The sequence below is a fragment of the Coenobita brevimanus genome, chromosome 46 (assembly GCF_032717465.1).
Source record: "Coenobita brevimanus isolate Jiangsu-jjx chromosome 46, ASM3271746v2, whole genome shotgun sequence".
NCBI classification, from domain to species: Eukaryota; Metazoa; Arthropoda; class Malacostraca; order Decapoda; family Coenobitidae; genus Coenobita; species Coenobita brevimanus.
The window spans coordinates 54,642,925-54,703,872 of record NC_136999.1 but is presented as its reverse complement, the minus strand read 5'-3'; the positions used below and the strand labels follow the sequence as shown (position 1 = coordinate 54,703,872).

General features: G+C 42.3%; 1 protein-coding gene across 1 annotated transcript; it reads right to left on the bottom strand.

Moving 5' to 3' along the window:
* Positions 1-1,011: 1,011 nt before the first annotated feature.
* Positions 1,012-42,584, bottom strand: LOC145398640 (2',3'-cyclic-nucleotide 3'-phosphodiesterase-like). The gene is made up of 7 exons (XM_080271444.1): positions 42,538-42,584; positions 33,912-34,009; positions 18,617-19,137; positions 17,661-17,788; positions 6,938-7,199; positions 5,762-5,927; positions 1,012-2,533 (listed from the first exon to the last, which is right to left on the bottom strand). Exons 2-7 carry the CDS (start codon positions 34,006-34,008, stop codon positions 1,875-1,877), a joined length of 1,833 nt encoding a protein of 610 aa, XP_080127570.1. The 5' UTR covers position 34,009; positions 42,538-42,584; the 3' UTR covers positions 1,012-1,874.
* Between the last annotated feature and the right edge of the window lie 18,364 nt (positions 42,585-60,948).

Genomic DNA, 60,948 nt, shown 5'->3' with positions numbered 1-60,948 from the left:
CATCCAGTTAGGGAGGGACACCAGAAAAGTCTACACATTACCCCATTATTTGGTTATATGGTTATCACCCAGCACTGTAAATGTCTTCCTGGGTTACAGGAAACCATTAGACTTGTCACTCAGTCTGGAGTACCCTAAGGATGAACTAGACAGCACTCTATTAAGTGAGTGGATGATGGTCGCCACCACTTACCACTTGGTATTGCACACAAAGTACAGTAATTCTTGATGACATTTACTTGCTTACAAACTGATAACTGTAATCTGATATCAAACACAAGTACAGTGGCAGTCTGTTGTCAGCTATATCTTTGGTTTCTCTTAACACACACTAGCCCAGTTCAGCATGATTTAAATTAATGTTTTAACTTTTTGACAAGAATCTGACTCTCAGCATCAACTAGGCAAGAAAAATATCAAACATATGTAAAGGGAGTATGAGAAACAAAGATGTTTACTGACAAGGTCATAGTACAGTATTAGATAAGACTTTTGTTCAGTAAGGAACAACAGGGATTATAACCGATATGCAGAGGATACAACAGACCTGATAAATGTATGTGTAGAGAGCCCGAATACGACTAAATTGCCATCGAGGTGCTGCTTCTCCCAAGAATAGGTAATTTACCTCTGGTAGGCAAGTACATGTTTGGTACACTTTCCAGGCAATGCACCTTACCCTTTTAATCACAAAGGTTTCCCTCAATGTTGCCTGCCAATATCGCCAATATATTTCTCAAGTATTGTATACCACGACCATCATACCAACTTAATAACTGCCATCATAATAATCCTGACCTTTTACTCCAGCTAATGATGGGGTGAGGCAGGATCAAGAAACAAAGTATTAAGTATAAAAAAGGGAAAACCGTCAGCAGTATGCCTAGAGAAATCATTCACACATCATTCCAGTCCCCAGAATGCTGGCTGTACTAACAAGCCTACAGACTGTAACAGATACCCACTGATGGAGGATCAAATGTTTGTTCCTCTCACAATCTGGCCTGTAAACTGAATAACATCACCTGCCAGTAAGAATGATGGGCTGACAGCCACATCATGGTTTGCATTAAAATATAAAGGAAACTGAAGTGATGAAACTGAATAAATTCATTCAAAAATAACATAAGTATGTTATTCATTATACAGTACACAGTGGGGAAAAAAACATTAACAATGCCAAAACTATATTACCTTTTGGGGTGGCATATAGGACCTGCAGGCAAAATCAGAGACTTATCAAACATGCTGTCTAACCCAAAGTATAAATGAATGTCGTCCAATTTATCATAATTTTTAAGCGACTGGTCACCTTTTCCTCAACGCCTGTACTGTACTGAGTAGCCAAGCTCTGGGTCCCTATGCTCCTGATGGCACAGTAAAGGATTAGATGATGGAAGGATGGAGAGAACAGGATTTAGTACCTTGATGCAAGCTCAACGGTTCTTTACTGCTATTGTATCTGATCCATAAGCCTAGCATCACTCTTGACTATGCAGGTATAACATTAATACTACTGAAAGTGCAGGAAGAAATGCACAGCAACTTTTGGACATACAGGTAACTTAAATATACTGTCACTCCCAGAAGTGGCTGCAGTGGAGTATGGTGAAACTAAAACACTCAAATTATAGAAGACTAAAATGAACAGGAGTACTTGTAGAAAGGCTTCTTATGTACAAATATTAAAATATAAAATGCAGTACAAACTATATACAATAATAGGCTATAAAACATAACATTGTACAATATTATAACAAACTGTGTTATAAAAATCAATGAATAAAATGAAATGATTATACAATACTGCAATATTGTACTTTGATCACTGTGATGAAAATGGAGATAATGACAACTGCCATACCATTTCTGAATCACACATAAAATGCTGAAAACATTGAGCTGACCTGCAGCACTCTGTCTGGGTAAATTGTCCACAGTCCTTCCCCATAACTCCTCATTACACCACCAGGCAATTGGTACGTCTCAACAGCATCATCAGGCATCATCAACGCCTCCTGCTCCCGCTGGACAACCCTTATGGTATCAAATCCTGTGGTGACTGGCTTAACACCTGGTGCACACGCTAGTGTAATGTGGGCCCGACTACCCTTGCCTGAAGTGGGGTGGAACCGATCACTGCTCTCCTCACAACTCACTTCTAATGTAGTTAATTTACATGGTGACTGTGGTATTTGCATCCCAAAGGCACTGTCATCTGTGTTATGAGATGTACTGTCTACACTGTTCACTATAGTAGGCTGATGTACTGGTGGTGGTTTTTCATTATCATCGTTGCCCCAAAGTTCCAGCTGGCTTGTGGTTAGTCTGAGACGTGCGCCAAAAGTTCTGGGTGTGATGATGAAGCCGATGATATTAAGTGTGAAGCATTTACCCATGGCACTTTTGACAACAGCACTGTCCATATACTCTGCTGCCCCCATCACTTTGCCACGCCCAGTGAACTTGGCAGTACAGTGTAGGATACTGCCACCATCACGGTAAGTGTCTCTTGAATAAATACGAAAGAGATCTGAAATTGATATATTACATGACGATACCAGTCATAGGCTCCTGGTAATACTGTTAAATCATGATGAAAATTAGAAATAAAATAATCATGGCATAGTATATACCAGTGCAGCAAACCTAGCTAACTTGCTGGTGAGTCTCTTGAGTGTGTGGAAGAGTTTTGTTATTTGGGAGACAGGTTTTTGTGCTGGAGTCTGGGTTGGAGCGAGCACTGTGGCTAGAGCGAGAAGTGGTTAGAAGTTCAGGGAGCTGTTGTCTCTCCTGATGTTGACAGGGCTCCCCCTCCATGCTTAGGGATCTTTGTATGCGGAATGTATTTGGAATGTAATGCTGTATGGTAGTGAGACCTGGGCAGTAAAGGAAGAGGATATTCATAGGCTCAAACATACAGAAATAACAATGATTAGTCAAAAAGGGGAAAGCCCAAGGAATTGATGGAGTGTGTGAGGAAATGCTGAAGCATGGGGGAGAGATAGCTGTAGAGTAAATGTGGAAGACGTGCAAATTGACCTGGGAAGAAGGTAGAGTCCTGGAGGATTGGAAGTCAGGTTATTATTCCCCCATACAAAGGAAAAGGGGAAAAAGAAGTGTGTGGTAATCATAGGGGCATCTGTCTTCTTAGTGTAGTAAGAAAAGTATATGGTAGGATACTTATTGACAGAGTTAGGCAAATAGCACAGGAACTAGTTGGATAAGAACAGTGAGGTTTTAGGAAGGGAAGATGCTATGCAGATCAGATATTCATTCTTAGATCTTTAGTGGAAAAGTTTCTAGAGAAGGGAAAGAAGTTGTATGCAGCCTTCATGGATTTGGAGAAAGCATATGACAGGCTGGACAGACAAGGAATGTGCAAAGTGTTAAGAATATAAGGAATAAATGGTAAGTTGTTGAATGCTGTTAAGAGTATGTATGATGGTGCTATGGCTGCAGTGCATGTGGACAACTAAATGTGCGAATTTTCTATCTGAAGGTTGGACTGAAACAGGGATGTGTCATGTCTCTATGGTTGTCTGTATATGGAAGGGGTTATAAAAGGTCGGGCAGTGGATGTTGGAAAGGCCCTAATGAGAGATGGCAGTGTTTGGAAACGCCCTGTACTGTTGTTTGCAGATGATACTGTGTTGTTGAGTGAAGACAAAGGGGAGCTGCAAGGCTTGGTGGATGAGTTTGGGAGTGTGTAAGAAACGGAATCTGAAGGTGAATGTATCTAAAGGTTAATGTAAGGATGAGTAAAATTATGGTCTTCGAGAGAAATGAAGTCACTGAAAGTACAGTGAGGCTGGATGAGGAGGAAATGGAAAATGTGAGTGCATGTAAGTACTTGGGTGGTGGGATGAGTAAGGATGGAAGTTTAGAGGGTGAAGTGCTTGAAAAGTTACAAGGAAGAAAGGTTGCTGGTTCTTTGAAAGCAGTGATAAGAAACAGGGAAGTGAGCATGGAAGTGAAAAGTTGCTGCATGACACTACTGTATTGTGATATCAACTCTAACATATGGATGTGAAGCTTGGACCTTGTTGAAAGACACAAGTCAAAGAGAGAGAACAGTGGAAATGAGTTACCATATAATTATGAAAGGCGCATGTGGAGTCACATGGAGAGACAGACTGACAAATGAGGAAATGAAGAAGCGTTGTTTTGTGGATGTGGATGTGATAGAAAGCATTAGGAGAAACACACTGAGGCAGTTGGCCATGTGGATAGGATAGAGAGTGAGAGACTGATGACGAGAGTGTATGTGAGTGAGGCAGAGAGGGGAGAGAATGGGGGAGGCAAAGGATGAGATGGAGGGATGGAGTGGAGAGGTAGATGATAGAGGGGTGTGTGAGCTGGGAGCAGGGCAGTGAAATGGCAGGGTACAGGGCAACATGGAGGCGATTTGTTTGTGGCCACCCCTTACAGGCTTAAGGCATCTGGCAAGAAATAGATAGGTGGATGTGCAATGCATCCTTGAATGCCAGGCCTGGGGGGTCCAGGTTTATGATGGAAGAGTTGAGAGGAAGGATGGGACTGAAGTGTATTGGTGTTGTGATGAGGAGGGATAGATTGAGATGATTTGGGCATGTGGAGAGGATGGGGGATGACAACTGGGTGCAGAAAGTGAGAGGTGTGATTGATGCAACTGGGGTTGTGAGAGGCAAACCAAAAAATACTGGGAAATGGTCAAAGAGTGTGACCTCAGGGAATAGGGAGGCCGCCTGAGATTGAGCAGCATGGAGAGCCGCCATTAGGTGACCAAGGCCAACGCTTGAGGGGCAGGGGGGAATGAAGAAGAAGTGACCCACCCCTACCCAATGCTCTAAACACAGGTATAAGTGTGAAAGTCTGGGTCAGGGAGCTTGAAAGGAATGCTAATGGATGCTATGAAGCCCGGGGGTAAAAGAAGTTGACCCATGTCAGCATGGTATGTTGCCTTACTTTCCAATACAGTACCAGTTGTAATGGACCAACTACACGTGCTTCATAGGCAAATGATACAACAGCTGGGAGCTCCCTAGCTATCATCACTCCTAGGAAGTACTACCATCATAACGGAGCTGGGCACAAGACCCACTACTTGTAAGTGGCCTTTTTAACACCTTCTGGCAGAGCGTTTGACCACAATCATGCAGTCAACCTCTAGGTTCAAACTACAATACCGCACTACACATACACATAACCTTATTTACATAAGGAATCTAAGATCATATTCCCCGTAGATAAGGGGAAAAAAATCATCCCTCCCTCACATATTCCCTAACATTGTACTGTACATAACTAAAAGGAACAGGAGTGATATGCCAACCCTCTCCTCCTAGTAGTGTTAGCTTTCCAAAAAGAATGAAGCAAATAGAGTTGAGCCTCTACAGAAATCCTCTGAGACTTAGAAAGGGGCATCAATGTGCACAGATGTAATGCTGATGGAAAGGCAACAGGACATAATCAATGGCTAAGATGAAATTAAACTGAAAGAATGGAAACAGAGTTGTTTTGGAATGTAAGGAGTCTGGGAACAGTGAAAAAGAACACATGAAAGGGTAACCATACTGATGTGAAAGTCTTGGGGCTGTGTGAACAAGTGTCAGGAGTTGGGTACACCTGAATCTATCAGCATAAATGCATAAATTACCACATCTTCTCATTATAATTACTGAAAATGATGAAGATGATTACTGAAAATATTATGTATTCAGAAAATTACTAACTTCTAACCATTAAGGCTTAAGAAATAAAGACTAAACGTCCAACATACCTTGAGGACTAGAAAGATTCAACCGGTAGATCAGGTCCTTTGCAAACTGATCAACATTCATAGCTTCATACAGCCAATTTTTAGCTTTCATTAATACATTCTCAGAGTCCATTTCATTCAGGAACCATCCATAATACATAATTTGTACAGGCTGGTATGATTTTAGCTGTAAAAGGAATGTAAGAAAAAAAAAACATTAATTTGCAGCAGAGCAACACTTTTGTTCTGATATATAATTTCTTTGTTAATAGTGTAAAGTATTACAGTGCAGCCTCGTTATACGATGCCTAGTTATGTGATAAACCACTACAAAGATAATTACAAGGTTATACCCTCTCTCAGTACAATGTGAAACAATTAACTGCAATTTTGCTACAACAATATTTTCGATGGCTACCTCCAAGAATCTCGAGCGAACACTGTGATGCACGCAAGCCAAAATGGCCGCCTAGTGTTTACATTGACTGTAATCGTTGCCTTTCGTTCTATATTGTGCATGAAAGGCCACTGAAATACCACTGTTATCGCCAAATAACAGTGCTAATACTTGACAAATAGTACAGTGTGTGATGTGAAGTGATACCATAACTTTGTGTGTGGAGTGGTCATCCAGATCCTCCAACTGTCCCCCATTGTGGAGGGTCAGGGAGGGGGAACCCTTGGTGACAACTCATAATGGCACAGGACAAACTTCAGGTGGGTGGCAGAGTTTTTTTTTTTAGGTCATTTTCAACTTCGCAGTCGAGGCCACCCTCCCTAACCCCCACTGAACCCAAGTTATATCGACTTCGTTATGCGATATTTCATTGTGTACTAGGTCTTTGCTTGACGCAACCCTATCGCATAACGTGGCTGCACTGTATACTATTCGGGTATGGTGATGTTCATGAATCTTACATATGTGACTGTAAGCAACTGTGCAATGATACAATACCTGAGAGTGTGATATCAGTACAGGTTGTCCTTGTTCTATGTCAGGGATATATTCCAAGATACCATACAACTAGTGCAACCAGTACAGTATATACATTAGGGGAAACTGGCAAATCAGATTTAGAGGTAGCAATCGAGATTTAATGGGCAATACTCTGTAATTAACTGCAAAAACTCAAAGATGTGTCATACAACAAAGACTTGTTTTGTCATGAAGAAAACAGCCTGGATAAAAATTTCTACCTTTTTACGAAGTATGTCCTCTGGTACGTCATGCTGATTCCTTACTGCAAGTTCCCGGGGGTCCCGTGCCCAGGGGGTCTGAGGCTCTAAAACCAATGGAATATAGTGAAACTCTTTGGCCAACTGCAGATAAAATTTCATTTCCCAGTTGCGAACATTAGTGTTATCAATAACAATAATGTTCTTATTCTCTGCTGCATCTCTTGCCTGCTGCTGGCAGAACTCATGGGCTTCCTTCAGTTTCTCAGGTTCAAACTGGTATCTGACAGTAAGAAAGGGAATGTTGTACACAACATCATGCACATGTACACATATAAATGAAGAATTCTTATCTCAGTCTCTATCACTAATCATTTAATAAAAAGAATAGAGTCACTGATAACCATACACCATATTTCCCACCATATAATACACATTTTCCCGTAAAAATCTGCTTAAAAAATCACCCTGCACATTATACCATGAAGGTCATGGTATGGGGTAGGCCTACACATTGAGGTGACTGGTACCTACAAAACCCTGTTCGCCAAAATGGGGAAAATAACAAAATATAAAGGCCAAGACCACCAACAGCCAGAAACCAATCACTCAATGGCCTTACCAATTATTAATTCAGATTTCACTAATGCAGACTTAGATGAGTGTGCATTACCATAAATACATAATAAAAAACTAAGCATTCTGTAGGTTAGATATGCACACACACAGAGCAATTGTGCCATGCCAAATGCAATGGTAAATTGCAAACAAAACTCAGCTGACTGCCTGACAGACAAAAGCAAGGTGGCGGTAAAAGATATGCATCGGTATATACCGGTAATTCCACTTTAAATAATTTAATGCAAAATTATTTTCCTGCACAACTGATTGGTGGATGTTAAATATGAATAAATAATAAATTAAACTGAGTACTTTTTTTTCTCTTGAATATCCCTTGCCGTATCACGGTGCACATTATACACTGGTGTGCATTACATGGTTGGTAATATGGTACCTAACTGAGTCCTGGTGATCAAGTGGGTTAACCCCTAAAAGTCCATCCTAGTTCTGGAATGTGTGTCATGGGGATGTCGGTCCGTTCTAGAACGTTGCACGCCATTGATTTAAACACGAGCGCCACTGAGTTACATCAACAACTAGGGAATCTGCTGCGTCATTCCCACCATTCGCTGCATATCCTACCCTACCCCTCTCAGTCTTGTGTCGTCCATAACAATGAAGGGTGACGCTCCTTCCTCGTACCCCACACATGCAGTTTCTAGCACATCTCGTGGCATGCCATGGACCTCTACACCAAGAAAATGCACTTGTGGTTTATCAGACAGTGCAACAGGTTGACAATTACAAGATCTGAGTGCTGTAGAATTTGATTCAGACAGTTCTTGTGATGAAACAAAGACGATGTTAGTTGTGTGGAAATCGAGAATGTTACTCATGAGGTGAGTGATGTTTCATTACCCTCCTCACCTCTCCCACCTTCCCCACCTCTGGCCTCACCGCCAGCACCTCCTCCATCACCCCCATAAGTTCGTGGTAGAGGAACCAAGCGTGGTAGACATGGCAGGTGTTGTAGTGTATGCATGCAGGCATGTGGGGGTAGGCTGCATCACCAAGGACAACCAAGGCATGACGCACCACCACCTCACTCTATCTCACCACAATGTGTGCCATCACCTCCACTTCCAAAGCAAGAAATATTGGATGCTTTTGCATGGAAAGATGTAAGTAAATTTACACCTGATGTGCCTGAATTTGGCCATACAAATAAAGGTACAGTATACAGCCTGAATTTTCAAGTGATCAGAATGGTACACCTCTGAACTATTTGCAGGCATTCTTTGATGATGATGTGATGATGCTGCTGACAAATGAGACCAATAAATATCATACCTTCTGCATGGGACAGCAGATGGGAAGGCAGGTTAGAAAATCTCTTAAAATGGCGAGGTGGAAAGCTGTAACCACTGAAGAAATGAGGGTGTTTTTTACTGTTGCTACTGATGGCACACATAAAAAAACACGTAATTCAGGAGTACTAGGCAACAAGTGATGTTACTTTTCCTCCAACTTTTAGTAAATACATGCCCAGACAGGTTCTTGGATATCCTCAGTCACCTACATTTTGTTGAAAACAATGACTCATCACAAACAGACAAGTTATGAAAGATTAAGATGATATTATGTTGAAGGAAATATTTGTGAGCTTTTGGGGACCTTTCCAAAAATTAGTTGTTGATGAATTGCTCATACAGTACTGTTCAGAGGGCGGCTCTCCTTCGGACAGCACATCCCTTCACAACGCCACAGATTTGGGATAAAATTTTTTGTGCTGTGCAATTACGAGACAGGGTACACGCTGGACTTGGCTGTGTATATGGCAACAGACATGGACATCCCCCAAAATAATCCCCATGGTTTCTCTGGTGCTGTTGTGAAAGTGTTTCTCAGTCACTTTGGAGGAAACCACATATTATACACTAATAACTGTTACAAAGCACCAGCCCTGTCAAAGTTCCTCCTGGAACAGAACATTGGCTCCTGTGGCACAGTACAAGCTAACAGGAGGAACTGGCCTGCTTTTCCCAACATTGCCCCTGGTGACACAATGATGAAGAAAGCTGACAAAATGTTAGCAATATGTTGACATGAAAAGAGGCCTGTAAATATCCTGACAACAGCCCAAACAGGAATGCTGAAGGACAGCGGAAAAAAAATCTGTCGCACTGATGAAACTATAAAGAAACCTGATGCTGTCATAGACTCTAATATCAGCATGCAGCTTGTGGAAAAATCAGACATGAATGCAGGTTCAATCAAGTGTGTCAGGAAATGTTGCAAATGGTAAAAGAAGACATTTTTGCACCATACTGACATCACCATGCTCAACTCATATAACCTTTGACTGATGAGAACAGGCATCAACAGGTCACTTTGCAACTTCTTCAAAGCTGTAATCACTGAAATTTTGGAAAAGTATGGAACTGTACGGCCTCTTGGATCACCAAAGAAGGAAGTTGCTGAGCAAACAGCAGGCAGGTTAAAACAACAAGATTATATTTCACGTAATTTCCCAGACTACATTCCTGGCGAGGAAACAAAAGGAAGCAGAAAAGAACAGAAGCAATGTCAAGGATGAGGGAAAGGAGGAAGGACGAGACAACATGGTGCCCTGAGTGTCGTGTGGCTCTGTGTATGCCCTGCTTCAGGGAATTCCACACAAAGGAATCATATTGAAGTATAAAATGATGTGCAAATAAAATGTAGTATATAAGATGATAGTGTGCACGACTACATACAAGATATATTTCCTCTTCTTTCTGTCTACGGGTGACTCTACACTGAGTGACAAGCCAAATGGTTTCTTGTACACCACAAAGCCAAAAACCATTTACCATACTGGGTGGTAACCATATCACCTTATTATGGTGCCTGGTGGTTTAGTTGGTAATTAAGGTGCTCCAGGCAGATTGAACAGATGCAGGTTTATATCCAAGGGATGGTTGGGGCTTAACACTTGCATAATGCCATTCAGGGATGACTGAGACTGGTCACTCTCATTTTAAATGTCGGGATCAACTTCCCTAGCTCCGGGCTCCTACGTTCCTCATGGGGCAACACTTGATTAGATGATGAAAATGTAAAATAACTTAGATACTGGAAACCAGAGCAAAAGAATAATTACGTAAGTGAATAACAGAGGTCAAAATATTAGCAAGAGAGAGTAAGAAGAGAGTGGATGAGGAATTTGGAAGGAATCTGAGTGTAAAGTGGAGGGACTGTAAGAAAATGTTCTGGAAAGAGGTGAAGAGAGTAAGACAGGGTGGCAGTGAAGTTAGTAGGGGAGTGAAAGATAAAAATGGTAGATTGTCACGAATTCACGCAAGCATATTTATAAATTCGTGACATTGCACTTTGGTAAGAAAACCACGAATTCTAGTGGAATTCCCACTGGGCATCACTCAGTTCAACCGTCCTTGTATTCACTCCGATCAGGATGGTTTTCAGAACATTTGTCACTGTTTCACAAGTGACCATTCTTATCCACGACATTAGTGCTTTCACTGAGTTATTTATTGTGAGCCTATATCGTTCACTTTCTTTCCATTGACCGCTGAAGTTAGGCCACGCCCTACTTCCGGCAAACACGGCCAGCCCCTACCTCTTTCAACTGTTTGAATTTAGTCAGCTTTGAGTCGCCTCGACGGTAGGACCGTTTGTGCCCAGCGTAAAGCAGTGCCTCTATTGTACAGCGAGTTCCTGAATCTCCACCTAGACGGTGAATTGGCGAAGTGGGCTTAGCGAATAGCAGCGTTTGATGTTCATCAAAGGCGCCCAGACTTCTTGTTTGGCTCCCCTCCACTGACCAGTATTTCAGTTCGTTTTTCTAGGCTTAAGTGTGTTTAGCTTTTGAATAAGCAAGTGAGTGTATTCTCCTTGTTATTTTGAATTCATTTTTGAGATTCATATAATGTAAATTTATTTCATTGTAATCAATAAATTTACATTCTTCTCTTTGAACTTAATGTAATTAAACTCGTGTTTTATTTCTCCACATTAAGCTTATTTTAGTTGCCGCACCAAGTTTGCACAAACTCTTTACTACATTCATAACTGGTACTTAGGCCAGTTCTGTTGAATCAAACTGAAATCCATTGTGCCAGCCAGGAGTTTGCATCAGCAAGAACCTGTTTATTATTATTAGCATTAGTTATTGACTGTCAGGGGTGGAGTCACTTTCTCGAGAGACTAACAGTACTACAAACAGCACTCGTGAGTAATCAGTCTCTGTTGTGTACTGTTGAGAGAGTTTATAAATTCTCGTCTTTAGAGAATCGACGAAGTAAGCTGGCATAAAGTAAACGTACTGTTTGATTTTCACAAGTCAATTCCTTGTCTCTATTTTCAAGTAACATCTAGCATTATTAATTCATAAATTCACATCCCACCGTGACATAGATTACTAGTGGAGAAGGGAGAAAAAGTGACCAGATGAAGAGAACACTTTAAGGAACTGTTGAACATAGAGAATGCAAGTAATGCAAGTATAAGTGGCTGGGGAATGGCTGGGAGAAGGAGGGAGGTAAGAAGACAGGAAGAAATCAGTAGGATAGAAGTTGTGGAAGCAATGAAGAAAGTCAAATTGGGGAAAGCCCCAGGAATTGATGGAGTGTGTGGTGAAACCCTGAAGCATGGGGGAGAGATAGTAGTAGAATGGATGTGGAAGCTGTGCAGATTGGCCTGGGAGGAAGATAGTCCCGGAGGATTGGAAGTCAGGTATAATTATTCCTTGCACAATGGAAATGGGGAAAAAGAAGTGTGTGGTAATCATAGGGGCATCTGTCTTCTTAGTGTAATAGGAAAAGTGTATGGTATGATACTTATTGACAGAGTTAGGGAAATAACAGAGGAAGTAGTTGGAGAAGAACAGGGAGACTTTTAGATCAGATATTCATTTTTAGATCTTTAGTGGAAAAGTTTCTAAAGAAGGGAAAGAAGTTGTATGCAGCCTTCATGGATATGGAGAAAGCATATGACAGGGTGGATAGACAAGGATTGTGGAAAGTATTAAGAATATATGGAGTAGATGGGAAGTTGCTGAATGCTGTGAAGATTATGTATGATGGTGCTAAGGCAGCAGTGCATGTGGATGGTGAACTGAGTGAATTTTTCTCTTTGAAGGTTGGGTTGAAACAGGGATGTGTCATGTCCCCATGGTTGTTCAATCTGTATATGGATGGGTTAATAAAAGAGGTACGAGGTAGGACAGTGATTGTTGGAGTGGCCCTAAAGAGAGAGGGTAGTGTTTGGAAACTCCCTGTATTGTTGTTTGCAGATGATACTGTGTTGTTAAGTGAAGACGAAGGGGAGCTGCAAGGCTTGGTGGATAGGTTTGGGAGAGTGTGTAAGAAACAGAATCTAAAGGTGAATGTAGGGAAGAGCAAAGTGATGGTCTTTGAGAGAGTTGAAGTCAGTGAATGTACAATGAGGCTGGATGGTGAAGAAATGGAAAATGTAAGTACGTTTAATTACTTGGGGAGTGTGATGAGTAAGGATGGAAGTTTGAGGGATGAAGTGCTTGAAAGGGTACAACAAGGAAGAAAGGTTGCTGGTTGCTTGAAAGCAGTGATAAGGTAACAGGGTAGTGAGCATGGAAGTGAAAAAGTTACTACGACAGTATTGTGATACCAACTCTAACGTATGGAAGTGAAGCTTGGACGTTGTTGGAAGGATGCAAGTCAAGAGTGAGAGCAGTGGAAATGAGTTATTTAAGAGGAGCCTGTGCAGTCACATGGAGAGACAGGCTGACAAATGAGGATATAAAGGAGTGTTGTGGTGTGGATGTGATAGGAAGCGTCAGGAGGAACACACTGAGATGGTTTGGCTATGTGGAAAGGATGGAGGGTGAGAGACTGATGAGGAGAGTGTATGTGAGTGAGGTGGAGGGGGGGAGAGGGAGGGGGAGGCCGAGGATGAGATGGAGGGATGGAGTGGAGATGTATATGAGAGAGAGAGGTGTGAGTTGGGAGCAGGGCAGTGAAATGGCGGGGGACAGGGCGACGTGGAGGCGATTTGTTTCTGGCCATCCCATACAGAATTAAGGGGTCTGGGAATAGATAGCTAGATAGACAGAATAACAGACACTCTGAGACAATGGGAAAATGTCTGCGAAAGTCATCCTTTTCTCCGTCCATCTCCTGCTTTCCACTCTCCTCAACTTGCCACCACCACTCGAACCTCACAGACACCTGTGCGCCCTCAACCACCACACCCCAACAAAACATTGGAGGAACTTCGGCCACCATTAATTTTGAAACTAAAGGTTAATACTTTCTTACACGTAAACATTATTTTGATAGATCTAAAAATTTTTGAAAATGGCCTATTTTCAGCATCTGTGAGTGGGGGGGAAAAAAGCCTCTCCTCAGACAATCTTACGTTCTCAGTCACTGCTCTATGATTAATAATCACAGGACATTGGAACATCACTCATTTTAAAGCTAAAGAGTTGTACTTTGCTGGGTATAAAGATTTTATGTCAGGTTTAATAGTTTTCATTGAAGCGATTTTTGAAAAATCACCTATCATTTGCGAAAATTGCACGCTCCTGACAGTCGGTTTTATAAAGAATGCCCGACCCCAAGGGGTTAAGGACTCCAATCTATGGAGCCTGTATGAGTTTCCAATTCAGAGGTGGTTGGCATTTCTAGATTGAATAATACCGCTCAGGAACAAAAGAGGCTGATCATCCTGGCATTAAATGTCAGGACTGAGAGTAGCCAAGCCCCAGCCCCTTACTCTCCTATCTATTTAGAGAAATATGAGACTGGATGTTGCTAATGATGACCATATTAGTCAGGAGCAGATTTACAGATCACAATCACCCCTAACCCAGTTCTCATCATGGATGGGGAGACAAGATCCAAAAACAATGAAAGAATAAAATAGCAACACTATGCTCTGTGAAATGGACCACAAACATTCATACATAATTCAACCTTTTTAAATCACAAGCAAACACTATCTAAACATTTTAAAATTCCTTTGAGATACACTTCACAAAGAATTGTGGGACGAATGTTGGGTTTAGGGTAAAAGTGCTGACATAAGTACTCATCCATTATTGTAATGATAATAACTAGACCACAAGCAATGACTTCCAGACCCTGTGATACGATCTTTGGAACCCAACAAACTTTCCACAATACAGTAAAACCTCGATGTAAAGGGCTTCAATAGACTGGAATTCAGTTTTATTGGAATCGAGGAGCTACCGAACTAAATTCTTATATGGTACAGTATATCAGAAAAAGTCCGGTAAAGCCAGAAGCAGTCAGGACTGCCTGACCACTACAGCTATGTTCACCACAATAAGGTAAATAATAGACATGTTCATCTGTGTACAGTACAGTGTATATATTATACCATTTGATTATTGTAGTGAATCTACAGTACAGTGCAGTACTGCAGAGGTAGTTTCGTTTTCGTTTTTAAAGGCTCCAACATGCTTGCATGTGTCGGCCTTGGTCACCTAATGGCGGCTCTCCATGCTGCACGATCCATTGCAGCCTCCCTGTTCAGTCCCTTAACCCTAAGGTCACACTTAATGACCTCGTCCCATGTCTGGACTCAATATTAACACTTCTCACCTTCCTCACCCAACTATCATCCCCCATCCTCTCCACATGTCCAAACCACCTCAATCTACCTCTCCGGTTTAGCAGGAGGAAGTCTGGATGCGCTTTTATTGAAATTCCGCTTTTTTCGGCGTGGCTTGGGCCCCAATTAGTCTGTTATAGTGAGGTTTTTCTGAACTGTAGAGTTTAACCCGAGGCATCCCATCGACATACGGGTACGTTGCAACATTTTGTCACAGCTAGTCCCATCGACGTACTGGTATGTCGCGCAATTGCAAGGTTCATAATTTGCAAAATTTTCAATTTTCGCACATGATTTTTGGTACGTATACATGGGACACCTTCCTCTATTCCTCTACAAGATGCCAGGCAGGGACAATGCCTTACACCGCATAACCTCCCCCCCTCCCCCCGCACGCCATTGTCTCAGCAATTCACCTGTTACCAGTGACCTGGCCAATGAAGACATTCAGGGCCAGAGTGATTCCCCAGTCGATGACAATGTGGAGGACAAAGTTGACATAGCATTAGAGGAAGAAACAGTCAGAAATGATGATCAGGTAATGTTACCAAAAAAGATCAAGTATGTTGATGAGTTAGTCAGTGAAACAATGCTTATAATGACTATATTACTGTTTGAAAACCGATATACTCTCGTACTATATATAAATTTGTACCAAATAAATAAATAAATACCGTTTATGAGTGGTGTGGAATAGTTACCCTCCCATAGAACTCGTTTTCTTTGGAGCCAGCCTGATAGAAAACCCAGTAAGGTAAGGAGGTACTGCTACCTGTATCGAGTATTTTAAACCTCAGGTGAGTGATTTCTCTATGAATTTTCAATGTTTCTCACCAAGAGCGGAGGTTTTAGCCAAAAAAAAAAAAAAAATCCAAAATGGCTTGGGATTGGGGGGTGTCGGAGGTGTGAAATAGCTCGGGATGTGACGGGTTAATAACTGTGTGACTAGACAGATGAGCACTATTTCTGACTGGAAATTGTACAGTGTGCTTTCATAAAGTTACAGTACAAAGGTCTAACCCCTGAATTCTTTATTAATTCACTATGATGAAGTATTGGTTTAGGATATTTTTGCTATTCCAAGTGCTTTTACACAATTAATGAAAGACCTTGTGCACTGAAGAGGTTAGTGACCTTTTGTATGGTGTTAACAGATGCTTTGCTTTTACCTCTCTAGTTCAACAAAATCTCTTCTAAACAAAGAACAATAAAACTGTTAACAGATGGGAATATTGAACCGAAAAAAGTACATCACTGGAAAGAAGGAGTCAAAGATTAATTCACGATGGAGATGGCAGACTCCCAATTTTTTACGAACATACAGGGAACGCGTGTGGTTATTACTGGTACATTTGATCAGCCTGCATTCCATATTAGAGTGCAGTTCACAATGATACAAATCCCAGTTTCATTCTTTCACTGTCAAGTGCCTCAGACAATACCATTAAAAAGTAGGAATCTGACTGTCCATCCTAATTTAAGACTTAATAGCTCTTCACTCCAACAGTGCTGTCTACTTCTTCCTTCACCTTCATTAGCCTTTTTCTGTATCTGCTCTCTTCCTATTTCTCCGATCCTTCTTGTCATTTTTATTACTCTTCAATCCACTTCAGATGGCTTTACACTGTGACAAGTCTAATGGTTTCCCATAACCCTGGAAACCATTAGCAATACTGGGTGGTAACCATATAACCAAATAGCAGGGTGATGTGAAACCTACCACGGAAACCCTGTTAACTGGGTGGAGACACACATAATGCCCTGCATGGCAGTTGCTTGCCTGCAGTTGATGGGTCTGCTCAGCCAGAGAGACCTGGATTAATCAACAACAACAGGTACAACAACAACTCCAATGAAGCTGGGGTATGTGACCACAGCATGTGCTCGGGGCTGCTCATGCACAGCATAGTCCCAAACCACCCTTCAGCTGAGCACCCGTCAGCCCTCCAAAAAAGGAACAGTACTGTAGTACAATAGATGGATGGTTCTACTACTCATTCCTACATCCTACACACAACTAACGCTCTTGGGGGCAATGTCTAAATTTTCCCCTTCACCTCGTCATGTGGAAAAAGCCTGTTTCAACCCTGGCAAAGTGTCATTTGCCACAGGATGACAGCTGCTTCCTTGTAGTCAATGGACTATCTCAGCCAGACAGACCAGGGTAGAGAGCAACAACAACAATTCTAATGAAGTAGTTCTTGTTTTCTTCCTACTACTTTTTGAACAGTAGAGGTAAGATTCAAGCATCCTGATTGGAGTGATAGTCTAGACATGTGCAACGGCTTAATCCACTGGTGGCAAATGGGGGATTATCAAGTATGTACCTGTAATGCCAAAAAAGGAAGTAGGTTGGCCATCTACCCTTCAATGTACTGTACTGGACTACTGTGGCCTGGCCCTGAACCCATACATCTTAAAAGAGGTAATACAGGACTGGCAGTTTTAACAGATACCCTCTCTGATTTCAGCAAAACTGTATAGAGACAAAAAGAATAAAATAAAAAGTGCATCATTAGACTGCAGAGTTAAAACTGCAAGGTAAATCTGTGAAAGATAAACTCACTCTCCATCCTGCATGAAATAATGATCAGCAGAACACACCACAACTGGCACACTCTGGTATATCTCCTGGATCTTTTGTACCATGTATGTTTTCCCAGATCCTGGTACACCCTTCATGATGAATATTACCTGCAAAGTAACACAAAAATAATTACACTGCAAGACACATTGTTTTAATATCACTAATACTGTAATATGATCAGAGAAACAAATAAATAAAATAACAAACAAAAAAGAAAAATACGTGTGCACAAGATCACTGAAAACATCACCAGTTACTTTCAGGCTTCACTATAGGTTCGTTCACTGTGTGTTAAATCACTAGAACGATGAACTCAAAGTTATACGCAGTTTTGCTATTATGATGGCAAACTGAAAAATTCACTGGAACGATGCCTCCCAGTCCACTGTTTGAGCCAGGATAGCTGCCCAGTATTTACACTCACTAGGATTGTTTCCCTTTTGTTCCACGCTGCTTCTGAAAGACCACTGGGACACCACTGCCATCTCCAAATAACACTACAAGTGCATAGCTAATGAACTGTGCAATGTGCATTATTCAGCGGTGATAACTTTTTGTGTGTGAAATACTGAAACTTGTGACTCAGAAATTGTGTTGGGCAGGGATGCTAAACGTAGTGGAGAGCATGGTGCAACTGAAACTGATGAGGGATGCCTAAAATAACATTATATATATATAGATATATATATATATATATATATATATATATATATATATATATATATATATATATATATATATATATATATATATATTTGTTACACTGTTATAGGCCCCCTCCCTAACCCCACTGAACCCATGTTATATTGATCTTGCTATATGATAAATCACTGTGATGGGTTTTCACTTGATGTAACCTCATCTTATAGTGAGGTGTGACCGTACTGATTATTACAAACAAAGAACACTACATTACTTTACAAAAACATACTTACTTTGCTGCTCTGGACATAACTGATTGTAGCATCGTGATTGAAGATTGGGTAATCTAAGTACCGGGCAGTCTCTCCTCTCAGCCGCTTAGGTGCCGGCCTGGCAGGAGAGATGTCAGATGGGGAAGCTGGTCGAGGGCTGCGTCTCAGAGGACTACGTGGGGTGGCCAAGGGGTAGTAAGGAGAACTGGCTGGGTATGGTGTGGTGGTGGAAGGCTGAGGGGGAACACCACATCTTGATGCACCAGGCTGGCTGCTATCAGATGCTGGAACCTCAGAGTGAAGTGACGGAACCCTGGGGCTTACAGCAGGAACAATGGAAGTTGGGGCTGGGGCTAGTACTGCAGATGGGACAGGAGCTGAGGCTGGAGTCAGAACTGCAGCTGGGTCTGGAGTTGGGGTTGGAGCTGTGGATGAGGTTGGAGCAGCATGATCTTCAGACTTCTTTGATGCGAAGAATCTAGAAACTTTACTTACTGCTTTGCCCATATCTTCAGAGCTCTCTGATGACTCACCATCTGCAACTACAAATAATGCAATAAGAAATCTGTGAAATCAGTTGATGCACTTTACCATGCTCATCCATCCATCCATCCATCATCCAATCCTATGTCACACCATGAGGAGCATAGGAGACTGGGGCTAGGCAAGTTGGTCCTGACATTTAAGATGAGAGTGACTAGCCTCACTCATCCCTGAGTGGCATTACACGAGCAATAAACCCCAAACACCCCTTGGATAGAAACCTGCACCAGCTCAATCCAACTGGAGCACTGCAATTACCCACTAAATAAACTACCAGGTGCCATATTTTGGTTATATGGTTACCACCCGGCATAGTAAATGGTTTCCTGGTGTACAGGAAACCATTCAGCTTGTCACTCAGTGTGGAGTCACCCATAGGCAGAAGGAATACGAGAGAATGAAGGAAAGAATGAGAAAAGAGGGAGTGTAAAGTCACCTGTAGGCAGAAGGATGAGGAAAGAATGAAATATAGAAAGACAGAAGAGGAAGGAAGGAAAGGAGGGAGGAGAGGAAAGGGCAGATACCCGAGAGCAGCACTAAATTGAGTGAGTGGATGGTGAGTGCCCCCACTTAACACGAAGAATATACTGTACAGTATTTCATATACTAACAGGAAACATATCCCTCTATCGATTATTCTATACACTGATAAACAGTACATATCCAAACTGGCATTGTTTGGAAACATACATTTCCACTACACAGGATGTTAAATTATGGTATATAGTACTATAGCAGTACACTTATATTCTGTTTATACTATCAAAAGTGTATCATGATAACAAGAAGGGACAGCTAGCCTTTCACAGGGGATAATGCCACGGTACATTGTACAACAGTATCTCTTATTGAACTCATGTTTTTCCATTAACAAATGGTCAGCCCAACCACAAACTTTGCACAGCTCAGTCTCAACAAAATTATTTCTTGTGTTCATACTGACGAGTGCTCAAGAAGGATGTCTTCAATTGGTGGCTTCAATATAATAGGCAAGGTTATACAAATGTTCTTCAATTCCCTCCCTATCCTTGAGAGGATTAGAATGGTGGACTGAAGGAGAAGGGCAATTTCAGCATTCAGTCCACCAGGTTCCCATCCATTTGAGCCTGGGGCAACAACAACACTGACAAGAGCCATCTCCTGCATTTCCTCTTGTGTGAGCATTTATCAATGCATCTCCCCTGCCCAATATGTTATCATGCTCTGTCTTTGTTTATGTACATTTTCCCAGTGACATCAAGCTTGCTGTTGCATTTCAGTTCAATTTAACAGGTTAGAACAGACATCAATGCACAGAACATCCAATGTATTTTACAATGTTTACATTTTCAATCACAAGTCAAGGATTAAATGAGATTAATGTAATGCTGTAAGTATTATCTACTGAACGTAATATACTAACGGTAATAATCAGTGAAATTCAATTCCATACATAATAATCATACAGTATTTATAAAATAATTACTGTACGTACAGCGGGGTAATCACGCCAAGTTCAGAGTAATTGTGCCAACTACATGAAAGTGTCCATTATAAGCATGGTTGGCAAAATACATGATACTTGTTGAAGTATAACCATCTGGAATTTATTCACTAAACTCAACATAATCCCTAAATTTCATCATGCTACATGATTACTATATACGGTACTCTTCTTAGCCCCTGCCGCGCTAATTCTTATCAACCCGATTACCCTCCTTGAGTCATTGTTTTTCAACTTTATTTTTTAATATTAAATTGATTTCCTGTCATCAGATCAAGTGTATCTGAGCTGGAAATTTTCATCACCCTCTTGGGTGTGTGAGGGCAGCGATAAGTTGCCAGCACTGTGGGAGGTGGATGGGCATGAATCTGCCATTGCTTGGCTACAAACGAGAACTGAATTACTAAATGTGTGGTATTTGGCAGAGCTTGGCAACTGCTCTGATGGCATTGAGGGAGAGTCAGCATTCCCATGGAAACCACTGACACTTCTTCGTGCTTGAAGTTATGATGCAAAGACCCATCGCCTCATATAAGGCAATCAGCGCGGCCAGGAGCAGCCTGCATATTGCCTCATATGAGGCAATGAGCGAAGCAGGGGTTAAAGGAAAATGTTCATCATAATTTTTTTACAGGTGTATTTGCTGGAAACACTAAAGTTTGGCACTAAATGAATAAAGCTGCCTGCACCCTTCAAAATGTCAGTAACTGTGGACAATATAAGGTATGGTAGGGTACTCATGTGAATTTGTAGCTTTGAGTATACAGAGTGTAGTCCCTTATATGCAACAACGGGAAAATTACTCCAAGGTTGTATGGAGTTCTTGTGACCAACATATTAATGCGTGTACTGGCAATAATAATTGCCGTGAACATATTTCACACTAAAAACAACCTGCTAATGTTTGGTTCACATATAGGTAAATTCAAACGGTAACCAATAAGATGGTGTGGAATTACAAGCCCCAACTGTGAGATGGAAAAAGGTGATTATATTCTAGTGCACTAACCAGGCAGAGGCCATGGCAAAGACTATCATTGTATAGGTGTGTTACACAACTTCATTGTGCCAGGAAACACTGCATGGGGTGTTTTTTTTTTTTTTTTTCCCATAAAACAGAATCACAAGAAGCCTGAGGTCCCTGACATTTCTGTCACATCTATAGAGCAAATTGTTTTGAAGTTAGAGAAACCTGAGTTTCTGAAGGGGAGACTCATATTTAAAGATTTTTTGGTGCCAATGCTCTTACTGTATGCTAAATTTGTACACTCTGATACCATAAAACAGTTTCATTACCTTTAACACAGATTCTGTGTATGCTAAAATGACTTTCAAATATTTGGCACTACTTTGTTCTCAGCACTGTATGATTGTCTAAGACATGTATCTCAAATTCTTCTGTCCTGTTCTCAACAGTGTTTGTTTGTTTGAGGGTCCAGATGCTATTGTCAAACAATGTTTATGCATATGCATGATAATACTTTAATTTTATATACAGTACTCTGACATGATTGCCCCAGAGCATGAGGCAATTGCACCATCTTGTTTTCCCATATATCAGTGAAGTTATTTTTTTGTGCAGCAACTCTGTTTTCACAATATTATTTCCTAATTCATAAATTGTACCCATAACTTCAGGCAATAAACTAAAGTACAGTACATTTGTAATTTTTGACATTAACAATTACTGAAAAATCAGCAAAAAACTGGCTTTAATACCCCACTGTACAGCGAAAGTAAACTGTCAAAATGATTGCATTTTAGTTATTAATTCACAAAATCAAAATACAAACCCAGGTTTTATCTATGATTTTATCTTTGATTCACCATCAATGAAATAAGACAACTTCACTGACATCAAATACACTCCAGCCCAAACTACCTGACTCTGAGTGCAGCTGATACTTTCCAGTTTTATATCTACTTACTTCAAACCGCTGTACAGAAGAAGAACAATAGGAACCTAGTGCCAAAATCCAGCACAAAGCCGGATCATCGGCTACAAGTTGTGTACATTGGGTGGGTCAGGAACACAGACACGGCTTCATGTAGGAAATGGGTCAATGGAAGAAGTATATCATATCACACATGGGACTACTGAGGTAAGGAATAGAATTAGATGTCAGAAAGAAGACCAATAGAGGTAAGGAAGGACATGATATTACGGAAGGAAAAATATGGTGATTCTCGGAGAAAGTCTGCAAGAAGAGGGGTACATTGGATGCGAGACAAAAAAGGAAATGCAACACGTCGCTGTATAGTGTAGAGGACAATCAAGGAAAATATGCCGTATGGAGAGAATGGTATTGCACCGAGTACAAAGGGGAGGGCGACCACCAGACATCAAATAAGAGTGGGTAAGTCTAGTATGGCCGATTCTGAGACGAGCTAAAGCGGTCTCCCACCTCCTGTTACGGTGGCAGGGGGTCGACCAGGGGGAGACAGAAGGTTTAACAACACGCAGTTTATTATTAGTGATAGAGTCCCAACAAGACTGCCACCGGTATTGAAGGAAGGAAGATAGAGCAGGAAGAAGATCAGAAACTGGAATGAGGAAGGAAGGAGAGACATCCCTGCTAACTGCCACGCGAGCCAACTGATCAGCATGTTCATTGCCCGCGATACCCACATGTCCTGGGACCCAACAGAACTGGACTGTTTTACGACGAGAGGAGATACGGAACAACCATTCCAAGATACGAAGGACTAATGGATGAGAGGCAGAAGGTGACTGGAGAAGGGATAGAGCACTATATGAATCAGAGAATATCACAAATGAGGAAAAGGATGTACGGTAAATATACCGTAATGCAAAAAAAAGGGCATATAACTCTGCTGTTAGAACACTTGTATAAGCAGGAAGGCTAAAATGATAAGAAGTGTTAGGAAAGAGAATCGCAAATCCAACACCTGCAGGGGTTTTTGAACCATCAGTGTATATGCAGAGGAATGGTGGGAGAGATGATCAGAAAACCGGGAACGGAGAATGAAGGAAGGAGAATTGGACTTGGAATAAGGGAAAATGGAAGGGCAAACATGGGGTCGCAGAAGTACCCACGGAGGAAAAAGACATGTGCGGAAAGAGAAAACATTACAAATTGTAAGGGAGGAGTGTGAGAGGAGAGTACGAGCTCGAACTGCAAAAGGTGGCTTGGTCCTAGGAGAAGAAAACCTGTCTAAGTCAAGACTGGGGGGAAGGAGAGAAGGGGTACGAGGAAAACAGTGCAACTTAGCATAGGCACGAAGAGAAAGTAGAGCGCGACGGCGGAAGAGTGATGGAACTCCTGATTCAGCATACAGACTCTCAACTGGGGAGGACTTAAAGGCACCAAGAGCCAGACGTAAACCGTGATGATGTACAGAATCGAGTTGTTGGAGGACGGTGTCTGAAGCAGAAGAATAAACTTGGCAACCGTAATCAAGTTTGGAGAGAACGAGAACAATATGGAGGCGAAGAAGAGTAGTCCGATCAGCACCCCACGACACATGAGACAAAGTTTGTAAGAGATGGAGGCGTTGCAAGGCTGAGGTTTTCAAGGAGGTAATATGATCTTTCCAAGTAAGACGAGAGTCAAAAAGAAGGCCAAGAAAGGAAGCGGAGGTTTTGTATGGGAGAGGAGTACCATAAAGAAAAAGAGGTGGTTGAGAAATATGATGAGAGCGAGTAAAAGTAATAGCATGAGACTTAAGAGGAGAGAACCGAAAGCCATGAGAAGTGGCCCATTCTGAGGCAGCGGAAACTGCACGTTGAATAAGAGCACTAAGGGCAGAGATGTCAGAATTTGAGGCATATATTGAAAAATCATCTACATATAAAGAAGAGCGGACACCAACTGGGAGACAAGAAACAATTCCATTAATTGCCAATAAAAACGGAGAAGTGCTAAGAACACTGCCTTGGGGAATACCTTCGTATTGTGGAAATGGATCTGAATAAGTATGCTGGACACAGACTCTAAAGAAGCAAGCTGATAGAAAATTCTTTAAGAAAACACCAAGGTTACCATCAATACCATAAGAACGAACTGTGCGTAAAATATGATAGCGCCAGGTTGTGTCATAAGCTTTCTCAAGGTCAAAAAACACCGCGATAACAGATTGTCGAATGGCAAAGGCTGAATGGACATATGTCTCTAGATTTAGGAGGGGAGTTAAGGTGCCGCGAGCTTTTCGAAAACCAAACTGTGAAGAGGACAAAAGTTGCTTGGATTCTAGGAGCCACATAAGACGATGATTTATCATACGCTCGAGCAATTTGCAAAGACAGCTAGTAAGAGCAATGGGGCGATAATCTTGAGGGGCATGGCCTTGCTTTCTTGGGTTAAGAAAAGGGAGAATGACAGCACTATGAAAAGAGGGAGGAAAAATACCCTCTGTCCAGATACAATTATAAATAGTTAATAATAAGGCCATGGCCTGGGGGGAAAGGTGACGGAGCATATTATAGTGTACGCCATCAGGGCCCTCGCAAGTGTTCTTACAAAGGCGAAGGGCAGACAACAATTCATGGATCGTGAATGGTGCGTTATATGACTGACTAGACGACAGCTTGAAGACAACTGAGGTACATTCAGTAGCAGCTTTAAGGGTATGGAAGTCAGGTGAGAGATGAGAGCCGCTACTAACATTACTAAAATGAAGACCTAAGCCATTAGCAACTAGATGAGCATCTGCAACTGACTCCCCATCCAAATGTAGGACAGGGGAGGGCATGGGAAGATGTTTACCCGCTATTTTGCATATACGTTTCCAGACAGATGCAATGGGTGTATTGGTAGTAATGGTGGAAACGTACAATCTCCAGCTACGGCGTTTAGCCCGTTTAACAGTCTTACAAAGAACAGCTCGAGCCTTTTTAAACAGTAGAAATGCACTCTGTTCATCAGGGGTGTTGCGTTTGCGCAGGAAACTCTTCCAACGTGCACGTTTAACACGGAGTGCCACGGTACAGTCCGAATCCCACCAAGGCACGCACTTCGAAGTAAAAGGACGGGACGACCTACGAATCGCTGTCAAAGCTGCACTCAGAACTAATACATTAAAATATGTAAGCATATCTAAAACAGTAGCGAAGGAAGAAGAGTGTATAGAAGGTACGGTTAAAGAAGTAAATGTTGGCCAGTCAGCTTTTGGAAAACTCCATCGAGGGGACCTGAGTATGGGACAATATGTAGTGAAAGTAAGCCTTATAGGAAAGTGATCACTATATACGGCGTCCGAAAGGACAGACCAATGGAAATCTAGAGAAACAGAAGAGGAGCACAGGGAGAGATCCAGACAGGAGAAAGTATGAGTTTTATCGTCAATGTGCGTTGACATTCCTGTATTTAATAAGGATAAATTATTATTAAAAATAAAAGATTCAAGTTGGCAGCCATGCGAATTAGTAATGGTGTCGCCCCATAAGGCATGACGACAGTTAAAATCTCCCAACAATAAAATTGGAGTGGGTAATTGGGATAGTAAAAGAGATAAGGCAGAGAAATCGATAGGCTGGGATGGAGAGAAATAAACAGAAACCACTGTAATCCAATGTTTGAGAAAAACCCGAATAAAATGGCATGGAATGGTGGTATTAATGGACAGATGTTCGAAAGGAACAGTATGATGGACTAGGATAGCTGATGCAGAAAGAGAAGCAGGGGAGAACAAGAAACAATAGCCAGGTATAGGTACCGGAGGGGAAGACAAACGGGGTTCTTGTAGACAAACTATGGACAGAGAGTAAACTGAAAGAAGATAGCGAAGGTCGTTGCGATGGGCCGTAAAACTGCGTATGTTCCATTGTAAAATAGACATTAAAACTTTAAAACACCAAAAATAAAAAATAAGACCTAACAGAAAAACAGAGTCTAGGAAAGATAAAAAGAAATTAATGATAAAATATACAAAGGAAGTAAAATATGTTAAACTGGAAATATTACAAAATAATAACATGCATTATCGAGTCGTTACGATGGTAGGAATAGGGATAGAAGGTTGAACTGGTGGACGAGCAGGATGGTCACCATAGCCTGGAGGCATGGGGAGAGATAGAGGGGATGGAGTACTGAAAGAGATGGAAGAGGAGGGGGGTAAAGAGGAGGAGGAGATGGAAGGTGGAGGGGGGGATGAAGGAGGGAGAGGAGTAGGAGGGAGATCAAGTGGCACAGAGTGAACTTCAACAGAGTGGGTGGAAAGAGAGGGTGCAGCATTGTTTACTGGATCTGGCGAAGAAGTTAAAATGTAGTCCATTATCTTAGGAATTGTTTCACTGTCGTCATCACCGGAGGGTTTTTTGTTACAATTAGCCGGCTGTGGAGTAGTCAGGGGATGTGACTGAGAAGACTGCTGAGATGTGGACTTTGTCGTGGCAGAGTGTATCGATTGAGAGGGACGAGCATTCGTCGCTCGAACTTTACGAGCTGGAGAAGTAGGATGATGGGCGGGAGAGGACTTAGAGTCTGACACAGTGGGTAGTCTGCGTTTACTATTAGAGGAGGCTGGGGGTCGGATGGTACGTTGGGCCACAGGCGCCAAACGGCTGGTAGAAGCGACAGAACTGGTGTGAGAGGAGGGACAAGGTTGGGAATGGGGGGGAAGGACGAGGAGAGGGAATAGGTAAGGAAGAGGATGATGAGGAGGTAGGGGTAGAGGAATCTAAAACAGAGAAAGAATTAGAGACAGGAACAAGAGGAGACTGTAACGGGGGGGCTGAGGTAGAGGGAGGGTTAGGTAGAGAAGAGGGAGGGGTGGAAGTACTAGGGGAAAGGGAAGAGGAGACAACAGGTACAGGAGTAGGGATAGAGTGAGTGGGGGGAAGACAGGAGGAGAGAGGCGATGAAGAGGGGACAGCTGATACACAGACAGGTACAGAAGGGGATGAAGAAATAGTTGTGTTATTCAAAGTTACTATGGGAGGAGGACGGGCTACACGTGCATAAGTGACGTTTGGGTGATGACCGAGACCGCGAACTTTACGACGAGCCTCACGAAGGGAGAGGCCAGTTTTCCAGCGAGCGGAGGACACTTCTGCCTCGAAGAGGTAAACTGGGCATTGTCGGTAAGTGGCAGAATGGCCACCCTGACAGTTAGGGCAATATCGGATGGTGGAAGTGCAGTCTGAGGTGGCATGACTGGCCAGTGCACAGTTGGCGCAGACTGCGGATGATCCGCAGTACTTGGCTGGATGGCCAAAGTGCCAACAAGATGTGCACTGGCGAGGAGATGGAATGTATTCTCGCACTTGGAGAATAGTGCCTCCGATGATGACTGTGGGGGGCAGATCACGAGGCAAAAATAATTTTAACAATATTTGCAGGTTCTTGTTGTCGTCCAAGAGGAGGAACTGTATAACATTGAACTGAATGTATTGGGTGATGTTGTTCTGACAGAATTAGTTTAATATCATTGGCACAGTATGGGAAAGCCCTCTGGCCGAAGGACATCGAGGATGGTAGACGTACAGTACCAGTGGTAGAATTGAGTTGGGTGTCTGGGGACACAGAGATGGGTTGTCCTGTATTACTGACTAGGGATGTAACCTTCTCAGCTTGGGCAGCACTGTTAACAACAAGGAGGCAGGAACCATTCGGACGGGCCAAGAAGGTGACATCTCTGCCTACTTGTCGAAGGAGGCTGAGGTGGAGTGAGAGGTCGTCGGTTGTGTCCTGTATGTTAAAAAATTTTGACCACGTCTGTGCACCGAAAATTGAGGAGGTGAGGGAAGGAGCAGCAACATAGGAAGAAGGACGAGGTCGGGAGAGGGAAACAGAGGATACTGAAGGATTAGAAGCAGGAGATAAAGAAGGAAGGTAAGGGTGAAGTGTGACGATAGTAGAAGGGGTGACTGACGTACAAGAAGCAGGAGCTGGAGGAGTGGAAGACACAGTAGGCGAAGAGGACGAGATGTTTAGTATACTTGAATGTGTAGGAGAAGGGGAAGAAGTCGTGGTCACAGTCAAAAGGGAGCTCTGAGTCGTCACCATAATGGGGTGAGAAAAGGTAACAGTATCCAGTCCAGGAAGAGAGGCCGGGGTCGTCGTTGGGGTCAAACAACAAACAATCGGCAGAACCGGGGGAGGGGCAACCTACAACAATATCCATAATTTTACTAAGGAAACAGGAAAACTCATCGTGACTGTTGAAAATGAAAGGACTATTTGGGCGGAACGCGGAGTCCACAGGTCCAGCCAACGACCCAAGTAGAGGTCAGGCTCCTAGTATGCACTCCCTACCCTACCCTACAAGGGATAGCAACACTGTGCGGGAGGACCAAGTCTTCCAGCACAATGCTGGGCCACCGGCTATTGGCCGAGAGTCCCACAGCCAAGCAACAGCACCCCAGGAACCGAAAGCTGCTGCTTGGCAGCAGTTCCGCCTCTGCAGAGATCTGTCCCTGCAAAGGTCCACATACTGGGGTAGTGCCGAACCACCGTGACCTCCACAATTGGCCAGGCCAATAGCCCACGGGCACACCCATGTCCTTCCTGTTGCAACTTACTCGAGGTCACAGATGAGAATTTTGATGAACGTGAAAATTTCCACACTTTTTAATGCCAAAAATAGAATAGAGAGGATAGGAGAAAAGGAAAGAAGAAGCAATAGTAGAAGAAAAGGGCCTTGCAAAATTAGTTGAGGCACCGACAGGGACCCAAGGAGAGGGGAGAGGGTTGAGCAAAGTGAAGGTACAAATATGACATCCACCCAGCAACCAGACTCCTATACGTTTGGAGTACAATAAGGTACCCTGCTATGGCTCCCCCACACATCAAGTCCCCATCGATGTCTCCGAAGCCCCCCCATGACAACAACGAGCAAGGAAACGGGGGGGTAAACCGCTGTACAGTATCAACATACTCGTGATCTGAATAAAGTTTACTGAGGTAATATTAAGAAAAAAAAAAAAAAAAAAAATGCTGTACTAGTATACGTTGTAGGTTATAACAAAATTATTAGTTGCACTCCATCCCATTCAGTATTATGCTGTATTTACTGATCCTACAGCACACATCCACTTGTATACTTAGGGGGAAAAAAAAAAAAAAAAATGATAATGAAGATCTAAGGGTTCAATGTCCCTTTTCATCTCCTAGGCTAAATGTCCCTTCTTATCCAACTTACACTTTGTATTCAGTAAAACCCTACAAAAAAAAAAAAAAGAGTTCAGATAAATTTAACTGCACTTCTACACTTAGATGAGTGGTGCTGCTTCAGTCAAATGATACAGTAATACTCATTTTATTCTTGATGTCTCCAGATAATTTCACCCAATCAGAAATTTTTTGCACCAATGAGGTTAAATATAGCCTTGGTTTACCTTATCAATACAGGTCTCTATCTGGCTAAAGAAAATCATTTGGAGCTGGCTAGAAAAAAAAATATGTATAACTTGATAACTGCACAATTTAATAATAATAATAATAATAATAATAATAATAATAATAATAACAATAATAATAAATAATAATAATAATAATAATAATAATAATAATAATAATCCATCTATCCATCATTCAATCCTACATTGCCTCATGAGAAGCGTAGAAGCCTGGGGCTAGGCAAGTTGGTCCTGGCATTTAAGATGATAGTGAAATAATAATGATAATAATAATAATAATAATAATAATAATAATCAGACTGTTGGGGATAACTGCATTTCTATGGCATAAAAAGTCAAATCACACTATCAGACAAAAGAGTCAAAATCATGCAGAGGACAGTGCCAAAGCCCTGAAATTAAGCAGCAGACCTGTGCATGCAAAAAGACAAACTAACTGACACAAGATCACTCCTTGCACACAGGAAAACCAAAACCTGCTTCCATGTTGCCTTATTCTTCCTCTGTGCTTCCATTTTACCTTACTCTACCTTACACACTTAAAAGTCTCACCTTACAGTAAGGGCCATATTCTAAGTGCAGTAGCTTCTGTAATTTATACTGCATGCTACACCCCAATACTCTCTTGTTTGTTATTGATGTAAACTGCACCTAGCCATGCGAGAGATCTTAGCCCAACCCTGGTGAGGCACTGTACCCCACAAAGGAGGGCTGGATCCCTACATGTTCATGTACGTGCTGTACTGTACCTGTAGGATGGCCCCATAGAACCAGTTGCTTACCTGCTAGGCCAGGCATGAACTGGGCTGAGCAGCAGCAACAAATGTCAGTACTAAAATTATCTAAATAACATAAAAAGCAAATACTGACGTTCAGCTAATACACATAATACATTACTGGGAAAGAGGTGCTGTGAAGCCTTCACCACCACTTAGAATACAGCCCAGTAAATCACACCATTTACACTTTATACAACATTTTCCCCACTAAAATAGTAGGTGTCCTCATTAAAAGTTGTTGGTTAAGTAAATGATAAATTAACAACTGTTTTTTCACTTATAACTACTCACAATTCATTACAGTACTACTATGTTCTGAAGTCATAAATTACTGGTTTCAGAAGTAAGCTCCTCAATCATAAACCAGAAGCATGATACATTTAAATCTGTTTCACTTAAAGTAACCTTTTATTTACACACATACTAGAAGACTGGCTGTACAGTAAAACCTTAACATAGGATGTCAACATTAAATCATAGATTTATAAATATCAGAATGATTATCCTCTCTGACTTACAAAAAGTAATTCAGACTATTCCAACATAAAATATAAATGCTGAGGCAAGTTGGGTGATGTCAACTTTCATTTGACACCTGTCGCCTAACCTACAAAGTCAGTCTTCAATTCTGCAGTGTTGGTTACTGGAATTATGTCAAAAATAATAGTTACAGTACCCATACACATATAAGCTTATGATGTTTTAATGTAGACTGTAATAAGAAGCAACCACGGGAAGAGTGCCTTATTAAGTCATAAAGGTCAGAGCCCCATCTATTCAGGCTTATCAAGGATTTACTGTACAGTGCTTTCATTTCTCTCACCCTACTTCTCGGTATTTTTTCTAACCTTTCATTCATACTCCCCCCACCCCCCAGTGTAGTCAGCCTTCAGCACCCATGAAGTACTCATCACTAAATGCTATCTGCCTTACAGCTGTGTGCTGAGAGTGTAAAGAGCATTTTGGAAAGTGCAGTTCAACACACACACACACAAAAGAGAAATTAATGGCAGTATTATTAAAACTGTGTGGGTAATGGTCAAAGCCCAGCATCTGAAGATCATTTACAGGTCTGTTTTCAGCATTATGTGTACAGTGGTTAGCCTGCATGCCACATTACAGAGTGCATTCAGAAGCAAGGTACAAAAGCATAATACATTAAACCATAACCTTTCTATCACAGATTCCGAAATGACTCAGAAGTTGGAGGTTTGTCTACCACTCCACACACTGTTTAGATAACAGGGCCATATGGCTAGTATTTCTTTCATTTCTTAAAATAACATTAGTTAATAATAAAATGGGTTAGCTCTGAATACAGTGCGAAGGTTAAGTACTGAAGTGCAAGTCAGTTGTTTTTATTGTTATCATGAAATATGACAAAGATGCAACCTCACAACCTGGTGGCACACAGATCCTTAATTCTATTAACTCATCTGCAATCTGATACAATCACAATAATTTATGGCTGATTAACATACTAGGTCCTTATTCATTACGCTGTTTCACTGCCCTCCAATTGTACTGCCATCAGCATTTTGTATTGGAAAAAAAAAAATTACATTATTTACACCAGTGCTATTATTACAGTACAGTACTGTCAAAACAACATTATGCCTCTGGCTTGTAATGGCACTATCACAAGCTAAAAAGACAGAAGATTCATCAAACACACTACTGATCATGCTTAAAGCAAATACTAAAGCAAAGCCCATAAGATGCTGAAGTGCCATAACTTCCCACCATCTGGCAGCATCAACTGGGTGCAAATTTGACAACAATGATAAAATTTTTGTTAGCCCTTGCACCCACTCTGATACGAAGTGGTGATCACTACTGCTCCTGAATTGGTTCAACCTGACCAGAAGGTGAAACATCATATATTTTTTTTCTCCCACTGATTTTCAGTGTTACTAAAACACAGCTACACAATATGCCTGTTGTGCTTTACTCTTAATACATATGTAATAAGTTATCTCATTTGAAAGAGTACCAGCACTGAAATCCTCACCAATGAAGTGTCTTTAGTGTGTGATAATACACTACTGTACATCATACATGGCTGTCAACCAAGAGATGGCACCAGGTGGTGTGAGATGAAATGACTACAGTGTCTGCCCCAAGCCAACTTAATCCTTTATATACATTGATATCCGCTTCATTTTATTTCTAATATTTTCAGCAATTTTACTCACCTCAGAGGAGACTTTTTTCACAGGATAGGTTGGATAAAGCCTTCATAATTACATTCAGTAGAGTGTCTCCCTTAATATGAATAACCACCATGCTGAAGGGGATACACAACTGTAAATGTCTGCAGACAAACCCAGGCTTTTATAAAGTACAGTAAAACCTCACTATAACAGATCAATTGGGGCCCAAGCCATTCCGAAAAAAGCGAAATTCCGATAAAAGTGACATCCAGACTTCCCTCTGCTAACCCGAACTTTTTCTGATATATCAGACATTAGTCTGGATTGCACCAATGGTTTTTAAACTGTTTTCACTACCACTGCAGTACTGTACTGTATTATACATTCACTGCAATTATCTATTCTATTTATCTATCTATTGCCAGATGCCATAATCCCGTAAGGGGTGGCCATTTGACTCTGAGTTATTTGTTTTACGGGGAGGGGCACTAACCCTCCACCAACCCACTTGCTGACACACAGGGAGCACGTATGGTTTGGTTATATGGTTACCACCCAGCGCTGTAAATGGTTTCTTGGCTTACAGGAAACCATTTGGCTTGTCACTCAAGGTAGAGCTACCTGTAAAGGAAAGAATTGCAATAAGGAGTGACAGGAAAGATGGGAGAAATAGGAAAAGAGGAGGGCAGGCACAGAAAAAGAATGATAAAGGCTAAGGAAGAAATAGGCAGCACTACATCAAGTGAGTGAATAATGGTCGCCACCACCTGCCACAATTATCAAATGGTAAATATACAGTATAATAATACTGTACTGTACACTGATAAACATGTTTTTTATTTACCTTATTGTGGTGAACATAGCCAAAGTGGTCAGGCAGTTGGGACTGCTTCTGGCTTTATTGGACTTTTTCCAGTATATAAGAATTTAGTCAGGTACGGTAGCTCCTCGATTCTGATAAAAGCAAATTCCGGTCTAGTGAAGTCTGTTATATCAAGGTTTTGCTGTGTATACAAAATGGATGTGAGCAGATATTAACCAGTGCTTGTGAAGGACGCTGTTGAGCTGATAACTTCCTCTTCATCCTCCTGCTTGGACCAGCCTCTTCCACAGCACCACTGCCACAACCACGACATGCTGCCAATACCAGCAACATGTCAACTATAGTGCATTTCTTCTAACATGACAATAAGCTCTGTTTCCTAACCCCTTTCAGGTCAACTGATGTCCAAGTGCTGTCAGACTGGAGGATCAATATGATTAAGTACATTTTTTCCTAAGGTCGCAAAGATCACTAACCTCTTCCAGTTCAGTGGATGGCCATGCATAATCACACTGGAGAGTAACTTTACAGTGCACTTTCTGTAAACTTACATTACTCATTAACCCCTTCCAGCTCAGCTGATGAACAAGTTTAGTCAGATTGAAGGGTAGTAGTAGTAACTGTTCCCTAGGCAGCCCAGAGTCCCTTCCTTGGGGACTCGGGGCTGTTCTGCCAGGTTGGAGGGTTGATTCGGTTAGTAACCAAGGAGACTCAGTTCTATCTCATCTCATAACTGAGGCCCATTAAATGTATGCAATCAGTGGCTAACATTTTTAGGCTGGAAGAGTTTTAACGTGTCTTTTTCCATAGATGACTCTTTGATATTATGTATCCAGGGGAAAGTGAATTTATGGTACTGGTTTTGCTTTAACTTGGCCTAAACCTGCCGCCTCTCCATCTTGAATGCTGAGCTATAACAACAGATTTATAATAGAATATGATGCCACACACAAAGATGAGCTATAAAATGGATGTAGAGCTGTAGCACTGTATTTTCTGCCACTGAGCAATATAAAAGAAGTTTCAAAAATACAAAAATATGGGCCAAGTTAGAGCAAAAGTAGTGCAGCATGGCATCAATGTAGCAGACCCTGTGGATTATTTGGGAAGCTTACAACCTTGGGCCACATTCTTGTCAGCTACGGAGGCTATTTGGCACATCTTCCTTACCAGTTAACAGCCTTCTGGGACAATTTATGTCAGTAACAAAATGACATGAAGAACATAAAGCAGAATACAACACTGTGATAGGGAAGGGGTGTACAAAAGCCTTCTAAGCTCACAAAAATGTAGTTTCCTGGCTATTCCTGAATCAACTTCCTCTTCCCATTAATAACACCTCACCCCATCCTGGGATCTCTCTCACAGAGGGTGACATGACAGACATCTTTTGGCTGCTTTACCTTTACATTATACAGTATACATCAGCTACAAGTCAGCACAGTCAGTCCTCACTTAAAGTTTATGTGTTCACACAAAATGCTATTTTAAGCACAAAAAAAAAAGTGGGACAGACCTTTGGCTCATGAAGGAAGGGACCAAAACTACAAAAAACATTCATTTCCAGCTTCAAAACCTCACAGAGAATCAGAGGAAACTTTAAGTGAAAACCAGGTGTGTATTCATCAGAAACTTAATACTCTAAAGGCTTTAAGCAAGGACTGGCTGCATCCTTAACGTTACATAATGACCACCAACTTCCTATCACTGTCAACATAATGGAAAAGCTATGTGATTAGAGTAAACAGTATACTGTATCTGATAAATGCCCAGCTCAATGTCATATGTGTTTATGTGAAAATTGCTCTTTAACCCTCTCAGGAAACCAGGCCCATGCATCCCTACTCCCCCTCCTGGTTTCAGTCCTGCCAGATATTAACTCCACACTGAAAGTATGGTTTATACATTTCGTTACAGAATAGGCCCTAATACTGATACCAATTATTCTTTTGTTGAGTTGGAAAGCCAAAAGCTGTAGCTTTCTTCTGCCTGGGCTGTAAGTTTGTAAACTTATAAATTTATATAGAAATACACACGTGAATACTATACTGCATTCATTCACGAAGAAACTGGAACTTTAGGGGGAAGTAAAATATCATTATACTGTATTAAATACAATCTGTGTACTGTCTGACTTATTTTGCATTATATTGTCATAGTATTTCTCATGATATAGAGTATAGAGCACATGAAAATTTGCTATAATACGGTACTGTTTTCTGGTCCCAATCAAGGCGAGATTTTTTTGTAATAAATTAGCCAAGAAAAGTAAAAGATTGTCCCTTGCAACTTGCATCAGCAAGACACACGTTTACAGTTAGGCACACCATTGCCGGACACGCGAGCCTATAATGCGTATGAAAGCAGATCACACGCCTTTTCTTTCTTGTGTTTTTTCATCCAGTGGTTCATACATGTCTAAATGCACATGAAAACCATTAGGGGGGTAAGTAGATCATACACGTCAAATGCATATGAAAACCGTGAGAGGATTAATATGATGACCTGTACAAATAACCAGTGACTTTCCTGAACCCTGTCTCCTATAACTTACAGTATACTGAACACTCAAGAACAATAATCAGTTACCCCCAAGCATACAAAGCCAAGCCACGTGAAGAGCTCATTCACTCAGTAGGAAAACAAATGCCAAAACGGGATGACAGTGAGGGGGAATTCACCATGAGGTGAAGGATAAAACACAGGAAGTTGACAGATATCACTGGCCCAGGCCCCCAGGGTCTGTCCACTGGAAGAGGAGAGTGATTATTGGTTTCATCAGTACTTGGCACCAAAGAGAGGACTTGGTATTAGTTTAGATGCTCACAAATACAAATACTGATGACTGGAAGGAATGTTCAGTGCTTTGTATATGAGTAGGGGAGAGGAAAGAAAATGATGAACTACAAAGCATTTGCTTGTAGAGTGTAGTACCAAAGGTCTACAGAAGGAATTACAGTACAGTGCTATAGTTTGTCCACCTTAATTTGGTGGAAACGATCATCCTTCTGCACCTTACTCCCAAAGCTTAATGACAAAGTTACACACAACTGCCACAGCTCCAAAGGGTTTAACCCTTCAAGGACAACTTTTTCTTTTTACCGGTAGGTGCAAAGGAAGCACCCAGATCACAACACATGTTCTACTGTGCTGTAGTTCCAACAATAACACATGCTTAATAAAAAGTTTGAGACTGGAGGAGAGGGAGTACTAACCCACCATGGGGTGAATCCAACAGTAATTTTCCCATCACTGGTAGGGATATAAGGTGCACTTCTATGTGGTAAATGATCTGGACTATGGTAGTCTAGTCTCAGAAACCTCAAGCCCACTGGGGTCCCTCAAGGGGATAATTAAGGATTAGCTTAGCTGTCATCATTTTACCATAACCAATACCTGAAGAGCACAAATCAAATGTGACAGTACAAAAAGAACGGGGCTTAAACGCCTTCAGTTTAATGGTGCATTTTTATTGTTTTAGTCTTGCTACCTCCAGAAGACCATATTCAGCTTAAGAAAGCCTTTAGTGGTGAAGTTCATGATGGTCAAATTTAATTCCTCAAGCTTGAAAAGTTTCCTCATCCATCCATCCATCATCCAAAACTACTTTGCCCCATGAGAAGCGTAGGAGCCTGGGGCTAGGCATGTTGGTCCTGACATTTAAGATGAGAGTGACCAGCCTCATTCATCCTCGAGTGGCATTACGTGAGCAATATACCCCAACCACCCCTTGCATATAAACCTTCACCGGCTGAATCCGATTGGAGTGTCGTAATTACCCATTAAACCACCAGGCGCCAAAATTTGGTTACATGGTTACCACCCAGTGTAGTAAATGGTTTCCTGGTGTAGAGGAAACCATTTGGCTTGTCACTCAATGTGGAGTCACCCACAGGCAGAAGTAAGAGGAAAGAATGAAGGAAAGAAAGACAGAAGAGGGAGTGTAAAGTCACCCATAGGCAGAAGGATGAGGAAAGAATGAAGGAAAGAAAGACAGAAGAGGATGGAACAAAAGAAGGATAGAGGAGAGGAAAGGGCAGACACCTGAGTGGAGCACTACATAGACTGAGTGGATGGCAAGTACCCCCACCTACCAAAGCATAAAATACCGGTAATCTGGAAGCAGTTAGAATACTAAGAAAAGCACATCACTAAACTGAAGGGGTTAAAAATGCCCGTGGAATGATTTACAGAAACAGATAGTTTAAATGAACAAATATCTATGCAAAAAGAATGGTGTGATGGTTGTGTTATGAAGTACAGAGGAATAATTTCAGGTGGCTCAGACATATGGACTGTGTGAGAGTAAGAGAGTGGCTTACCTGAAAGAGAAGGAAAAAGTGAAAGGGCAAAACGGAACAGTACGGTGGCTATATAATGGAGGTGTGCATTGTGTGGAAAAGTTTCTAGAGAAGGGAAAGAAGTTGTATGCGGCTTTCATGGATTTGGAGAAAGCATATGACAAGGTGGATAGACAAGGATTGTGGAAAATATTAAGAATATATGGAGTAGATGGGAAGTTGTTGAATGCTGTGAAGAGTATGTATGATGGTGCTAAGGCTACAGTGTGTGTGGATGGTGAACTAAGTGAATTTTTCTCTTTGAAGGTTGGGTTTAAACAGGGATGTGTCATGTCTCCATGGTTGTTCAATCTGTGCATGGATGGGGTAATAAAAGAGGTACAAGGTAGGGTAGTGGATGCTGGAGTGGCCCTGGTGAGAGAGGATAGTGTTTGGAAATTCCCTGTACTGTTGTTTGCAGATGATACTGTGTTGTTGAGTGAAGACAAAGGGGAGCTGCAAGGCTTATTGGATGAGTTTGGGAGAGTGTGTAAGAAACGGAATCTAAAGGTGAATGTAGGGAAGAGTAAAGTGATGGTCTTTGAGAGAGGTGAAGTCAGTGAATGTACAGCGAGGTTGGATGATGAGGAATTGGAAAATGTGAGTACGTTTAAGTACTTGGGTAGTGTGATGAGTAAGGATGGAGGTTTGGAGGGTGAAGTGCTTGAAAGGGTACAGCAGGGAAGAAAGGTTGCTGGTTCTTTGAAAGCAGTGATAAGAAACAGGGAAGTGAGCATGGAGGGGAAAAAGTTACTACATGACAGTATTGTGATACCAACTCTAACGTATGGAAGTGAAGCTTGGACGTCGTTGGAAGGACACAAGTCAAGAGTGAGAGCAGTGGAAATGAGTTATTTAAGAGGAGTCTGTGGAGTCACATGGAGAGACAGGTTGACAAATGAGGATATAAAGAAGCGTTGTGGTGTGGATGTGGATGTGATAGGAAGCATAATGAGGAACACACAGAGGTGGTTTGGCCATGTGGAGAGGATGGAGGGTGAGAGGCTGATGAAGAGAGTGTATGTGAGTGAGGTGGAGGGGGGAAGAGGGAAGGGGAGGCCGAGGATGAGATGGAGGGATGGGGTGGAGAGGTATATGAGAGAGGGGGGTGTGAGTTGGGAGCAGGGCAGTGAAATGGCGAGGGACAGGGCGACATGGAGGCGATTTATTTGTGGCCACCCCAAACGGGATTGAGGTGTCTGGCAATAGATAGATGGATAGATAGCACTGTGTGAGGAAAGATAAATGCTACACAGGAACCAAAATGCCTCACTGTCCTTTAGTTGAGGTTATGCTTGACCTTCTACAGGATCCATCAGCAGATGTTAAAGATATAAAGACTGACATGAATTACCTACTGAAAATATTCAACAGATAAAATGGGACTGCATAGGCTGTTTCTTTACAAATATATCGGTACACATTTTTGACACACACAGTTAATTGTATTACAGTGCTTTCCATTAAACATAGCTCTACATACACACTACAACTGCCAATACTGTTAGCAGGAAAGAGAGGGTAATGAAAGTTGAAAGTCCTAGATATAGAGTACAGTACACGGTGAACAACACATACCGGTACCGGTACAGGTAATGTTATGTTAGTAACTAATAATTACATGTGCTGATACACCATCAGGCATGTGTCCACTATAGTACCATATATTCATTAGTGAGGCTAAAATACTGCATCAGTCATTCACTTTATAAGCATCACAGTCTTGCATCTTGACTTCACAGTGTTGTTGTTGTAGCATAACTCTGGTCAGTCTGGCCAAGCAGACCCATCAACTACAGGGAAGCAACTGTTTTTGTGGGACTGTCCTAGAGTTACAGCAGAGTACATATACCATGTAGGGATCCAGCACCCCCTTGTGGCTGACAGTGCCTCACCAGGGTTGGACCAGGGTCCTTCCCACAGTGGGGTGCAGGGAAATATGGAGAGGTCTGGCTAATGTTGCAGCTGCTTCATGTGTACTGTGCCCTTTCAGCACCTCAGTGTTATGACTTAATCAAATGGGAGAAATACTGTATAGCTAATCACAATTATAGAAATGCCAAAACACAGCATTCCATATGTGGGTATAATTCTTCCCATATGTCACAGCTGATGTTATTTTGGCCTTGCTTAATGGACTACAAAAATCTGGCTAATAGAGGTTACACTACTTCAGTTGGGTGCTCCCTCATGCCTTTCACTAAGGCTATTTTGAACACCTGTCCATCCAACTGGCATAATTGTGGCTTCAGTGGACTGCAGCCTAAAGCTGCCCTTCTACTACTGTCCACCATCTTCCTTTCAGAGGACAGGGAGAGCATCATTCTCCAGCATCTGTCTGTACTATGAGAGTGAGGTGGCCACAATAAGCAAATTCATTATGGTGTAAGTGATGGCATTACAGTGACAGCAAAGTGGATGGCTTGTGAGCTATACTGTATTCTTAATCAATACCATACACAAAAGGCAATGGCAACATTGTAGTTACTACAGCATGATAAATTTCTCTTTCTGGCAAGGAAACTTTCTGTGTAATGAGTTTCTGGAAGTGGTCAATGAACAATACTCTTTGGCTGAAGTTTTTGAACAGCTGTGGCCATGTCTTTTGTGTATTGTACTGTAAATGATATACAGTTCCATACCTGTGTGCCATACTTCATTATGATTCACAATGGCATTACTGTATGATGCAGTATCCTATCTTCAATGGTCTTTATATGAAACTACTGCACAGTGGACTATTACCTGATGGTGTCACCACATCAGTAAATACAGTTGACTTAGAATGCTAATGAAAACGTACAGGGTTAGACAGTCAATGGAAACTGCAGAGTACAATATGCATCTCAAAATACAATTACAGGTACACTATATCCTAAAAGATTAGCAGGATACCTTAAAAAATAATGAGACACCACTCAAGAAATCCTTGTTATTATAGTAACTTCTGCCATTTATATACTGTATTAGAAATACAGTAATGTATAGTAATGTTTGGGTTGTTTATTGAGGAGAAAAATTATTTACCGGTAATACCAAATAAGATACAGTACTGTACTGGCCAATTACAAACTACTGTACCGTACTATTTCATTTTTAACTTGCTAACAAAAGGCGTACCATAGCTACACAATATCATTTACAGTGCACTGTACTTACTTGCCACGATGGTGGTGCTGCAGCATGATGAGAATGAAGTTACGCCCAGAATGTACGGTAATGTACATTAGCCTTACCTTCCCTACCCTAACAAGCTTAATCTAAACAAATTTATCCTAACTCACCCTTATAATTCTAACCTAATATAGGCGAGGGAAATGCTCTGGAAAAAAAAAGCATGTAACTTAGGAATAAAACATCAATACATTTTTGTGATGTTTATAGCCTACATGTGAAAATAATAAACTGTAAAAATTTGGAAATTAGTAAACTATGGCAAATTTCCATAATTACACCCAACTAACAGGCACCAAAATTAATACGTTCAAATTTAAGCAGTGCTAATGACTTTCTCTTCCATAATCATCCATTTTTTTATTATAATACTTAGTAAATAATGAGGCTGGTGTGATTCTCCAGCTCCTATCTCCATCTCTGATTACATCTACATTGCACATTAAAGTGAGCTAACCTAATCTAACTTAACATACATCCAATACCAGACAAAGCTAGATGCTTGACAAATCCTCCCTCCCCAATCTTTAATTATTAAGAATCTCCCTCCCCACACCTTATTAAGTACCGTACCTCCCTCCCCACACCTTATTAAGTACCGTACCTCCCTCCTCACACCTTATTAAGTACCGTACCTCCCTCCCCACACCTTATTAAGTACCGTACCTCCCTCCCCACACCTTATTAAGTACCGTACCTCCCTCCCCACACCTTATTAAGTACCGTACCTCCCTCCCCACACCTTATTAAGTACCGTACCTCCCTCCTCACTCCTTATTAAGTACCGTAACTCCCTCCTCAGTCCTTAATTATCAAGTACCTCCCTCCTCACTCCTTATTAAGTACTGTACCTCCCTCCTCAGTCCTTAATTATCAAGTACCTCCCTCCTCACTCCTTATTAAGTACTGTACCTCCCTCCTCAGTCCTTAATTATCAAGTACCTCCCTCCCCATCTTTAATAAGTACTAAAACGTGCATTTGTGACTGATGTGCACAGAAGACATTGCTAAAAATTATATGAAATGGTGAACTTGGTGATTTCTGTTTCCGTTAGTTGGATGTAACTCGGAAAAACCTAAACTACCTCCTTTTACGAGGTTCAAATACTAACCGACTCTTAGAAATACAGTATCCTAAAAAATAAATAAAGTGGGGGCGTGGTCGTCAACTGTTACTACGGTAGAGATAACTCACCTATCGGGTTGGATAAGCCCTCTAAATGCACCATTGTGAACGGGTGTTATTTGGATGCTACCTCTTAAGTACCTAATGTAGCTTCACTCTTACTTCCCTGCACGCTATGTTATCACTAATCTAACACTTTTACCTCAATACGTATATGTCTTTTCCTGCCACCACAGCCGCACGCCCTTCTTGTTATGTTTGTGTACACTACTCGGTTCGGAATTTGGAGCACTGACTTCGGTTTAAGAATACAGGAAATTACTCAATATACAACAGCTTTCACCACTCCATCAAACCATAAAAATAACAATAAAATTACAGTAAAACCATCATGTATATACGCTTATAAAGGGTTTCGTTAAGTGAGACATTGATAATTCTTGAGCAACCAAACATTCGGACCAATTTTAGACAATACGTTTTTGACTTATTTCGGCTACGTTTTCGTCATTTGCACCACTAGCAAGACGTCATCATCGTAAGGCTTCACATTATTACAACACCATGAGTAACTTACATGACGCTAATATTTATGGTGAGAAATCAATGGAATTTAAGGTGTACAATATTCCGAAACTGAGTATGCGCTATGTATAGGCGACTTTTTTTTTTTTTTTTTTTTTTTTTCTAAGAGGATCGAAAGTGTCCATGGCTGTCAGCAAGGAGGCTGGATGTAGGACAATAACATGGAAACTGAATACTTTTTACTCTTTCTGAAGGGGGTGAGACTGAGTAGCACATTAGACGGATGTTGTATGCCCATCGTAATGGAGACGGAATGCAAGAACAGTGATGATGAAAAGGAGAGAGAGAGAGAGAGAGAGAACCGCAAGAAGATAGGCTGAGGCAAAGTTATTATATGGACTTCGGGCTGAAGAGAGTCAATGTGACGAAGAGAGTCATACGGTAAAAAATCTTTTGACTCCTCCCTGCTTTGATGACTATGTGGTGAATCCCTACACACACACACACACACACACACACACGCATGCACGCGCTCGCGCGCGAGCTGTCCACACAAACGAACAAGGACCCTGTGCACAAAGTGAGCAACTGCGTGGTATAATGACAAAATAAAACAGTATAAACGTTAAGTCGGTTCAGCTCACCGATCCTCTTCGGAGCTGTTTTTGGCAGAGAAGTACAGCAATGCAATCTATTCGGGACAGCCTACAACCAAGGCCACTGAGAGGGACTGTTGAAAATTAGGGCGATAGTCGTATGGAAACAGAAATACGTCATTAATGTGAAATTTCCAAGAAAGATCACGAGTAAGGCACCAAGGATACTGAAAGAAATACAATGAGTTCAGTGTTGCTGAATGTAAGAATGAGTCGTAGGGAAAGTAAACTCGACACGTACAAGCATGTGTCGTGTTTTTGAGGCAGGAAAAGTAACGTGGTTTCATTTGACCTAGTTAGAAATAAGACATCAGATGTCAGATATACAGTACCAGCGCCTGATCCCTTAATGACTGCTCTAATGACTTGTGATGGGCGCTGAGGGGTGGAATAAAGAAGGTGAAGCCATCAGTGTGGGGGTGGATACAGGGCTAGACGTACAGGGCAGCTCAGATGGTCATTGATGTACAGGATGAGAACTGGTGAGTGGACAGAACTCGAGAAACACCACTGCTTATGATTCAGAATAACAATGGCCGTCCATAACCGCAACTGTAGCCTACTGTTAAAAGATCATGAAGTTAAAGGTGCAAATGGAGAAAGGACAGAAAGCCCAGCAGAGCATTTTGAATATTAATCACTGCCAGACTCTGTCGATGACTCTGAGATGTTTAGTGGAACAGCAAAGGTTTCACTGAAATCCTACAAATATGATGACCAGGAAATAGAGGAATATTCCTGATGGAATCCACACTGGCGATCAGAACAGAGTTATGAAAAGGCAGGTCCTTCAATATCTCCCTGTTCGAGGATAGACTCAAAAGACCGGAAATTCAAGACACTAAAACAACTGGGCGAATGTAAGATGACAGGATGGTCATCCTTCTTTGGGAGAGGCTGTATGTGACACCAGTCAGAAGGAAAGATGCCAAATGGCAGACAGCGGCGAAAAAGTTTGTCAAGGCACGGTATATGTCAATATAAAAAGAGATCAGCCTTATTATCCTGAGGTCAGTGACGGTAGAAGATACATCTTTTGACATTTCAATTACAGGTGTAAAGAAAAGGCGTAACACCACACACTCAGGTATGCAAGGAATCGCACCGCCACATTTACCACCCCTAGTGCATGTGAGTCGGCCCTGCTCATTTTTCCCGTTTCTTGAGAGGGGGAGGGGAGGTGTAAAACGAGCCCTTTCCCCCCTCCTCCCTTCAGACATAGTCCAGCTCACCTGCACCTCATGGGGACATCCTCTCATCTGCTGCAGCCATGGACCTTGTTGGCCTGGCCTCAGCCTGTGTCCCTTGTCCCATACTGGTGTCCTGCCTGCCCTGGCCAGTGCTGCGTCACCTGTCTGTCCCAGCATCCCCTGCCTCAGCTATCTCGTACCTCCTACCCTGACACTTCCTTCCATAGCCACCCCATCCACCTCATAGTCTCCCACCGAACTACCACTTCCAGCCCTTACGACCCAGCCTCTGCCATCCCTGTCCCCAACCAACATCCATAGAATGTATTCTATGGATATTGGTCCCAACTACCCTAACACACTTACACCCCTCTACCCTTCCCGCTTACACCCTTCCGGGAATCTTATGTACTGCAGTCGAAGACGTCCTCGTCTGCCATCTTACCTCACTCTGACTACTTTCTTGCGTCTTCTTGGACGGTACTTGTCTGCCCTCTTATTATTTTTTTTTTTTTAAGTTTCTCGGGGCATCCTTGTCTGCTCCGTTACCTTTTGTATGACCATTTCGTTGCGTCTTCTTGTGCCGAGCAGGAAAGAGATTGGACCCTTAGCTGAGTCAGACCAGGAGGCACAGCGGTCGCACTGTGGCCAAAGTGCAAGTGGCATGGCAGGTGGCGACTAGTTTCCCTCTCCCCTCGAACCTGAGTACCCACCGCGTAAGACCATACTGAAGATTAAAAAATAATGATAATAATATTCAGCGGTTTCATATGCAGTGCCCACCAATATAGCCAGTCCTGAGGTTGATCCTCGGTGAAGGCGGTGACATCTGCTGCTCTGCCACCTGGAGACTGTACTCTGAGCATCCCCCGCCAGCAGTATCCCAAGTTAACCCTGAGAGGCCATCGATTCCCCCGTATTATAAGACCCGAATTAAATGCCCGCCGCCGGACCACCCACCCCGCCACCCCCCACTCCACCACCGGGCCGGTACCACACCACCACCCCAGGAGGACACAACGGTGGGGCTAGTGACCCAGGTCAAGAGGGTCACCGGGACACTACTGTCCTGAGTCCCTTTTCCCCGCAACTACCCCAACACCAGGTGACCGGAAAAAGCCAACGACCTTGCGGGCGGGACAACCATCGCCAGAACTGGGGTGGGACTGAACAAGCTTCAGTCCCAGGTAACACCGTGTTGACGGCTATTGTTACCATCTCAAGGGCAGGAGGCCCAAGGCTACGGCCAGAAGTGTGCACCAGGGTAAGGGGACCCTTAGCCACGGCCTTAGTATACACCGGAGAGAGAGTTGCCTCTGTGCATCCCTCTCCACGTACCGGAGAGGACACGGACTCCGTGAATCCTTCTCCTGCCTCTTCCCCCTGTGGGAGCCCTTCGTCACCATCCGGGAGTGTTGCCCCGGAGGTGTCGCCAGAGTGGTGGCAAGGCCCGAAACCGGACCTACCTCCCACGCCTGGGGGGCGCGGTAGCACAGTGGTAGCGCGCTGGACTCGTAATCGGGGGATTGCGAGTTCGAGCCTCGCCCGGGCTGCCGTGCTGGGAGTGGTAGCTCGCTCCTGTAACCCTAGCGGGGCTATATAGTCCAATACAGGGCTTAGCTCGGGGAACTCCATTTCTCCCATTTTCTCCCACGCCTGGGAAATCTTTGTTCCTGCCAGACACCAGACGGAGACGGTGCCACAGCCCAACCCTGTCGGCGCCTCTCCCAATAGGCGACCGCAGTCCCAGGACCCCCAGGCCCGACCAGCAGACTCCAGACGAGGGCAACCAAGGCTCCCTCACCCCACGGAGCCAGAAACGACAGGCCCGCCTCCTCCAGCTGTTTGGCCCCAGTCCCGAGGGCCACCTCTCAGGTCGAGGCCCCCAGACAGGAGGGCCTCCCTGCACCTCACCGACGACCAAGACCCGGGCAGTGACTCCCCTGCGGGTAGTGTATTGCCCCTTGCAGGCAGGGTCCCCCTAGGGCCCTCTCCTCACGCCCATACGACAGAGTGAACTCCACCCAGGAAACACGGGTAACATAGTGACGCCCCTTGTACCGAGAACAAACCAGGGGAAAGTAACAGTGAACAGTGACCGAGTGAAGACCAGTGTAAAGCCAGTGACAGTTACTATTAGTCTATAAGAACTTGATACCCGGCAGAACAGAAAATAATTTAAACCCTCAGTAAGAGAACTTATTGTAATTGTGTGAGTCCCCAAGTAACAGAACTTTCAGGAACTGTGAACGGAGACTAGGGTGCGCGGGCGAGTCAAATGTCTGTGTGTAAGTGCCGCCGCGACTAATTGACTACAGTGTCGCAATCCGCACCCTGTCTTATTTATAGTAGCATTTCCCCCACGGACTCTTAATCTTGTTTATTCCCCTTGCTTCCAACTAAATATATACCGGTATTCTGCCTAAAGATGAAATACGAGTATCAATACATATAGTCCATGACATTAGTGTACATGCATTATACCGTGTATTAAGTGTGACTGTGCATTGTGGTGTCAAAGGCTAACTCTGTGTCCGTGTCTCCTGTATATCAAATATCACTCTGTTTTATATTGTAACGGTGTAGAATTAAGGCAATAAATGTGTTAAGGTATACTGCCTGGTTTTTATGTCCTGTTCCTTTGTGGGTGTTTTACTTCCGGTCCGGAAAGACGACCCCGCTCAGTCGCTAGTGCTTTTAGGACGAGAAGTCGACCTAAAAACACTCAGCATAACACCGATATTCAATATAAAATTTAAGTTTTGACCCATACTCTCGCACGATTAATTTGGTGAAATATGCGACTTTGTCTCGTCAATTTAAACTTTTTCTTACACTTCCGTTGCAGATGACTAATTAGAGATACTGGTTTCATGTCCACTCCACTATGGGATGAAAACTAAAATTTTACACCTTTTCAGTTATTAAAACTTCTTCCCATTATCGCTCTCATTATTTTGATATGAATTACAGCGAAGCATTTAGTCTAAGAATCAGAGAGCACCGAGATGTAGACTTGTGTTCAAAATAAACGTGGACTGAAATTAAATAGCAAGATAATGATTGGTTGCCAGTAGCCTATATCTGTCCAGCTCGTCCACCAGCCGTGAGGTAAAGACATATACGCCACTGCCTGACACAAAAGAAAGTTTAAGACTACAAAAAAGAATTACACTGACAAAAGTAAAGTCATAATCCCTTCAGGGCAAAACTCTACAAGTTTAAGGGAAAATGAATGCGTGCTATGAGGAAAGAGTTACTGTGTGGCATCTGGACCTACAAGAATAAGAGAGAGAGAGAGAGAGAGAGAGAGAGAGAGAGAGAAAGGAAAAAAGATGAGGGTATCATGTTGTTATCAGTTCTCTTATCTTCGTAAATTCTCTTTTGATGATAAGTTCTGGGGTGAAATTCCACTTACATTTCAACACTCCCGTCGCTAGTCAGGGGAAATAAATGTGCACCGGTTAACCCAAAGAAACTTAGTACACGTATAAGGTGACCAGATTTATTGCAGCTAAAAGCGGGACGTGTGTGTGTGTGTGTGTGTGTGTGTGTGTGTCTATATATATAGATAGATAGGTAGATAGACAGATAGATATAGATAGAGATAGATAAATAGATAGATAGGTAGATAGACAGGTAGACAGACAGATAGATATAGATAGATAGATATATAAATAGATAGATACTGACTAATGTAACAGCTACCGCTGCTGCGCTACACCTCAAACCTACGAACTCGGAACATACCGTACGGTACAGTGAATGGGTCGACCAAAGTTACCAGCTAGTGAACGTTACAGATTTTATATTATAAATTCGGTATTTCATTTGGTTAGGGTTATGATTAATTTTTCTAATTCATCCTAATTTCATAAAACAAGGTCATCTTATATCTATTAAAATAATAAGTTTCTATAAGCGGGACAATTAAGATAATTTGCTTAACAAGCGGGACATTCTAGTCACAATAAAAAAGCGGGACGGACGTACACAAAGCTGGACTGTCCCGCCTAAATTGTTAACTTGTTATTTAAGAAAACAATCAAGATCTGTGAGAAATCTTACGGACAAATTCTCTTCGATACCGGAGGAATCGTGTCTCTTATGCCATCAACCGTGGCTAAGAAACACGGGCTGAAATTTGAGGCGGTCCACCCTCCCCTCAATATTCATTTCACCTTCTTCAATCAAAGGTGTAATATACGGCAGTGTGTCAAAGATGTTCCCGTCTTCTTTGACGGCAAGGTGCACTACTTAGACTTTCATGTGTATTCAGGCCAGAAAATTATAGTCGGCATAAATGCTTTACATGATCAGGCATTTTCCTTTAAACCAGGTATTATTTTCAAAGCCTCTCGCCTTTGGAAGAGATTTAAGTCTGTGTTTTCTTGAAGTGGTATGTGACTTCCAGTACGGCGATTAGCAGGCCGGATTTTCACATTTATACTGGCGTAAATATTTCAGTGTTTACATGCATTAGACTAGACATTTTGTTTTAAACCTGATATTTTTTGTCAAAGCCTCTCGCCCTTGGAAGAGATATATCTGTGTTTTCTTGAAGTGGTATGTGACTTGCAGTGAGGCGATTGGCAGGCCAGATTTTGTCGTTTATACTGGCGTGAATATTATTTGAATGTTGACATGCATTACAGGACCAGACATTTTGTGTTAAACCAGGTCTTATATTCAAAGCCTCTCGCCTTTGGAAGAGATTTGTCTGTTTTCTTGAAGTGATACGTGACAACTTGCTGTTAGGCGATTGGCAGGCAGGATTTTGGCGTTTAGACTGGCAGGAATAATTGAATCAGTTTAAATGCATTAGAGGACTAGACGTTTTGCTTTAAGTTGCTGCTGGTAAGATATGTTCCCTGGTGATTATAGCAACTGTGCTGCACGTCACTGAACATCCTCTATAGCTTGTGTGTTCATTAAGATTAGTTCCATAGTGATGATAGCAACTGTGCTGCACGTCACTGAACATTACCGTAGATTACCATAGATGTTGTACCGGAAGAGGCTCTTTTCTAAGCCTGTGTCTCCGGGCTTCTCAGTTCTTCACTATTGTTATAACCCAGATGGTGTTCAGTAAGATCACGTCACATGTGGTTCAGGAACCCAGGCAGCTCCTGCATTGGATCTTTGATACCATTCCACCTGAGTAGCCAGGGCAGTCCGTCACTGGATTTGTTGTGGTCGTGTAATTACACCAGTAATTTTCATCATTTATCTTTGTATTGATTTATTTGACCAAAACTGGAGGCCGTGTCAGGAGTGGGGAGCCAACAGGCACATGGCAGTGTGCCAGTTGGGTAATGTGGCACTGGCACAGGGCATAGTATTAGTTAAGTGCCTCAAACCCACAATACAGATGAAGGATATATGACGTGGCCAGACCTACACCATTGCTCCTCCATCTCTGCCAACAGGAAGCACTGCAGAGAGAGAGAGAGAGAGAGAGAGAGAGAGAGAGAACATACAATCTCCCCAACTCATGCCCATTTTTGATTTATTGCCTAAACATGAATGACCCCACCAGCAGCACTGGGGTCCCATGCTTAGCTACTTAGCCCAGAAGTACTGTAGGTGACAATGACCAGTCACTCATCCCTGAGTGACATCATCAGTAAACATCAACCCTTGTGAGATTAACCAATATCACACATCCGGTTACAGCACCTTAACACACTAGACCACCTGGAGTCCAATTGTTAAGCCTGGTTTTGAAAAAGGGCATACCAGGATTTGAAAAAGGGCATACCAGTGGGCATTATAGCTGCCATAACCCTATGTCAAGATAAAGGAGTTGAATTAAGCAGAAATTAATTGGATTTTTATTTTGTTATTTTTATTTCTTTTTATTACATAACCTCTAATGCGCTATATAGGTAGTCATATAAGTATTAGAACTTCTTACAAGAATTCTGGTATGGTTTTTGTGAGACAGTGAAGCGTAATAATTAAAAAAAAAATCTATTTCAGTGCAAGCATCCTACACTGTGAAAGGTCAGTTGGTGATACTATATTCTTTTTACACTAACTTGGCCTAAACCTTACACTATGAATGCTGTGTTGTAGCAATGCTGTAGATTATCGTGTCCTGTGTTTCTTCTACGGTCTTTGAAAACTACTTTTAATCGATCAATTAGTCATTCCTGAGCTGAAAAAATTGATGGGAAAATTTGAATTGAATTAATGTTCCGCAGTCACTTGCTGTCCGGGTGGTATATAGTAAAATATTCGTTTGATCTTGTATAAAAAAATAAACAAAACTTCTTTACATGAAAATATCTTATGAGAGAGCTTAGACATTATTATTAAAATGTATTTGTTGTTTGTAAGAGCAATACGTCTTTTATTTTATTAACCCTGAAAATAACTGATTGCAGAAGACGGCGTTACATCTTATAAGATGGTGAGAGTCAGACGGATGGGTCAGTTCTCGCCTAAGCCTCTGCGAGGTAAGGGTGTTGCAAAATCATTGCTTCTTGCATTTCTCATTAGTCTTGTATTTCTTCCTGACTTTTGAGTGTTTGCTTTCCTACTGAGCTAGCAATGGCCTCATACGAGGTTCCATTGAAATGGCTGAAAGGCCAAAAACTAATTCTTGAGGTAAAGATACAAGATGTGTGCATTCCGTTTGTAGTAGACACGGGGGCACCCACAACGACCCTGCCAAAAATCCTTCTTCGGAAATATGGTTTAGAGGGAGTCGTTGCCTTGGCTAAAGGCTATCTGGATGATTATCTTAAAGGTGTTGAAATAGTGCTGGAGTCGGTGAGTGGCCCAGTAAGTATTGTTATGGATATTGAAGTGGATAGTTATATGAATTATTGTTGTGGCATAGTGGGCATGGATTTTTTGAGGTCATGTAGTTGTACCCTAAACACGTCCAAGTCTTGTCCAGCGTTGACTGTCAGGGTACCCGAGGTCAAGCCCACTAAGATTGTTAACTTGTTATTTAAGAAAACAATCAAGATCTGTGAGAAATCTTACGGGCAAAATCTCTTCGATACCGGAGGAATCGTGTCTCTTATGCCATCAACCGTGGCTAAGAAACACGGGCTGAAATTTGAGGCGGTCCACCCTCCCCTCAATATTCATTTCACCTTCTTCAATCAAAGGTGTAATATACGGCAGTGTGTCAAAGATGTTCCCGTCTTCTTTGACGGCAAGGTGCACTACTTAGACTTTCATGTGTATTCAGGCCAGAAAATTATAGTCGGCATAAATGCTTTACATGATCAGGCATTTTCCTTTAAACCAGGTATTATTTTCAAAGCCTCTCGCCTTTGGAAGAGATTTAAGTCTGTGTTTTCTTGAAGTGGTATGTGACTTCCAGTACGGCGATTAGCAGGCCGGATTTTCACATTTATACTGGCGTAAATATTTCAGTGTTTACATGCATTAGACTAGACATTTTGTTTTTAACCTGATATTTTTTGTCAAAGCCTCTCGCCCTTGGAAGAGATATATCTGTGTTTTCTTGAAGTGGTATGTGACTTGCAGTGAGGCGATTGGCAGGCCAGATTTTGTCGTTTATACTGTCGTGAATATTTGAATGTTGACATGCATTACAGGACCAGACATTTTGTTTTAAACCAGGTCTTATATTCAAAGCCTCTCGCCTTTGGAAGAGATTTGTCTGTTTTCTTGAAGTGGTACGTGACAACTTGCTGTTAGGCGATTGGCAGGCAGGATTTTGGCGTTTAGACTGGCAGGAATAATTGAATCAGTTTAAATGCATTAGAGGACTAGACGTTTTGCTTTAAGTTGCTGCCGGTAAGATATGTTCCCTAGTGATGATAGCAACTGTGCTGCACGTCACTGAACATCCTCTATAGCTTGTGTGTTCATTAAGATTAGTTCCCTAGTGATGATAGCAACTGTGCTGCACGTCACTGAACACTACCGTAGATTACCATAGATGTTGTACCGGAAGAGGCTCTTTTCTAAGCCTGTGTCTCTGAGCTTCTCAGTTCTTCACTATTGTTATAACCCAGATGGTGTTCAGTAAGATCACGTCACATGTGGTTCAGGAACCCAGGCAGCTCCTGCATTGGATCTTTGATACCATTCCACCTGAGTAGCCAGGGCAGTCCATCACTGGATTTGTTGTGGTCGTGTAATTACACCCGTAATTTTCATCATTTATCTTTGTATTGATTTATTTTACCAAAACTGGAGGCCGTGTCAGGAGTGGGGAGCCAACAGACACATGGCACTGTGCCAGTTGGGTAATGTGGCACTGGCACAGGGCATAGTATTAGTCAAGTGCCTTAAACCCACAATACAGATGAAGGATATATGACGTGGCCAGACCTACATCATTGCTCCTCCATCTCTGCCAACAGGAAGCACTGGAGAGAGAGAGAGAGAGAGAGAGAGAGAGAGAGAGAGAGAGAGAACATACAATCTCCCCAACTCATGCCCGTTTTTGATTTATTGCTTAATCCTGAATGACCCCACCAGCAGCATTGGGGTCCCATGCTTAGCTACTTAGCCCAGAAGTACTGTAGGTGACAATGACCAGTCACTGATCCCTGAGTGACATCATCAGTAAACATCAACCCTTGTGAGATTAACCAATATCACACATCCGGTTACAGCACCTTAACACACTAGACCACCTGGAGTCCAATTGTTAAGCCTGGTTTTGAAAAAGGGCATACCAGGATTTGAAAAAGGGCATACCAGTGGGTATTATAGTTGCCATAACCCTATGTCAAGATAAAGGAGTTGAATTAAGCAGAAATTAATTGGATTTTTACTTTGTTATTTTTATTTCTTTTTATTACATAACCTCTAATGCGCTATATAGGTAGTCATATAAGTGTTAGAACTTCTTATGAGAATTCTGTTATGGTTTTTGTGAGACAGTGAAGCGTAATAATAAAAAATCTATTTCAGTGCAAGCATCCTACACTGTGAAAGGTCAGTTGGTGATACTATATTCTTTTTACACTAACTTGGCCTAAACCTTACACTATGAATGCTGTGCTGTAGCAATGCTGTAGATTATCATGTGCTGGTCACCGTATAGACGTAGGCAGTAGAGCCGAGGCCACAGGGGCTTGTGCTGTACGTGACTGAACACAAACTCACCTGTGCGGGACGGAAACCGAACGAATGATAAGGATTAATAATTGCACTGCATTATTTTTGTAACAGCTGCCTCTAGATATAGAATTTTTTAGCAGAGTGAAAGTAAATAGAAAAATGACAACTTCACGAACAGTTGCAACATTAAAAAAAAAAAAAAAAACTTGTGCCCGAATGACAAAATATTCCTGGAAAAGCCGGACGTATGGCAACTCTAAAGCTGGGAGAGAGAGAGAGAGAGAGAGAGAGAGAGAGCAGTGGAAGGAAATATACATGACAAACACAGACATTAAGTAGCGCACATACTGTATTGATCATCCTGGTCCTCCTTCACACCTAATGATGGGGTTAGTTAGGATCTACCAACACACACACACACACACACACACACACACACACACACACACACACTCGCTGGCTCAGTGGTAACGCTCTCGCCTACTATTCTAGTAGACGGGATTTCCCCCCTCGCTCGGGTTACGAAATGTTTCACTGACGAAGCGGGTGGTTACTGTCCCCCTTGAGCATGGGGTAGGTGTGTGCGTGTGTGAAGGTCTCGCAGCCTTGCCCTTAGATCGGACTATATGAGCTCGTAGCTCTTCCGCGAGGGTAAAAAGCTGACAATCACGCCCCCATCACATGATCCTGACCGACCCTGTGAATTACACACACACACACACACACACACACACACACACATTGTTACTTCACATACCTATATTCATACCGCCGCGTTGGCTGAGTTGACATCGTTGACTGCAAAGCTGCCGGTCCGATAGCACCAGAGTTTGAATGTTAGTGTGTGCAGCAGGCGATGGTAGGGGAAATGTGTACCAAGGGTAACAGCCAGGGGATGTAGCGCTACGGTAACCTGAATGATGCCCTGGCCTTGTATACCAGAACAGTGGGTGAATTACCAGTCACAGGTTCAAAGGCCTAAATGATGGAGATGAACACCGTGGCTAATCTCCTCGTGGTGTCTGCCCCAACTTAACTTCTTTTTTTTTTTAATGGATATTCTTGTTGCAACTTCATGGCCACAAAGACCACTTAATGTTCGGGCGTGTGCTTACCGCATTGTTCAGGTGGGAGGTTACTTCTGGGAAATTCAACAGGTGTTTTATATATCATGCACTTAGAGGAATTACTAGTTCATCCCTGTGTCATTCATCCACGGCTTGCCGGGGGTGTCCTGTCGATGGTGTCAGTTGAGTTGCAGTGGCTGTGTCTTGCCATATTTCCAGTCAGGTTCGGTTGTTCTTGTGCACATCCTACACCGTCGTGGTTTCCCATGATGGCCAACACGAGTGCTCTGTCGAGGTGCGTGTCAGCCAGTCCCCTAACCAAACGAACGTAAATGAGTCATACTTTCTTCATACTTTCTATTCATCTCCTTCCTCAATCCAGGAGGGAAGGGGTAGTCAGAGCTTCAAACCAACACCTGTCGTCCTCTGTTATGATGATTCTTTAGCTTTGTTAGGCTATGATAATTCCTTCATTCCCCGAACCGTTTCTATTTTGAATTCGCGTCCTAAGATTTGGTCCCCTCGATGCCTCCCCAGGTTCAACCCACAACAGTACAAGTCCGATTGTTACTGGTTTATTTATTTATTTATTTATTTATTTTTTAATGAATGGAGGACAGCTGTAATTTTGTATCTAGAATAGTTTCTGTTTTATTTTGTGTTTCTTTCCACCATCCATCTTCTGTAAAAAGAAAGAAAGAAAAAAATACATGAGAAACATTTCGGAATTAAACCCTGCCTACTGTGTCCCTCAACTATACTCCTTTTACTCCAACCTGGCCTAAATTTTCGTCTTTTTGCAGCATAGTTCACACAGCACAAGGACAGAATCAGACAATACCGAGGCTCCACGTCCTCACCATAGCATTTCTTCATCACAAACACCATACTTCAGTGCTGGTCTATCCTTACAACTCAGCATTTACGATGGATAGATGGTCATTTTAGGCCAAGTTTGTGTAGGAGTATAGGGGTAGGGATAAAGGGTGAGGGGATGCAAAAGTCGTATTCCAAGTGCCGTAAGAGTCTTCGTAAATCGTAACACTTCCTCCTTAGCGGTTTATTTTTTTATATGAATGATTAATATCCTTTCTTACGTTGTGTAGCAGTGTATGACGATGTTTGAATGATATAACAAACAATAGGACAATAAGGTGTAAGAAGCAAAATAAATTGCATAGGAAAAGACGTTAGGGAAGTGTATGCAGAGTAGACGATGTTTGACTGATATCTATCTATCTATCTATCTATCTATCTATAGCCCGACGCCCTAATCCCGCAAAGGGTGGCCACAGACAAAACGCCTCCAAGTCACTCTGTCACCCACCATTTGACTCCCCTCCCCCCAACTCACCCCCCCCCTCCCTCATATACCTCTCAACTCCATCCCTCCACCTCATCCTCGGTCTACCCCTCCCTCTCCCTCCCTCCACCTCACCTACATACACCCTCTTAGTCAGTCTTTCATTCTCCATTCTCTCCACATGTCCAAACCACCTCAGTGTATTTCTCCTAATCTTTTCAACCACATCCACATCTACCCCACAACTTTCCTTCACTTCTTCATTCGTCAACCTGTCCCTCCACGTCACTCCACATGCTCCTCTCAAGTAACTCATTTCCACTGCTCTCACTCTTGACTTGTTCCCCTCTTGCAAGGTCCACGCCTCGCTTCCATACGTCAGGGTAGGGATCACAATACCATCATGCAGTGACTTCTTAACTTCCATACTCACCTCCCTATTTCTCATCACTGCTTTCAGTGTACCAACAACCTTTCTTCCCTTCTGTACCCTTTCACGCACTTCATCCCCCAAAGTTCCATCCTTACTCATCACACTACCCAAGTACTTGAATGCACTCACATTCTCCATATCCTCACCATCTAACCTCACTGCACACTCTGTGACTTCATTCCTCTCAAACATCATAACTTTACTTTTGTTTACATTAACTTTCAGCTTCCTCCTCCTACACACTGTCCCAAATTCATTCACCAAACCTTGCAACTCCCATTCATCTTCACTCAACAATACTGTATCATCAGCAAACAGCAACACCGGAAGCTTCCAAATCTCACCCTCATTCATTAGAGCCACCCCCACATCCACTGCCCTACCTTGCACCTCCTTTACAACCCCATCCATATATATATTAAACAGCCATGGAGACATCACACACCCCTGTTTCAGTCCCACATTGAGATCAAAGAACTCACTCAGCTCACCATCCACTCGCACCGTAGCCCTAGCTCCCTCGTACATACTCTTCACAGCACTCAACAATTTCCCCTCCACTCCATATATTCTTAATACCTTCCACATACCTTGCCTATCTATTCTGTCATAAGCTTTCTCCAAGTCCATGAAGGCAGCATACACTTTCCTTCCCTTCTCTAGATACTTCTCCACTTACATCTTAGAACAAATATCTGATCTACACACCCTTTTCCCTTCCTAAATCCCCCTTGTTCTTCTCCAACTAGCTCCTCTGTCATATGCCTAACCCTATCAATGAGTATTCTACCATATATTTTCCCAGTCACACTAAGAAGGCAAATACCCCTGTGGTTACCACATACTTCTCTCTCCCCTTTTCCTTTGTACAGAGGAACAATTATACCTGATTTTCAGTCCTCTGGAACCCTTCCCTCTTCCCAAGCCAATCTACACAACTTCCATATCCACTCCACAACAATCTCACCCCCATACCTAAGCATTTCACCACACACTCCATCAATTCCTGGGGCCTTTCCCAGCTTAATCTTCTTCATCGCTTCCACTACTTCCGATATATATAAAACAAACAATAGAACAAGAAGGTGTAATAAGCAAAATAAATCGCTTAGGGAATGGCGTTAGGAGGTTTCTTTAACCGACGAAAATACGAGCCAAAACTGCCGACAGTATTATGGATAAACTTTTTTCTTACACAATATTCTGACAAATCTTTTAGGATCAGCTCGTAATACTGAACTGGGTTTCAAAACTGATTGTTCACTGTTTTGTTAATGACCATAAGGAAGTGGATTTGTATTTAGGTCCGTAACTATAGAGAGAGAGACTAAAGCGGAGAGTGTATGTGAGTGAGGTGGAGGGGGAAGAGGAGGGGGGAGACTGAGGATGAGATAGAGCGATGGAGTGAAGATGTATATGAGAAAGAGGGGTGTGAGCTGGGGGAAGGGCAGTGAAATGGCGGGGGACAGGGCGGCATGGAGACGATTTGTTTGTGGCCACCCCTTACGGGATTAAGGCGTCTGTGGATAGAAAGATAATTAGAACTATTCAGCCATGAGCAAAATTTCTTCGACAGACCTCTACCAGCATTGTTTTCTGCCCTCCATATTTCTCCTTCCTCCCTAAGCGACAAGAGTACCCTTCATTTTCTCTTTTGGTGTGTGTGTGTGTGTGTGTGTGTGTGTGTGTGTGTGTGTGTGTGTGTGTGTGTGTGTGTGTGTCCATTCTGCTGTTCAAGTCACTTCATGGAATACACACAAGATGGGAGCGTAGAGAAACGCACTGCTTTGTACTCTGTAGGTTAATTTATTGGTTCAGCTACTTAACAGTCAATGATAAATATACAGGATAGAATTAACACTTGTTTAAATATATTAGTCTACATTTAATTTTATTTCCTGTATGATTATTCGAGAGCCGTAAGTGATTTTTGGTACTGGTCTGGATTATCTACAGCGGGAAAGAGAACTCCGTGCATTCATCCATCCATTCATTCTTTCTTCCATTCATTCATCCACCCGTCCATCCATCCATCCATTCATCCATCCTCTATTGTCTCACCGGGAGCGTAGGGCCCGAGGTTAGGCTGCACAATCCAGTTATGTTAGACGAGGGTGACCAAATCGGTCGCCTGCCTATTTCGTGATTAAGAACACCTACAACCTCTTGAACTAAAGACTTATTGGCTACATCCGACTGGAACACCTTAACCCACTAAAACACCAGGCGTCAGAGCACAGTACACTACCGATAAATTACCGTACATGTGCACACCCAAACAGACACAAGTGCAAAACAACGCAACGGTTTTGAACAAATCCCCACCGCGCTAATGTTTTGGTCCATTCCGAATCAGAACTGCACTCGGCTATAACGCACATCCTTCCACAACCGCCCTTAACTCCATCACACATAACTAAACTATATTTCAGATTAGAATAACAGTTACAGGTGATGGATGGAGAGACGTGGCTGAATGTAACTGTAATTTGAAAGAGCAGGATCGAAATGGCCATGACACATGAACACCAGAAACACCAAAAACAGTTACGACATGGAATTAATGTTATGTTGGAGAATCCGGCCGCCTCACCCAACACTACAACAGACTGATTAACCCTTTCAGTGGGAAGGCTTAGGACACGTCCACACCAAAGGCTGGCTTGTGCTGACCGGTGAGAGCGAATTCTTTTATAGGTTACAGAGTGGTTACAGCGAACTCCCGCCAGCACCAGCAAGTGTTTGGTGTGGACGCGCTTTATTCTGGCTACTACTGCGGAATTTTATTTAACTTAGGTAGAGCCTCTTGTGGGTTAGAGGCAATCTCCATTAACGACAACGTCTGTTTTTAATCTAATCTTGCTAACTCAGGACGATTTTGTCAGTTCCTAGACCTCTCACACTGAAGGGTTAAGTAGCGGGGTGTTGTGAATAACGAAGAGGCGTCATAACCTCTTCACCCCGATGGCGACTTTTTATTCGTTCTTCCTCCAGACGATTTTACTTGATAGACTTTTTCAGTGTGGAGGGGCTGGGTATAACCTTCACAAACCCCCTGCACTTGTGACGGAGGCGCTGACGAGAAGCCTTCAGTACATGTGGTGGTGTTGTGCATCCTGGATGGTGCAGGTGCGGCGTCCACCCGGGATCCAAACCTCATAATTCTCTGCATCTCATCTTAAGAAGGACCCTAATCCGACCCTGGCGAGGAGCTGTCACCCACAAGGGGGCGTCGGATCCTTACATGGTGTATGTACTGTACGGCACCTGTAGGACGGCCCCAGAGAAGCATTTGCTTACCTGTGGTCGACGGGTCTGCTGGGCCGGACTGACTGAGGTCCTAAGTTAAATAAAAGTGTGAGGTGTTACAAAGAATTTAAGTGAAAAAAAATGTCACGTCTCTGAATACGGCCCTTACCTCCATATGGTGCTTTGATTGACCAACTTATCAGGCATGCCACCCACAACATCACTTTGGTTTTAAATATCTTCTGTCTCCAAACGGATTTTATTCATTTTGGGAAAGCGTCCATGTTGCCAGCGAGATAATGAAGGCTGTACCCGTCTTTAGAGCTTGGCTGTACCTAACCCCACCACCTCGAAAAATCCCTCCTAACTGATGCAAATCGTCTGCCCAAAATTAAAATATAAAGCAATGTCTTCGAACTGACAGGGTAAATCATAGTAAATAAGTATTATTTATTATTATCATTATTATTATTATTACAGTATTATTATTATTATTATTATTATATGGCCATTTTTTGTACTTACAAGACATCCCTGTTTACATCCGAGTGCAGAAAAACCTTGACTAGTGCAGAGAGAGAGAAGTCTGATCTACATTGCGCTTTGAGGTGTGTGTGTGTGTGTGTGTGTGTGTGTGTGTGTGTGTGTGGTGATTTACTGTGAACCTTACTCTGTGCACAGGAGACTACTTACCACCTCTTCCTTAGCGATTTATTTTGCATATTACGCCTTAACATTCTTTCGTATGCTACTTATACCACTTAAATATCGACAACGGTAAAATACAAGTGAATATTCAGGCTTAAAGTGCAGAATAAATCGCCAAGGGAGAGGTGTTAGGACCCTTTATCTCTTCGTTGCTCTGCTATACCCCTTTTACTCTAACTTGGCCTAAAATTGCCATCTCTTCTTCGTGAATGCTGAGCTGTAACAATAGATTAACAGTAGAATATGATGCTAATCACGAAGAAGTGCTAAAGAATGTAGAACCATACTATTGTCTTTTCCTGCCTTTGAACTATGTGTAATAAGTTATAAAAGGACGAAAATCTGGACCAAGTTAAGATGAAAGGATTATAGTTGGATTCTCTAGACAGCACGAGTGTCAATTTAATCCATTTATCGTGGAA

Coding starts and splice junctions, on each gene's coding strand:
- LOC145398640 (XM_080271444.1), bottom strand. CDS start 34,008: ATGTCGTGGTTGTGGCAGTGGTGCTGTGGAAGAGGCTGGTCCAAGCAG. Junction 7,200..17,660: donor TATTTCATGCAGGATGGAGA/GTGAGTTTATCT, acceptor TCTTACTGTCAG/ATACCAGTTTGAACCTGAGA. Junction 2,534..5,761: donor GAATCTTTCTAGTCCTCAAG/GTATGTTGGACG, acceptor TATCAATTTCAG/ATCTCTTTCGTATTTATTCA.